The sequence below is a fragment of the Zootoca vivipara genome, chromosome 6, assembly GCF_963506605.1.
Source record: "Zootoca vivipara chromosome 6, rZooViv1.1, whole genome shotgun sequence".
NCBI lineage: Eukaryota > Metazoa > Chordata > Lepidosauria > Squamata > Lacertidae > Zootoca > Zootoca vivipara.
In genome coordinates this window covers 20,732,543-20,789,155 of record NC_083281.1, presented here as the reverse complement: position 1 = coordinate 20,789,155, position 56,613 = coordinate 20,732,543, and the positions used below count along the sequence as shown (strand labels likewise).

At 47.1% G+C, this 56,613-nt stretch overlaps 4 protein-coding genes across 5 annotated transcripts; 2 read left to right on the top strand and 2 right to left on the bottom strand.

Moving 5' to 3' along the window:
• Window positions 1-5,914: 5,914 nt before the first annotated feature.
• LOC118087923 (apolipoprotein C-II) lies at window positions 5,915-12,684 on the top strand. Of its 2 annotated transcripts, XM_035120998.2 has the most exons (5): window positions 5,915-6,013; window positions 6,527-6,580; window positions 9,214-9,280; window positions 11,672-11,828; window positions 12,449-12,683. In XM_035120998.2, exons 3-5 carry the CDS (start codon window positions 9,229-9,231, stop codon window positions 12,537-12,539), a joined length of 300 nt encoding a protein of 99 aa, XP_034976889.1. In that variant the 5' UTR covers window positions 5,915-6,013; window positions 6,527-6,580; window positions 9,214-9,228; the 3' UTR covers window positions 12,540-12,683. The 2 variants fall into 2 exon arrangements, with proteins under 2 accessions (XP_034976889.1, XP_060131572.1); XM_060275589.1 differs by lacking the exon at window positions 5,915-6,013 and having other exon boundaries at window positions 6,521-6,580; window positions 12,449-12,684.
• A 5,866-nt stretch (window positions 12,685-18,550) lies between these two features.
• Window positions 18,551-24,783, top strand: LOC118087306 (trypsin-like). Its single transcript, XM_035119846.1, has 5 exons — window positions 18,551-18,695; window positions 19,961-20,144; window positions 21,404-21,663; window positions 21,829-21,965; window positions 24,258-24,783. The coding sequence occupies exons 1-5, from the start codon at window positions 18,626-18,628 to the stop codon at window positions 24,405-24,407; spliced, it is 801 nt and encodes a 266-aa protein (XP_034975737.1). The 5' UTR covers window positions 18,551-18,625; the 3' UTR covers window positions 24,408-24,783.
• A 1,337-nt stretch (window positions 24,784-26,120) lies between these two features.
• On the bottom strand, window positions 26,121-29,050 carry LOC118087305 (C-X-C chemokine receptor type 3-2-like). The gene is made up of 2 exons (XM_035119845.2): window positions 29,012-29,050; window positions 26,121-27,745 (listed from the first exon to the last, which is right to left on the bottom strand). The coding sequence occupies exons 1-2, from the start codon at window positions 29,048-29,050 to the stop codon at window positions 26,708-26,710; spliced, it is 1,077 nt and encodes a 358-aa protein (XP_034975736.1). The 3' UTR covers window positions 26,121-26,707.
• A 3,108-nt stretch (window positions 29,051-32,158) lies between these two features.
• Window positions 32,159-43,715, bottom strand: LOC118087291 (C-X-C chemokine receptor type 3-like). Its single transcript, XM_035119815.2, has 2 exons — window positions 43,452-43,715; window positions 32,159-34,292 (listed from the first exon to the last, which is right to left on the bottom strand). Exons 1-2 carry the CDS (start codon window positions 43,452-43,454, stop codon window positions 33,195-33,197), a joined length of 1,101 nt encoding a protein of 366 aa, XP_034975706.1. The 5' UTR covers window positions 43,455-43,715; the 3' UTR covers window positions 32,159-33,194.
• Window positions 43,716-56,613: the final 12,898 nt, after the last annotated feature.

Below are 56,613 nucleotides of genomic sequence, written 5' to 3'. Positions count from 1 at the left end.
CGAGGCTACGAACATGAGTTTGACCAAACTGCGGGAGGCAGTACAAGACAGGAGTGCCTGGCGTGCTATGGTCCGTGGGGTCACGAAGAGTCGGACACGACTAAACGACTAAACAACAACAACAACAAAGGAATTCCCCAGTGCATCCAAGCAGAGTGGAGGAGACAGCTTTGGTTTCAATCTGCTTCCTCTGCAGAGGGAAAAATGCTCTGCTTTTAATTTTTCCTTCTACAGAGACTGCAAAGGGTTTCCCATTAATCGTGATCCTGATCAACAGCTAACCTCTTCTGAAGGTGCACTCCTAATGCCAAGCATCTTCAAAGAAGGTTGCTGCAACTGCCAATCAGTGACCGTCACTTAGAGCAACCTGCTCCTGAACTCAGGTCTATGTATATGCACTACGCCTTTAAAGCACATTTGCTGAGAATTGCAACCCTGTGAGGAGTAAACTACTGCACCCACAGTTCTTTGAGGCATAGAATGTACTTTCAATGTGTTTGAAGTCTAGTATGTACACAGCCTCAAATAAGTGTCAGTTGCCTCGTGTCGTTGTGACATCAGGTGATGGGCAGGTGAATGGTCCCGCCCACTTTTCCAAGTTGGACTTTGGAGGGTGGTGGGCTTAGATTGTTGGATCAATCCATCAACCTCTGATGGATGATTTAGAACAGGCGTCCCCAAACTCGGCCCTCCAGCTGTTTTGGGACTACAACTCCCATCATCCCTAGCTAACAGGACCAGTGGTCAGGAATGGTGGGAATTGTAGTCTCAAAACAGCTGGAGGGCCGAGTTTGGGGGTGCCTGATTTAGAAGGATTGGGTCTGGCATCACTTTTGCTGTGCGTATGTGCCAATATCCATACTCGGCAGTGTTACATCTCAACGCAGCTCCTTCCTTGGAAGCGTCTTCAGTGTTGAAGGTACACAACACAGTAGGCAATAAACACTCATGGCCACCATAAGGTTTTGGTTAACTGTGGAGGTTTACTTGACAGGCATAAAATGCGTATCAGTAGCAAATATACTGTATACAGACATTCACCACTGCCGTGGTCAAGGCATGCTTAGACTTCAACAAGAGTCCAAGACTCTCTCTCTGCAAGACGCAAGTGAGAGACTCTCAACAAGTTACACAAAACCATTGTTATCAGTACTTCCTGTCACACTGTGCTTGTCCAAAGAGCAGTTCCCACAGAAAACGTCCTTGCATAGACAAGAAGCCGTCTGCTGCTTCTTGAATCCTCTTCTCTGTTCTTCTCTATTTCTGGAACAAATGATTCTCTCTCACACAGAGAGAATATCCTGCTGGACATATCGAGTTCCCTACCCCAGGCACAGACCTTTTTAAAGGTGGTGAGGCTTTTAAAGGTGGTGAGGGGTTCCATCTCAAGTTATTTTGTGCTGTCGCCACATTAGATATCCCAAACTATCTCCTCTCTGCTGTAGAAAGGAAGACATAATTTTTATCCCCATAGCAGGAGAGAGGGGAGGGCGTGTGAGGGGATTGGTGGGTGCAGAGTGTTTGTGTGTGTGTGTGTGTGTGTGTGTGTGTGTGTGTTGATGAGCACCATCAGTATCAAACCAAACTGGTTTCTCGCTCTCCTTTGCATTGCAAAGTTTATGGGGCTGTCACCTCGATGCTGGAATAAAAGTCTTTTCAACGCTCTTCAAGCCCGCGTCTGCTCCCCTTCTGGGTCGAAAGGCGAGATACAGAAAAGGGGAAACGAGTAAATAACACAGACAAGTGATTGCACACAATTGGAAGGTTGCCAACTTCTTCTTTTCTTTTCTTTTTCTGAAATGAAAAGCTGCAGCTACAGGAATCAGGGGAAGTTCATAGTTCCTTAACGCTGGGTGAAAAGCTACATTTGCTCATGTCTCGAGATCAAACTGCTGTCTAAAGCTGGAGGCTTAAATAGTTTTTTCCTTTTTCCTGGTCAGCTGGCAACCTTATAAATAATAATAGTAATAAAATCTGAGAACAGTTGTTAATATCTGGAAAAGAGATGTGTCTGGGCTGCCTGGAAGCCACATTGCTTGGAGGATAAAGTTTTGCCCCCTAATCCCTGAAACGTGTTGCTCCCGAGGAAAGCATATTATGGCCTTTGTCAACTTGGTGCCTTCTTCCAGATGTTTTGGACTACAACTCCCATCAGCCCCAGCTGATGGGAGTTGTAGTCCAAAACATCTGAAAGAAGGCACCAGGTTGGCAAAGCCTGACATACTACTGGGTGCTCTCAAGCAGCCCCTGTTGTTATACTCCCATCACATGTTCCAGGGTTCATTTATAGTGCTCAGAAAGGAGTCCTTATCCTGAGGCTCAAAGGAAGCCACACTGATGGATCTTAGCTATAAACCAGCAGTGTCTTCTCCTCCCCCCAACCAAGTCCAGAGATTTCCTCTGCTTATGAGAGGTGTGGGGTGGTGTGTGTGTGTGTGTGTGTGTGTGTGTGTGTGTGTGTGTGTGTGTATTTTTGAAGCTCCTCCAGAATAAAGTTGGTTGATCAGTGACCAGGGACAAATATTGCACAAGGCCTAAGCAAACTGTCCTTGTCTCCCCAAGCTCTGCCTGCTCATCACTTTGCATCCTTGAATAAACAGCCCTTTGGACTTGCAGCCTACCAGGCCTTGCCCATTGCTGGGGGAGGCGTTTCAAAGAAAGGTCCAGCCCGGGGCTGGGATGGAGACATCACCGAGCATAGGATGGCCGGGTGTGGCAGGTTAGGGGGAAAGGCCTTGTTCCACTGCTTCTGGTGCAGTCAGTGCGTTCACACGGTTACTTTCCACGCTGTGTATATATACACCATAGCTGCCAAGTTTTCCCTTTTCTCGCGAGGAAGCCTATTCAGCATAAGGGAAAATCCCTTAAAATAAGGGATAACTTGGCAGCTATGATATACACACAGAGAGAAAAGTTAGGCCCAAACTGCATCTTCGTGGAATTTCTCCAAGGAGGATCCTGTGCTGTATTCAAGGCATAGTCAACACTTTGCTGCTGCGGATAGAATCATGGAATCGTAGAGTTACAAGGGACCTCGAGCGTCAACTAGTTCAACCTCCTGTACTGTATTTGTCCAATGTGAGACTCAAACCCACAGCCCTGAGATTAAGCGCCTCATGCTCTACTGACTGAGATATCCACCAGGGCAAGATGGTAAAGGTAAAGGGGACCCCTGACCATCAGGTCCAGTCACGGACGACTCTGGGGTTGTGGTGCTCATCTCGCTTTACTGGCCGAGGGAGCCGGCGTACAGCTTCCGGGTCATGTAGCCAGCATGACTAAGCCGCTTCTTGCGAACCAGAGCAGCGCACGGCCGTTTACCTTCCCACAAGCGATATCTATTTATCTACTTGCACTTTGATATGCTTTCGAACTGCTAGGTTGGCAGGAGTAGGGACCGAGCAACGGGAGCTCACCCCATTGCAGGGATTCGAACTGCTGACCTTCTGATTGGCAAGCCGTAGGCTCAGTGGTTTAACCCACAGCGCCACCCACATCCCTAGGGCAAGAGCCCAATTCCTCATTCAGAATCATCCCACTGGACTTATGTATCATATCTCAACACCAAGGCAACCATGTTCAGTGAGGTCTCCTCCTCCTAGAAAAGTGTCCATCAGAGCCAATGACTTCGTTGTTCCATCTGAAATCACTACAAATTGTTGTGGACCAGCCCACAAGCGAGGTCCCAGTTAAAGAAGAACGGCAACTTAAACTGATGGAATATGTGCAGCTTGCCGACAAAAAATATAGAATAAGAGAACAAGAAAAACATACGTTTAAAGAAGATTGGGAAATGTTTATTCAATATATGAGGGGAAATTGTACGATTGAAAACATTGGCAGCATTAAGATAAATTCAACAGTTTAAATAAGTTTTGATGGATGTAATAATGGAAGACTGAATGGTTTAGTTTATGTAAAATATGCAGATATTTATGTTATGCAAAATGAACCATGGAAAGAGAAGAAGGGAAGTCATTGATATTTTAAGGTTATTTAAATGAATACTCTAAATTTATAAAACAGAAAACTTAAATACAGTATACACACTGTGGACTGAAGCTGTCCAGCTCTGCCCTGGGGGAGGAAGAAGGGAGGAAGGGAGGCATACAGGCAAGGGCAACCTCAGGGCCTGCTCTTGTGAGGCCATGTTCCCATCATCACTCACTACCACTGCTAGTTTTCGAAGGCACATTCACGCGACATTAGTCACGACGCATGGCAATCCTGTAGTTTCTTGACAAATCCTGTTGTTCGATTACAGGTAGGTAGCCGTGTTGGTCTGGGTCGAAGTAAAATAAAAAAATTCCTTCAGTAGCACCTTAAAGACCAACTAAGTTTTTATTTTGGTATGAGCTTTCGTGTGCATGCACACTTCTGTTGTTCGATGTGGGCTTTCCCCTCAGACCAGCTTCAATTCTATTAGAAAACTGGAAGCAGTAATGTGAACATACCAAATAAACCTCAACTGCCCTGGAAAAACCGTGGCATCCTGTGTATTTTTTCTCAGGAGGACATGGTGGCCATTTTGGGCACGCCACAATTCCGCCTTCCCTAGGGCCACAATCTCGGGGGGGATCCGAGGCACAAAATCACAAGAGATCACAGCGCCCCAAAAGGACCACTGTGTTCTCACGAGAAACAAATGGAAAGGTGGCATCCCCAAACACAGTGCCCCAGTTTTTCCCTTTGACATGTTTTCCCTCAAATGACGTGAGTTTTTCCCCTCTGGTAAAATTTTTCCTACCCAAAGAAGGGCGACTGCCACAACCACTTCACCAACGAGACACAGCACGCACGTTCTCCACCAGCCTTAGAAAAAACCCTTAATCCCGTTTTTATTTTAATTCATTCTTTGGCAGATTTATAAAAAGAGAAGCACACACCAATAAACAAATTGAAGAAAGGGGCAGTATTAGATCCAGACACACACACCAAGACTCCTTGTGCTCTGCTCCCCCTTTCTTCCCACCCAGGACAGCCCTGCCCTCTGCCTGCCCCTCAGAGCTTGTGCAACAAGACAGGGTTGGGCCTCAGGGAGGAGGCTGGCAGCGGCAACCATGGAGAGGCAACAGCATGCTACCTCACCGCCACTGGCGGCATCGTCATCACTTGGGACAAGCGCCGGCTCTTCCTGCTCCCGGACCTCAGCGCTGGCAGGGGAAATAGGGACCTCCCGGGATCAAATCAGAAGCTGGGACCGCTTTTGTAATTCCAGGACTGTCCCTGGAAAATCGGGGCCCTTGGAGGTCCTGTGTATCCGGTGAAGACATCCCTGCCTCCAGTGACCTCACTGCATTTTAAGCTGCTAATATGGAGGGCTGGTTCCATACAGATTAGGCCAGTGGCTGCCAGTAGCTAATAGCCTCTGTTGGAGGCAGTATGCCCCTAGGTACCACTTTTTGGGAATCCCAAGATGGGGAGAGCTCGGTCGCACTTCTAGAGGGGCCTCCAAAGGCATCTACCTGACCACAGTGAGAACAGAACGTTGGACTACACCAGTGTTTCTCAAACTTGGGTCTACAGAGGTTTTTGGACTACAACTCCCATCACCCCTAGCTAGCGGGGCCAGTGGTAAGGGATGATGGGAACTGTAGTTAAAAAAAACCCAGCTGGAGACCCAAGTTTGGGAAACACTGAGCTAGGTGGACCTTTGGCCTGGTGCAGAAGGGCTCTACTTCATGTCCTAAACTCTCGGGGCTCCAAAGTTGGTAATGGATGGGAGAACTTTATCACTGGGCAGTGTCCTTACTCTTCTTCAGCTGAGCCCACCAGCCTGCTGGCTCACAAAGGCGGATATTCCCTGGAAACTCTCGCCCAGCGGTGTTGCAGCTCAGACCTGTTTGCTTGAACTTTGGACATCTCAGGGGATGTGCCATTTGGCCAAGAGGATTGTGGGAGAAGGTGGGGAAGAGGGCTGTGGGTGCAAGAGCTCCGTCTCATATAAATGTGCGGTGGCTAATTCTGGGCCAGGGAAGGGTAACAAGGACGGCGGTGGCTGCTGCTGCAGAGAGTGAGTGTGCTTGTCTTCTCAGGGGCTTAACTCTGCGGCCATCTCCCTTGTACCTTTGGAAAGACCAACAGGAGCCAGGTTTAATGGGGGAGAAAAGTTGCCGGCGTTTTTGGCTCTTGTACCCATGCAACAGATGAGGAAGTTGAGGCCATGCCAGGACCCAAAGGGGAGATCCATCACAATAAGATGTGCTCCTTTGAGACCCAGGGACCAATGCCATGGGAGGGGGAGTGCTGCAGAATTTAGGAACTGGTGCTATAATTCCTCCACCTTTTTTTTTTAAAAAAAGTTGTCTGTTGCCCTTGCCCACAGTCCATTTACATTTTTGCATATTTGAGAGCAAGGTAGGAAATGTGACAGTGCGATGCAATGGCCTCTGAGAGGAAACCAAACAGGCTTTTTGGAATTCCTGTTCTAAGGAGGTCAAGGGCTGACCTCTGATTCCGAAATGGGAAGAACTGTTGTCCCTAAGGGGCTCTGTTTACTGTTTACCTGCATATCTTCTGTGCTTAGTTTTAGGTCTCCCTAACAGCGAAGAAGAAGGAACGCGGCAATCTAAACTGAGAGGTAAGTCTCAATTTCTACTAGCTGCTGTATTTCATAGAATCATAGAATTGTAGAGCTGGAAGGGACCCCTCCCCCCAAGGGTCATCTAGTCCAACTCCCTACGATGCAGGAATCTCACCTAGATCTTGTGGGAGTCTGTTCCACCAGACATGCTCTTGTGGCTTTAACGTATTTCCACGCAGAAACAAAGCAATTTTCCCACTAAATATCTAAATGCCAGGGAGAGCTTCACCTGCTTAATCCCTGCATCTTGGACAGATGTTAGAGATATGAGAGGCAGAGGCTATTGAAAAGTTTGCAGCCGTTCCTGCAGGGCTGGAGGATCTGTGGCCCATCAGATGATTTGTTGGACTCCAACTCCCATCAGCGCCAGCTGATGGTCAGGTCCACCACCACCCCACGCTTCTGGGTGGTCAGGTATGATGGGAGTAGTAGTAGTCCAGTAGCTTCTGAAGAGTCATATGTTCCCCACCCCTGCTTTACTGAATGAAAGCATTCAGCATTATACCTCGAAATGTGTACTGTGAATGTGATTTATGGTAGCTTCATTAAGCAAATAAGAATACACACACACACACACACACACACACACACACACACACACACACACCCAGGTGGCACTGTGGGTTAAACCACAGAGTCTAGGGCTTGCTGATCAGAAGATCGGCGGTTTGATTCCCATCAAAGGGGTGAGCTCCCGTTGCTCGGTCCCAGCTCCTGCCCACCTAGCAGTTCGAAAGCACATCAAAGTGCAAGTAGATAAATAGGGACCGCTCCGGCGGGAAGGTAAACGGCGTTTCCGTGCGCTGCTCTGGTTTGCCAGAAGCAGCTTTGTCAGGGCCGTCTTAAGCGCCCCGGCGCCGTGGAGCGGCGGATCCCTCCGGCGCCCCCCACCCCGTTTCCCCTCCGGCGCCCCCCACCCCGTTTCCCCTCCGGCGCCCCCCTGCCCCGTTTCCCAGCGCGGTGGGCGGGTGGGTGGGCGCGGTGCGCAGCGGTGCTACCACAGGCGCTGCTGCGCGGAGGACCAGGCGGCCAGCGGGTGGGCGCAGCTCGCGGCACCCTCCTGGCGGGCCGACGCCATGGTGCCCTGCGCCACCCAGCCTGGCCGTAGGGCCGGCCCTGAGCTTTGTCATGCTGGCCACATGACCCGGAAGCTGTCTGCGGACAAACACCGTCTCCCTTGGCCTATAGAGCGAGATGAGCACCACAACCCCAGAGTTGGACACGACTGGACCTGATGGTCAGGGGCCCCTTTACCACACACACACACATGCAGTTTACAACCTCCGTTGAAATGTCAAATGAAACAATCCAGATTAGTAAGGAAATCTATGGCAGAAATGGATTCTTTTTTCAAAAAAATATAGAGAGAAAATTAAAGGAAGTGGTTGAAAAGAAAAAGATTGAAATTGGTCGCCACAGAAGGGTGGAGGGAAGTCAAAGCACTCAGGGAATCCTGAATGAAGGTGTTGATGTTTAATGTTTGAATTTGAATTTGTAATGTAAAAATCAATAAAAATGTTTTTTTAAAAACCCACCAATCCAGAATAAAGCATTGCAAAAGAAAATCAAATATAAAGTATACATTCAAGACAATGCAAATTGACAAGTAAGCTAAAATACCATCTGAAAGATTTCAAAATAAGACATTGCAAAGGAGGTCACTGCAGAATGCACATTGCCCTGCAAGCAGGACCAAAATGGAACAGCAGCTGTCCCCACTTGTCAATCAATCAATCAATAAATCAATAGTGCCTCTACAGGGTAGGAAAAAGCCATTTGTAGCTAGTGGTAGCCATTGATAGCCTTTGACCTGGCAATGATTTCCAGATGTCTCTCAGCCGTGTTGTTCCCTTATGCTGAATAGGCTTCCTCGCGAGAAAAGGGAAAACTTGACAGCTATGGCCAGAGTTGTTTGCCTTCCATCAATGAAAGCAAAATGGTGTTTGTGTCTCATTTGGCTGAATTCAACTTACAGTAAAAATAAAAACCCCAAACACTGCAACCCTCCCTCCTAGCACAGAGGGTGAGAAAGGACTATGTTTTATCTGGCAATGTTTTCTTTGTGAGATTCAAAATGTTTCAGCAAACGCATATCATGGCCGTTGGGTCGGCAATTCCAAGGACTCCGCAGTAAGAGGATAGGGATGAATGAGCTATCGATTGCCATCTTGTGCCCTGCCCTTCATCCAAGGCCACCCCCCCTTTATCCTCACAATGACCCTGTGATATGGGTTGCACCGAGTTACAGTGATTCGCCCCAGGTCATTCTGTGAACTTCATAGCAGAGTATTTGAAATGTATCTCCACAGTCTAGGTCCAGCTCTGGCTCTTTAAAAACAAAAAGTATAATAAAGATAATAGAATCATAGAATTGTAGAGTTGGAAGGGACCACGAGGGTCATCTAGTCCAACCCCCTGCAATGTAGGATTCTTTTGACCAACGTAGGGCTCGAACCCATGACCCTGAGATCAAGAGCCTCACACTTAACCGACTGAGCTGCGTGGGGTGGGTGGGGTGGATTTGTTTTGGCTGGGAAACAGCAAAACTAGCTATATCCCATGAGGGGCTCAGCTTTGCCTGTTTCCTAACCTGGTTTACCTAAGCGAATGTTTGTGTTTCAACATCCTAGGCAGCGGTTGTGAAAATGGATTTGAAACTTGTGGCCGTGTCGATCCTGCTAGTGCTTTTCTGCTCAGGCAAGTTTCCTCCAATTGCTGATTTGAGAAGGCATGTCTGTACATGGATGTCTGTATGTGCCATGCATTGAAAGAGCGCACGCCCAAATCGCTGGGATTTGTAGTTTGTTAAGGCTGCTGGGAACTGTAGCTCTGTAAGGGGTGAATCATAAGAACATACGAACTGACCAATGGCTTATCCGAGTGCAGCATCCTGTTCTCACAGTGGCCATCCAGAAGCCTGAGGGAATCACACAAGCAAGAGCTGAGTGCAAGAGCATTTCTCCTCCTGTGGCTCTCAGCAGCTGGCACTCAGAAGCATTGATTGCCTCCGACCATGGAGACAGAGCATAGCCATTTTGGCCAGTAGCTGCTGATAGCCTCTCACCTCCATGAATTGATCCAATCCTCATTTAAAGCCACCACTGCTTCCTGTGGGAGAGAGTTCCATAGTTTAACGATGTGCTGTTTCCAGGATGCTTTTGGGGCGGTGGCAAAAAACTGTGCGTTGAATGTTTGTGGTGTGTACAACAGTTGACGGCCGTGCTTCGGTTCTCCTCCAAAGTGGAAATCACAAATGGTTTTATGTTCCGATGTGTAAAATGCAGATAGGATCAGGTGAAAGGGCCCTTGAACAGGGTAAACCCCAAGTTGTTGCAATGAATCCAAATGTTTCCTGCACTTTTTACCATTTGTGTGCATTGCAAGTCACTAGGCAGAAGATGGAGATTTATGTGGAAGGTGGAATGTCGCCTTTTGGTTCTCTTTGCAAGATAAGCTTCACTTCTGAAATTTTTGCACAGTTAAGGTAGGGTTGCCATATTTCAAAAAGTAAAATCCAGGACACCCCAAAAGTTGTTGAGCTTCCCCCCCAAAAAAAACACCTCTAAAAAGGCGATTTTTCAATTCACTTGTCTAAAATCCTGGAAAATCTGGACATATGGCAACCCTAATTAAGGGTACAGGAGCCCCATTCTCAATTGCAGGTGGTCACCCAACTAGCATGTGCATGGCTTGAGATACCTATTAGGTCCATAAATTACCATATAGCATATATTCAACACAAAAACCAGCAAAATGTGTTGTTGACAAAGGACAGCTGGACATGTAAAGGGCCCCAATACCTTCAGTAGCTTAGGGCATCATCAAACCTAAATCCGGCCCAGGGAGGGGGGCGTGAAGTGGTGATGCATGCCCCCCCCACGGCAGCGGTCCCTGGGTCCCCCCCCACGGCTGCGGTCCCCCGTTAAAGGGACTGATTTGGAGGGGAGTCACTGGCCATACGCTGAAAGGTTGTCAGTGGACCCCCCAGCATTGCGGTGAAATGGGAGCAGGCACTCTGTGTAAACAAATGTCTTCCAGAGCCAGCCCACTTCCCAGACAGACCTGATTACCCTGATGTGCCTCAGATCAGGGAGCCAGCATGGTATAGTGGTTAAGACTGGTGGATTCTGAATCTGGTGAACCGGGTTCGCTTCCCCGCTCCTCCACATGCAGCTGCTGGGTGACCTTGGGCTAGTCACACTTCTCTGAAGTCTCTCAGCCTCACTCACCTCACAGAGTGTTTGTTGTGGGGGAGGAAGGGAAAAGGAGATTGTTAGCCGCTTTGAGACTCCTTAAGGGGAGTGAAAGGCGGGATATCAAGTCCAAACTCTCTTTCTCCTTCTCTTCTTCTTCTTCTTCTTCTTCTTCTTCTTCTTCTTCTTCTTCTTCTTCTTCTTCTTCTTCTTCTTCTTCTTCTTCTTCTTCTTCTTCTGATCCCCAGCTGGGGACTGGGAGGGATACATGCCCAATGCCTAAACCAAGGTCTTCCTACACCTGAAAGTTTAAATAAAGTTGTGGCCAATTTAATCCCTTAATACATTGTCATGAGTCATCCATTTCTTCCGGGTGGCTCTTGGGGTCGGCGGGTGGGCCTCCGCCTGGGCACACAATTAAAGGAGACATGACGAGTTCACAATCCAAGTTAAGCCAAGGTATTTCTGACAGGGTACCCCCTAAATTAGCGTACTGCCCTCAGGTGTGCTGGAAGATGTTATCATCATCATCATCATCATCATTTTTTATATTTTTTTATCCGCATGCCGGCTTTAAAGTAAGATTTCACAGCCAGCCCAGTCACCCTCTGTATACAGAATGGTGGGCGCGCCATCTTGTCCTCCGCCTCAGGCGACAAAATGCCAAACTGGCCCTGGTCATAAGAAAAGGCCCAAACTGAACACACTGTGGTTTCATTTCCCTTATTTCCCTTACTTCTCTCTTTGAACAGGAAGCTCTCAGGAGCTTACAATAACTTCAAAACAAAAGTCACCATTTCAATCACCCAAGAAACGCAAACAATAAATAAAACAATTTGCCCCAAATATCTTAACAGTTTACTTTTTTGTTCTTTTCTGTTCACCTTTTTTGCAGAAGTCTCCAGCTTTCGCTTGCAGAAACGAGAAGCCGAGGAGCCGGAAGTGTTCGCTCAAGTTAAGGAGAAAGTCACAGGGGTCTGGAGTCAAGTTTCCAGCACAGCCCAGGGCTGGCTAGAGAAAATCCAAAATCTGGAAGTCACAAAGCCAATCATGTGAGAATAAGGCAGGGGACAAGCAGAGAGGTGGTGGGCGGAGGGAGGTTTTCCAGTAATTTAGGGTTGTAGCCAGTGTTACTCATACTCAAGAGTAGACTCCATGAAATTGATGGACATGGTCCACCCTGAGTTCAAAACCTACAGTATATTTGCAGAACTATGAATCCACTTTAAACTGTTATGGCTTCCCCCAGAGAATCCTGGGAACTGTCATTTGTTAAGGGTGCTTAGAGTTGTTAGGAAGCCCGCTATTCCCCTTCCAGAGCTACAAGTCACAGTACGGTTTCACAAGTCAATCCCTCTTCCTAGGGAACACGGTAAATTATAACTCTGTGAGGCATAGCTGCCATGTTTTCCCTTTTCTCACGAGGAAGCCTATTCAGCATAAGGGAATTTCCCTTTAAAAAAGGGATAACTTGGCAGCTATGCTGTGAGGGGAAGAGGGGCAGGGTCTCCTATCAACTCCCAGCACCTTTAACAAACTACATCTCCCAGAATTCTTTGGAAAAGGGGACCCATGAGTGTTTCAAGTGGTGTCACTATGCTTTAAATATATATGGTGTGGATGTGGCTACCGACTACCCATCTTCAACCCTTCTTTCCTTTATCCTTTCCAGAACTATGTACGAAAACAGCATGTCAAAGATTAGGACCTACACGGACATACTCTCTGACCAAGTTTACCACCTGATGCAAAGTGAGAGTTAGTGTCGTCCACCTTTCTCCCTTCTGCAGAGACTAGTCGCTGAGGCTCAGGGAAGCCTTCGTTTTTTTCATACATTTTGCGTGTAAAGATGCTCCCATGCTTAGGAAATGAATAAAGCTTCTTTCCTGCTGAAGTGCTCATTTGTGAGTTGCATTCTTCCTTTGGGAGGGAGGAAAGTGTTGACATTTCAACGGATGACCTAAAAAATAAGGAGAGGCATTCCAGTTTTTCCCCTCAGCTCCTCATTTCTCTCCAGTCGCTAGCTGAGTTCTCCACATTTCCACATCAGTTTGCATTCTATTTATTTATGTTAAAAGGTCATCGTGGAAATTCACCTGCTTCTTGCTGTGAATGTATCCCGACAGACACATTCTCAACTCGAACGCAATTTTGTGTGATGGGCATGCAATAAATTGCAACGACAAAGCAATAATTACACCTCCTTTTTTTTGCAAAGCCATTTTGGCCTGCATTATTTTCCACCAGCGCATGAATTTTTATTTTATTTTTTACAAACATTAGCATGTGCATCCTTGTACACATTACCTGGCTCGAGGACTCGCTTGCAAAATTCGGAAAAGTGTGTAAAGGATGGTTGTGATTTGGATCAGAAAGCACAAATTAGGTAAGTTCTCCTTTAAATGCAAGCTGACTTTAATTTCTGCCACCCACCAACTTCCCCTACCTGCCACTCATTCTGTCACCTTAAGAACTTTGGGGAGATATCACGAGGTTAGAGGGAGCTAGAATTCCCAGCATTCTGACTATACATTTCAACAGGGACAAATGTAAGTTTCTACATTTGAAATAATCGAATGCACAAATTTAGGATGGGGTGGGGGGTGGGGGACATCTGGCTCACCTGCAGTGCATGTGAAAAGAATCTAGGGGTCTTAGTAGACCACAAGCTGAACATGAGTCAGCAGAGTGATGAAGCAGCAAAAAAAGGCAAATGCTATTCGAGGTTGCAGTCTAGTGTCCGGATCAAGGGAAGTAATAAAAGGTAAAGGTACCCCTGACCATTAGGTCCAGTTGCGGACGACTCTGGGGTTGCGGCGCAAATCTCGCTCTATAGGCCAAGGGAGCCGGTGTTTGTCCACAGACAGCTTCCAGGTCATGTGGCCAGCATGACTAAGCCGCTTCTGGCGAACCAGAGCAGCACACGGAAATGCCGTTTACCTTCCTGCCGGAGCAGTACCTATTTATCTACTTGCACTTTGATGTGCTTTTGAACTGCTACCGTGTTTCTCATATTATAAGGCACGTCTTATATTTATTTTTTCCTCAAAAAAACACACTATAGCTTATTTTCAAGGGATGTCTTATTTTTTTCCTCCTCCTCCTGCCGCGGCCGGCATTGCTGCTGCGCCTATCACTATGTCTTATTTTCGGGGTATGGCTTATATTCCTTGAATGCTTAAAAATCCTGCTATGGCTTATTTTATGGGTATGTCTTAAAATATGAGAAACAGGGTAGGTAGGCAGGAGCTGGGACCAAGCAACAGGAGCTCAGCCCGTTGCGGGCATTCAAACCACTGGCTTTCTGATCGGCAAGCCCTAGCTCAGTGGTTTAGAGACCATGGGTAGGCAAACTAAGGCCTGGGGGCCAGATCTGGCCCAATCGCCTTCTAAATCCGGCCCATTGACGGTCTGAGAATCAACATGTTTTTACATGAGTAGAATGTGTCCTTTTATTTAAAATGCATCTCTGGGTTATTTGTGGGGCCTGCCTGGTGTTTTTTTACATGAGTAGAATGTGTGCTTTTATTTAAAATGCATCTCTGCATTATTTGTGGGGCATAGGAATTCGTTCAGGTTTTTTTTTAGTTGTCCCCCCCCCCCCCAAATATCCCAAGAGCTGTCACATGGAAGACGGAGCAAGCTTGTTTCCTCCTGCTCTGGAGGGTAGGACCCGAACCCATGGCTTCAAGGTTACAAGAAATGAGATGCCGACTAAACATCAGGAAGAACATTCTGGTGGCAAGGGCTCCCACGAGAGGTGGTGGACTCTCCTTCACTGGAGGTTTTTAAGCAGAGCTTAGAGGGCCTTCTGTCATAGATCTTTAGTTGTGATTCCCGGGGGGGGGGGGGTGGCGGCTTCCCAGATCCTGACACTGAGTTAAAACCACAGTAGGTATGTTTGCATCTTCACCAATGAGGCTTCTGTTGCTTCAGTTGAACATTTTCTGCTGCCTAGCGCCACCTCCAGAGCTTGGAGAAAACCGCACAAGTGAATTAATAAATGGTTAAAAACCTAAGAATTTGGAGAGCGTGGCGTCTTGGTTTTGACATTGTGGGGAGCTTTGAAACATCCTATGATGGTCCAGTAGCATGGCATACACTAATACATGTGCCTTTCTGTTTAATCTCCACCCTGTTTGCTTAGGAGACAAATTTGCAGTGGTGTAGTACAAGGAAACAGAACTCTGGGACTATTTTCACAGCAAGAGTGAGGATATCTTGCAGAGTACTGGGGTAATGGACAAACCCTCCTTGTCCTGGCAAACATATGAGATGACCTTGAAGCTTTCAAGTTTGTTTGTGATAAATTATCACGGGGGGGGGGGGGAGCCAAGAGAGGCTGGGTACATCGTCCCTTTCCTTTACCGCTCTCCTGTTTCAGGATAGCAATTTAGATGGTGGACATTTCTCTGCGGGATTGTTTAATTAATAGCCAAAGGTGCTGCATTCCAGCTGGCTGAAGATATTTTGTTAAAGCTCAGTGTGTTTTGCAAGTTGAACTTATAATGTCGGAGAAATAAGCTTCACTGTGTTTCATGGAGCTTACTCCCAGGTAACTGCGTGTGCAGCTGCAGTCATGCCGAAGCCAATAATAAAATCTGCTGTGTTGTCTGAAGTCTAGCTAGGAACAGGTTTGATGGTTCTAGAGTGGGAGGGAGGAGCAGGATCTAGGCGGGCTGAATCCTGAGCTCCTCCACAGGCCACGCTGAGAGACGGGTGGAGTTGCCCTCTTGTCAATCACCAGGTGACGCCCTGAAAAATATATGAAGATTCCTGTCAGGCCTAATTTGGCCCAGGAGCTACTGGTTCCCCATAATCTGTTCTGAAGATTTCATGAAACAGTTCCTGCCCCTCAAAATTTACCCCCACGCCACTACCAATTATGAACAAGCTGCTAGTCTCTGGTGTCAGCGCTGCTTAAAATGGTTTTTATTATGGTTTGACCTCAGGTCACTCAGCCCTGCAAATAATACGGTAAGAACATCGTCTGGTGCATCCAAGACTTCTTTAATTATTTTCTTTTTAAAATAAATATATTTATAAACAACTATTTGTAAACAACAACAACAAAGACAAAGCAGATTGCAACAAATTTCACATAAACCATAATAATAATAATAATAATAATAATAATAATAATAATAATAATACACCAAGTTAAAACCAGAAATCAGCTAACTGTCGTGGAAAGATGCCATCTTTATTGACTGCATAAGCCTGAAAATTAGAATTTTTTTCAGGAAACAGAAGTTACCTGCTTTCTCTATCGCCAGAGAATTTCACAGCAATGAGCCAATTACAATAAAGGCTCTCTCTCTCTCTCTCTCTCTCTCTCTCTCTCTCTCTCTCTCTCTCTCTCTCTCTCTCTCTCTCTCTCGTCAAATGAGCCTTGCCAGCTCAGGGAACAACCAGTAGCACTCCTGCAGATGATCTCAATGACTGAGCTGGGATATAAAGCTTCAGCTTGTCCTTGAGGCAACCAGGATCTAAGGCCACATGCATCCCTTATCTTTAAAACCTCCTTAAGCAGTCGTTGCTTCCTTCACGGAATTCTGGGAATTGTAGTTTGTTAAGGATGCTGGGTGTTGTTGGCGGACCGCTATTTTCCCTTACAGAGCTACAGTTCCCAGAGTGGTTTAACAGTCCATCCCTCTTTCCAGGGAACTTGTGGACAGGGGTGCTGAGTGTGGGCGAGTGGGACCACATCATAAGAACACAAGAACAGAAGATCAGGTGTCCCCAGACTATGGCCCGGGAGCCACATACGGCCCCGGGGGCTCTTTTATGTGGCCCCTGGGGACCCCCGCTGCCGCCGCCTGCTCTTACCAGCGCAGTGTGGCACGGCTGCTGACTTCCGACCCGGAAAAGCGACAGAAATACCGTAGTTTGTGCGCACGCGCAAGTGTCATTTCCGGTGTACTTCCGGGTCGGAGGAGGCTTCTGCACATGCGCACAAGCTATTTCCGGCGCTTTCCAGGTCAGGAGTGTGCCTGAAATAGCGTTTGCGCATGCGCATGCGCACGCACAGCCGCATGCTCCCACGCCCCCACGCGCGCTCCCCCACCCCCCGGCTCACCACGCAATCGGCACGGCGGACATCCGGCCCAAAGCCGGGTAAGTTTGGGGACCCCTGCAGAAGATCATCCCTCCTGGATCAGGCCAATGGCCCATTTAGTCCAGCATCCTGTTCTCACAGCGGCCAACCCGACGCGCATGGGAAAACCACAAAAAGGATCTGAGCACAAGAGCATTTCTCCTCTCCTGTACTGGTATTCAGAAGCCATGGAAGCAGAGCAGAGCCATCACTGCTAGAAGCCATCAATAGCTTTCTCCCCCATGAATTTGTCCAACAATCCTTTTTTTTTAAGCCATCCATGTTGCTGCCCCTCACAGCCTCCTGCGGGTGTGAGTTCCCATAGTTATGCACTGTGTGAAGAAGCACACACTTTTGTAAGTAATACACAACCTTCACACCGGCACATATTTTAAAATTCTTACATATTATGGCACCACCATTCAAGAAATAATTTTAAACCAGCTTTCAAACATGGTGTGTGTGTGTGTGTGTGTGTGTGTGTGTGTGTGTGTGCGCGCGCGCGCGCGCTGTTAGGATATCTTACAGCTTGCAGCCAAATACTATTTGTTCCCTGACCCCCTCGTAAATTCGCCCCTGCTCTGAGGGTACATACTTTTTTCCAGACAGGTGCCTTTGAAGTGTGTTTAACTTGGCAAGGTGCAGAAACTTCACCTGCCAAGCACAGGCCGTCATCTGCTGGCAAACAAGCTTGTCCTTGTGTTTCCACGCCAGGGTTGCCAGTCAAGCTGTCCTTCGGCGAAATTAGCAACCCATTAAGAGCTAGTAATTTAATTGTGGTCAGAGTAAACTCGACCCCTTCCATTTCTTTGGCGCGGGGACAAAAACCTGTACTTATTAAAAGTCATGGCAGGGCAGCCCAACCCTCGGGGGAAGTGAGGTGTCTTGCCTGAGTGAGGCTCATTGATCATGGAGCAACATTCAAGGCCGGCAGCTGACTGCGAATAGCTTTGTTTGCTCACATCGGCCAGCCTGTTCACCATCACAATCGGAGTGAAGTGTTGTGTGTGGCATGAAAGATGACGTGGACTCCCAGAGCAGCTGAAAACAAGTTTGCTCCATCTCCCAGGTGCCAGCTCCCTGGGGCCCTGGGTGCTCGACCACCCGCAAAATTTTCCATGAAGCACCTACAGATTTTGGTGCCAAGGCCATGGTTGCGGGGCCAAGCTGGCACTCCTTAGTCCATCAACATATGGAGGGCCACAGTTTCCCAGCCCTCTTTCACAGGTTACTAGGTCCACACAGCTGAAGTGAGGGAGGTTTGGAATTGGTGCGAGTCCTCCTGGATGTCCCATTTGAGGGGTTTATGCCAGCTGAATTTACACCAGCACAGCCCCAGTTTAGCCAGGAGAACCCAACATCTCCTGGATCCGAAACTCCCTTTGCCTCAGTTGCCTATAATTTGGATTGCTCTGCCCAGCTGTGGCTGCCATGTTGCACCCTTAGGTCTCAAAAATCCAAATAGCAGCTTATGAGAGAGAAGGCAAAGAGTCCATGGAAGCCTGAATGCTGAGAACGGACTGCAGAAGGAGGAGGAAGAAACTACCCTTCGCTTTAAGGCCTACGTTACTTTGACCGCTTTTAGAACAGGGTGGTTATTTTCAAATTCCCATCCAGGGAATGTGTCAGGTGGAACTGACAACTATTTCCCTCAAAACGTAGATAGTGGGGGCTGTTCTTTCTATTTTTGGCCTGTCAACTGAGCAGCTGTGAGATAAGGGGAGGCGATGGCTAAAATATAAAGGATCCAGGATGACCACTGTTCTGTCTCGTTGTGACACAATGGCGATTTTCCTGTTGGCGGTTCTCCTGGGTGCAGCAGGTAAGATCTCTCTCTCTCTCTCTCTCTCTCTCTCTCTGTGTGTGTGTGTGTGTGTGTGTGTGTGACTCTCTCTCTCTCCTGAAGCTTAACATCGTAGAGTTAGAAGGGATCACAAGCATCATCTAGTCCAAGCCATTTCCTACCATCTGAGGCGATATTGCCAGATAGGGGCATTTCCTTCACCTATAGAGAGCATTGGGGATTGATCTCCTGTTTTGAAACAACAACAACAACAACAACAACAACAACAACAACAACAACAACAACAACAACAACAACGCTTTATAGAATAATGATGGAACTACACACTCATGGGTCTAACGTGGTCATGGGAACCCCCTCCATGACTCGGGCAGCTAAGTGGCCTGAGGCTGAGGGCTTTGCACATTTTGCTACAGAACCACAGCTAATGGTTGTGGTTTTGTTGGGGCCTCAAGCCGAAGCGGCGATGTGGTTCTTAAGAATATCTGAACATCTGTTGGATCAGCCAACTTACAGTTCCCATGGGGGCCAACCAGAAGCCCCAATGGGAATTTCTCGAGAGGGATCTGAGCACAAGACCACTCTTCTCACTTGTGATTCCTAGCAACCGGCAACTAGCCATCATTGCTAGCCTGGTAGTAGTCACTGAGTATGTGGGTCCTCTTCCTTACATCTCCATCCCTGATCAGTTTCAGTCTCCCAGCTTTGTATTTCTGCCCATCATGCATCTGTAGCCCCTCCATAGTTTCATACCCTCCAACACTTTGAAGGCAAAATCCAGGACGACATCTTCTGAGACAACATCTTCCTGTTTTTTTCATTACTGGAGCATGGCGGTCATTTTGGTCGCTGCAATCTCGCACAATTTCACACACACACACACACACACACAACAAAAGGTGGGTTTTTCCCCCAGGCACCGTGCTCATAAACGTGTGTGTTGGGACGCCATGCAAGAACACAGCCCTGAAAAAGCGCACACATGGTGGGGGAGGGAATTGTGACAATAAATCACACGAGATCACGGCAACCAAAATGACCACTGTTCTCTCGTGATAACAAACGGGACATCCAGGATTTTCCAGGACACTTGTGGGGCATGCGAAACATTGCACACTCCCCATGTTCTATGACCTGCCTGTTACTTGAGAAACTCATCTCAGACCCTGTTGGGCTGCACAAAGGCCTGCCATTTGTGTTAAGGCACAGGAGCCCCTGCCAGGGGGAGGAACTGGCAACCCCCAATCTGCACTGAGGGTGCACGCTTGTTTGTCTTCCTGCAGTAGCTACCCCGCTACAGCTACTGCACGGCTATGATGACGACGATAAGATCATCGCAGGGTACGAGTGTCCGGCTCACTCCCAGCCTTGGCAAGTCTTCTTAACCTACGGTGCTGGTTACCGGTGGTGTGGTGGCTCCCTCATTAATGACCGCTGGGTCATCTCGGCTGCGCATTGCTACAAAACGTGAGTTCAAAGTGTAGGATCAATGGGTTTATACGGATCATTCTTAAAGAACAAGCATGGCTGTATTGCAGGCTCCTTGGCGCAGAAAGGGCTTGGCAGGGGCGATGAGCTGCTGTTTGCGTGGCAAGGTCCCAAACCCTCCCGGGAAGTGGGATAAAGACACATGAAACAGTATTTTAGGTTAATTAATGGGCGAAAAAGGCCACAACTTTATTGGTTACAGAATGTGAGTGGTATTGGCTTAGGCATTGGAAACCACACGACTATATCTGACTCCTGCCCGTCTGCAGGAGTCTTGGAAGGGTTAACCACCAAAAGGGGGAGCCCTGCTGATGCACATCAACTAAGACTCCCCCAGGGTCACCGCTAGAGGTCGTGCCATGGCCCTAGCCCCCACCCCCACCCTGGTCTGGGGCTTCGGACAGGGACAACGCCCCTCGGATTCCTTTAACACAATACCCTTGAACTAGGAGGGGGAGGTGATGGCCACTTCCTCTCCTCCCCTTCAACCTAATACTCCAGTGCCTAACCGCCAAATCTTACAAAGTTGTTGCCAATTCTATCCATAAAAGAGCCATTACCTGAGTTCAAAGATACCTGGTCAGGCAAAAACACAGGGTGAGAAGCAGGGCGGTGGAGGGAGAGTTCTGAGGGCCAGATAGCGAGACCTGGAGGCTGTACCTGGCCCCTGGGCTTGAAGTTCCACACCCCTGGTGTAAAGACTTTGGGCGATCACAAAAAAAGGTTAGGGAACGCTTTGGAGCATATAAACAAACAATAAAAAATAGCCTCCTGTCATCTTTAGACCACATTTCAGTAGCATACCACCCAACATTTAGAGACTCAAAACTGGGGTGCCCGTCTTCCTGGATGAGTCCCATGACCCACACTTTTGGGGAGGCGAGACAGCACTAGATCGTGTGCCCCAAAATGGCTGTCGTGATCTTGCGCAAAAAAAAAGGATGTCCCGTTTTCCCCGGGGCACTTCACAGATATGAAGTAGTGTTCAGGAAAGGCAGGAAAGTGCAGGAAAGGCACTCTGTGCAGGCTCAGAGAGCCCCTCTTTGTTGTTTTTGCTTTCTTACATATTTTTGATGGAGCCATGATTTTAAAAAGATGGGTTCTGGATGGAGCACAGGTTGAGGCCGGGTTGAAACCACGACCTGCCTGCCTCTGGCTTTGTGCTTCTTTGTCTCGAGGTTTACTGTGAATCACTCGGAGTTCACACCAAGGTCTCTTTCCCTCCCCTCTCTCTCCAGCCCCCGAACTCTCATGGCCCACCTTGGGGAGCATGACACCAGCCAGGAGGAAGGTACTGAACAGCACATCCAGGTAGAGAAAGCTATCCGCTACCCTGGGTATGATGCGCGCACCACGGACAACGATTTCATGTTGATCAAACTCTCGCAGCCGGTCACTTTCAACGCCTTTGTCCAGCCCATCGACATTTCCTCAAGCTGCCCCAGCGCAGGAGAGGACTGCCTCGTCTCAGGCTGGGGGAACACTCGGACTTCAGGAGGTACGGCAATTGTCCCTCACGATATTGCCCCGAGACCCTTCTTTATAAAATAATAACCAGGGCAAACTGGCGTGGAATTGTGGAGAGCTGAACTTACGACCGGGGAGCCGAACAGGTCAGATTCACGCCATCCCTAACTGAGACGCACCTTTGTTCTTTCCGCAGTCAAATACCCAGACAAACTGCAATGCCTGAAGTTGCCGATTCTGTCCTCCTCTGCCTGCCGTACTTCCTATCCTGGCCGCATCACTAACAACATGTTTTGTGCTGGCTACATAGAGGGCGGCAAAGACTCTTGCCAGGTAAGAGGGAAACTGGGTTTCTTGAACTGGGCGAGTGGAAAGGGGGAAAAGGAGAAGCCCCGTCATCAGGGCCGGATTTAGGTTTGATGAGGCCTTCAGCTACTGAATCAGGTCATGGGGCCCTTTATATGTCCAGCTGTCCTTTGTCAACAACAAATTGCCGCTGTTTTTTTGTATTGAATATGTGCTACATGGTAATTTATGGACCCAACTGGTATCTAAAGCCATTTGCACATAACAAATAGGAGCCTATACAACGCTAAACGCTGTTCCTGTATGTAGGTTTTATTTCATTTCATTTCTATCTTATATTTTGGAAATGTACATCCAGGTCTTTTTTCCTTTAAATTTTTTTGGGGTCCCCAAGAGAGTGGGGCCCTAAGCTATAGCTTGTTTAGCTTCTACGTAAATCCGGCACTGCCCGTCAGACATGCTGCAAATACAAATGCAGCAGGGTAAGGTGGAAGTGATCGTAATGTGTTCTGTTAAAATAGGTGGGACCTGCACAGAGTGCTGCGGTAAACCCAGCCAGCCAGCCAGCCAGCCACCTAGCCTTGCCCTGAAGCATGATACTCCCTTCCACCCCCTTCCTGGCTGGGTTTCCACTTTCCTTTCAATAGCCAGTCAGCATTCTGTGGACTCTGAGCATGCTCTGTCCTCACTGGGCTTTTTGTGGGCTGTCCCCCTATTTCCACAAACCTCAGATTTCATTTTACCCACGGGTGGTGCTATTTTTGACTTCCTGAACAACAGCCCTTATGCTGGAACACTGGAAATATGAGGAACGATGCTCCTCCTTGCAATTTGAAAGGAAGCAGGTCGGGGTGGAATGTCCCAACTTAATTTGCTTACTGCAGTGCCAATCTTCTTGTTGCTGGGATTTGATACCTCTCTGTGGGTTAAAAATTCTGACCGTGCTCCTGTAGCATAGCTGCCAAGTTATCCCTTTTTCAAAGGGATTTTCCCTTATGCTGAATAGGCTTCCTCGCGAGAAAAGGGCAGCTATGTCCTGTAGCCAGAAGTGGCACAGCTCATTCTGCTACATCAAAAATGTATGTGAAGACCAGGCTGGAGATGCAAGCTGGGGTGACAGAATTTGGGTTCATATTACTTCGCAATTAAGGTGGAAAGAGTATGATTTTGGGGGGTGGGGGGAATCACTTCTTGATCCATTCCTTGAAAGTAGTAAATTAGCTCATCAGAGAGAATGGGTTAGTGTTGCTCTCCCATGTCAGCTTTCTACATGCAAGGAGAGGATCATTCCAAAAATATGACGATCCCCACTGCCATCTGAAGTGGTATATGGCCCACAAGCCTAGCCCTTTCAGGCGGCATAATGTGTAAAACAGCTCAGATAGGTCCTCAGTTCCTACTCGGGATGGGGGAGGAATTTGATTTTCATTGCGTTTTCATGAGAAACTACTTAATTTGTGCCTTTCAAAGCAATACGTGAACCATAACGCAATTATCCTTCTCTGAATTTTGTGCTGCTCTTGTCCAAACAAAAATACACACAAAGTGTCCATTAAACGGCATGCTTTGGTGAAAACAGCATTGAAAATAGCATTATATTAGGGGAAATTGCTTGCAAAAAGCGTGCATATTTGTCAGAACTGCAAACAAACGTACATTAGGAGAAATTTGCGCTAAATGCTCACCAATTTTCATAAGTATTATTATTATTATTATTATTATTATTATTATTATTATTATTATTATTATTGCAAATTGTTTCCGAAACATGGAGAACTCAATCTAGGATTGGAAAAGTGAGAAAGTGAGAGAAACCAAAATCGACAGATTCATCTCTGCCTAATTCTTGTGGCAGCTTTTAATTCTTGTGGCAGCTTTTAATGTTTAATAGATTCTTGTATTTTGTTTTTCTGTTGGAAGTCACCCAGAGTGGCTGGGGAAAACCCAGCCAGATGGGCGGGGTATAAATAATAAATTATTATTTTATTATTATTATTTAGAGCGGTAATTTTAAGAACAAACGTTTGTACGGATGGCAAGTTAAATTCTTAGGGGAGCAAACTTTTAACTGACATAGTGTCCGGCTTCAATAATTATCTGAAGTGCGTAACGTATTTTATTCCACTTTATGTATTTTATTTTTTGTAATGGCTTCGGCTACACAAATAAGTAATATTTTGCGGGGAAATGTGCTTGATTCCTGTAGAGGGAAGGATTAAGGAGAGAGAGAGAGAGAGAGACGTGTTCTAGTGTGGCTCAGTTTCTCCCCTTATTCTAGTTCAGACAGTCAATGTTTTCTTTGTCTGCTCCTGGCTGCAGGGAGATTCTGGTGGGCCTCTGGTGTGTAATGGAAAACTGACCGGCGTTGTGTCCTGGGGTGCAGGATGCGCCCAGAAAGACAAACCTGGCGTGTACACTACAGTGTGCAACTACCATTCCTGGATCCAAGAGGTGCTTGCCAACGAATGAGATGCTTGAGGATTTTCTTCAGGGGAAAGGAGGTTCCTCATCTAGGAAAAAGGCCACATCTGATTATCTTCCCTGCAGCAAAACAAGCCACCTGCGTAAAAGTGCGAAAGCTGGTGCCCCCCAAAAACTGTGGCGCCCAATATTGGGAACTGTAGTTTTGTGGGTATGCTAAGAATCTCTAAAGTGTGCCTTCTTTGGAGCTGTAGTTCTGAGGGAAATCACAGAACTAAAGCTCCCAAGATTGAAAGCTGGGAGAAGTCTTCAACAGGTAGAAAACTGAAATGGACTTGGTGAGAGGATCAGAAAGCAGGAAAGACAAGGAGGAGCTTGCACTACATCGCTGTGTTTAAAAATAAAACCTAGTATGGGCACCCTACCTCATTGTCAGGTTTATTTATTACGGTACTCAAGTCTTGAACCCAGGGCAGCACGTCAATTCTAAGAAACAACAACACACAACTAACGATGCAGTTTTGAGAGTTTCGGGCTGCCGTCTTCTTTCAAAAGGGCATCTGGTTTTCTCCACACGTAGATGAAAACCTGCTCCTTGGTCTTGGGAATTTAAGAAGTTCCAGGTGTATCGGGAACAGGCAACAAACCACGTTTCAAAAATATTTACTGACATTTTGTCGGGGGCTGTACACTGAGGCTTGCTGTTTTGACCCCACACCAAAAGTACAGGCGGGTGGGGAAATAATGCCTTCTCTGCAGTGGCTCCCCGTCTGTGGAATGCTCTCCCCAGGGAAGTTCGCTTGGCACCTTCACTATACACCTTTAGGAGTCAGGCAAAAGCGTTCCTTTTTAACCAGGCCAGTGGCACCTTAGAGACCAACTAAGTTTGTTGTTGGTATGAGCTTTCGTGTGCATGCACACTTCCTTCAGATACCACCCACTAACAAGGCCCGAGTCTTATCTGGATTGAGCTTCAGTTTGTTGGCTCTCATCCAGTCCATTACCAAGGCAAGACACTGGTCCAACAGCAGCAGGTGGGCAATCTTTGTAGCTCAAGTTGTCACAGTAGGCACATGGCATTCGGTAGCTGAATGTCCTACAAGACAAGCCTGGTGGGGGAAGGCTTCTTCACCTGCGGCATCCCTGTGTTCCTGGGGTGGTGTTTAAAGGCACAGGAACAGGCCGATGAAAGAGGAGGAAGTGGGAATCAGCAGTTAAGGGTTCAGAGATATCTCCGCAAACCGAACACCTTGAAGGGTGATGACGAAACCTGCTTCTCAGGATGAGGAGGGTGTGCAAAATTGACTTCCTCTGACCAAGACAGGAGATGATCTTTACGGTAATTCCTGTGAGGGTGATGTCAGTTGTGTGCTTGGTGTTTTGTAACCACCTTCGAAGCTGTTGCAAGCCTGGAACCTTCCACTTTGGGGGAGGTTTCCCTTTCTTCACCCGGCCTCTGAGAAGACGCAGCAGGAGGGGAAGAGACAGACTGAAGAAATTAGACTGGAATCTATCTATCTATCTATCTATCTATCTATCTATCTATCTATCTATCTATCTATCTATCATCTATCTATCTATCTATCATCTATCTATCTATCTATCATCTATCAATCATCTTTCTTTCTATATTATATATAAACCAACAAATGATGCAAAATATTGGTTTCCACCATAACCATGTTTAAGTAAGAGTAGCGAAATCACAGCTAAGAAGTTCAAATTGTGTATCTAATGGACAACCTTATTTGGAAATCAAACCAATGTCCAGACTTTAACATTCAAAAACTTTACTTGCAGAAACTTACAGTTATAGATGAATTAAAACATAATATTTACAGCCACATGCTTCTCCAAGCATGGGCTTACAGTCTCTTCTTCTAACTTCCAAACAACTGTATTTTCCTCCCTTCCCAGCACTTCCAGCCTTCAGTATCTCAGTTGGGCCATACTTCGCAGCTCCTATGAGAGTTTCCCACTTTTACTTTTTCCTGCAGCTTTGCTCTCTTTCTTTCAAACAGAAGCACCCCAGCACTCTGCTCCACTTAGCAGTGTTCACAGTGGATTCTAACACACAGTCCTCTTGCTTCACATAAAAGAGTCTCTCCTTCACTGGATACCTCCCATGTGACCAACATTAGCCAATCACACAAGAACCACCAGAATTCCGTTATGAACCAATCCAATTTAGACGCGTAGTAAATGTATACAACAAGCATTTGCAATTTCAGTGAATTAAATTGCTATACTTAACAAACCAGGATGTTTCTCTCTCCCTCTCCTGGGGTTCCAGTTCTTTGGGAAAGAGATCTGGTGCTCTGAATAAGGCTTCCTCTCACCCCTAATGCTCACATCATGATGGAATAGTCTATGGGTCGGGTGATGGTGTGTTCTGTGGCTTGGCTGAATTCCCCGTCGGAGATGCTGTGCTGGCATTCTACATCCCTGTCCCAACAACAGAACAACCTGGAGAGTTCTCTCCGGAACTTGACCCCCATGAGGGCATACACCAGGGGGTTGATGCAGCTGTGGACAAGGCCCATGCTCTCGGTGAAAAGCAACCCAAAATCCAGAATCTTCTCCCTGGCGCAGTCTCGGGCCACGTGGCCTAGGCGCTGCAGACTGTCTGCGAAGATGAATCCATGGAAGGGCGCCCAGCAAAGGACGAAGAGCACCAGAATCACCAGCAGGATACGCACGGCCTGGTGCCTGCAGAAGATCCTGGCTTGGCGCAGGCGGTGAAAGACGCGGAAATAGCAGACCGTCATTACCAGGAGAGGCAAGAAGAAGCCAAAGAGGAAGGAGACCAAGCGCAGCCCCAGCCGCCAAGAGTCGGCTTGCCGGGCGTCAAATCTCAGGTGGCAGATGACAGCCCCGGCCTGCGGCGCGTAGCCCGCAGAACGGAAATGCAGGTCCACCACGGACAGGCCAAAGCAGGTGATCCACACGAGGGCGGAGAGGAGGTAGGTGTGGGGAAGTTTCACGAGGTGATGAAGCTGCACGCCGTAGATGATGACCAGGTAGCGTTCCACGCTAAGGCATGTCAGGAGGAAGATGGTGCTGTAGCTGTTCACAGTCGAAATGGCTCCCACAAGCTTGCAGGGGACTTCGCCGAACACCCAGCCCTGGGTGAACTGGACGGCGCGGAAAGGGAGAGTGAAGGTTACCAGCAGATCCGCGACGGCCATCTGGAAGAGGTAGCAGTCTGCGAAGAGCCAAGGGCAAGGGCGCCGGCTCAAGATGGCCAGCACGAGACCATTGCCGACCAAGCCCACCACAAAAGCCACGGAGAGAACTGCCGGGCCAAAATAACGAGAGAAGGTGCCCACCTCATCTTGTGTGCAGGGTGCTGTGCCGGGGTCGATTTCGGGGTAGCCCGTGGGGTACTAGGAAGGAGAGAGGGAGACAGTGAGCTGGGGAATCTCTGGGGATTCAACTCGCCCGTCCACCTTCCAACACAAATTCACGGCATGTTTTTTGAATTCAGGGCAAAGCTACTGGGTTTCGTAATTTTTAATAAAACTGTCTGCTCCTGAGAGTCCCTACTATGGGGTCAAGATGCCGGAAGCTTTTTGGGTGCTTCGCCCAGCCCTCCATTGCATCATACATATATAACACAAACGAAATGTTAATTAAAATAACAATGACGACGATGTTTGCTCACCTAGACCAGTGATACTGTCATACCAAAAGGCCCCGTGCCATCAAAATGTATCCATTAAACATTTTCATTTTTTCACAGACAGTGAGTCCCTGTTCTTGTAATGTAAAAAGGTTGGGGGGGTGTCACCCTCCCAAATTTCAAACTTTGAATTTATTTATTTACCAGATTCAACTATGAATGAATTATAAAAATTCTGTGTCAGAATGTAAAGAAGAGGGGGCTTTTTTGTCACCCCCACCGCAAATGTCAACTTCAAGTTTATTTACCATATTTAACAATGAATGAATGAATGAATGAGGAAAAAAATTATGTCAAAGAAGAGTTTGGGTCGCCGGTGGGAGAACCTTTTGGTAGGCTGCCTTGAGGACTCCACATATTCTCACCAAGCTCCGCCCCCATTTAACGTGTGACACCGGGAACTAACCGTGGGCCGATGCGTCAGCCAACCCCGAAAAGGTTAGCCCCCCCCCTGCAGCAAATAACCCTAAATAGCCATGCCTGAAGTCCCACTGATAAGGAAGGACTTTAAGCAGGCGCTGAACGAATGGGCTCCAGTCTATAATTCACTGGTGAGAGGCAGAAGAGCCCTGGATGAAAAAAAGTTGGCAACCCTTCACAATTTGGGAAACAGCTTTGTTATTCCAAGTCAACCCCAGGTCAATGGGCGTGTGCATGCGAGTGTGTGCATATGAACATTGCTAATGTTGTGTCTCAGCATGCTCTTAAAGGTGGCCAAGTGACAGGGGCTCCTGTGCTTTTAATTGGCATGTTGTAGAAGAGGTGGTTTTGACAGGGTGTGCCCTGAGCAACAAGCTATACCTGCCTCTTCTGCATCGCTATTAAAGCCACAGGATGCTTGCCCTTTTTTTCAACTCCCCACCAGCTCACCCTAGCTTAAAGGCAGAGGAGCGGGGCCAGTTTTTAAAACCCCAAACGTTGGCAGAGCAGGGAGCTATCCCTGTTGCTAGACAGAGGGAGAGTTACGTACCTCTACGTAATCGGAGTAATCTCCCCAGACGCCGGACATGTTTGCTTCTGCTACCAAACCATTGCTTTCAGCCCTCAAGTTATGGGGAAAGCCTGGCCCTGCTGCACCTTCCCCACATCTCCTCCCCCCCGCCTCCAAATGTGGAAGTGAGCCAAGTCATAATTCCGGAGGAGACACCGACATTTGCTGCAGTGACGGAAAGCAAGGTGAAACCCAAGAAACCCTCCCACGTTGCAAAACCGTCCCAGATGGGGAAGTCAAGAAGCAGTGGACCTGTTCTCCTGCCCCCGTGCATTTAATGGCAGCCTAAAGCAAGGGTATTCAACTTCCCCTCCATTGCTGAGTCTCCACAGAATCATAGAAATGTAGAGTCGGAATGCAAGAGTCTCAGCTGAAGCATCCATGACAGATGGCCTTCCAACATCTGCTTGAAAGCCTCCAAGGAAGGAGAGTCCACAGCCCCCCGAGGGAGACCGTTCCACTGTCGAACAGCTCTTAACTGCCAGAAAGTTCTTCCTGATATTTAGTCGGAATCTCCTGTCTTGTAACTTGAAGCCATTGTTTCAAGACCTACTCTCTGGAGAAGGAGAAAACAAGCTTGCTCCATCTTCCATATGGCAGCCCTTGAGAAATTTGAAAATGGCTATCATATCTCCTCTCAGCCTCCTCTTTCCCAGGCTGAACATACCCAGCTCCTTCAACCGTTCCTCATAAGGCCTGGTTTCCAGACCCTTCATCATATCGGCTGCCCTCCTCTGCCCACATTCCAGCTTGTCAATATCCTTCTTAAATTGTGGTGCCCAGAACTGAACACAGTACTCCAGGTCTGGTTTGACCAAGGCAGAATAGAGTGGTACTCTGACTTCTCTTGATCTGGGCACCATACTTCTGTTGATGCAGCCTAGAACAGCAAAAAAAAATATCTTCACAGAATCATAGAATCTTAGAGATGGAAGGACCCAAGGGTCATCTAGTCCAACCCCCTGCAATGCAATGTTTCATGGCTAAACATGTTCTATCAGGCACTGAGAGCCAGTGTGGTGTAGTGGTTAAGAGCAGTAGACCCATAATCTGGTGAACCAGGTTCGAGTCTCCGCTCCTCCACATGCAGCTGCTGGGTGACCTGGGTGGAGGAGGAAGGGAAAGGAGAATGTTAGCTGCTTTGAGACTCGTTAGGCTAGTGATAAAGCGGGATATCAAATCCAAACTTCTTCTTCATCATCATCATCATCATGGGAATGCTTCCACAGGTTACCCACACGCCCTCCCCTCAGGCCTGCTTTGCACCTTTTTTTTTGTCTGCCTGGAATGGTATAGTGGTTGGAGTATCGGACCAGGACCTGGGAGACCAGGGTTCAACTCCCCACTTGGCCATGAAGCTTGGCAGTTGACCTTGGGCCAGTCACTGCCTCTCAGCCTAACCTACCTCACAGGGTTGTTGTGGGGAATTAAATGAGGAGTGGGAGAACCATTTGTGCCACTCTGAGCTCCTTGGGGGAGTGGTGGTACATAAATGCAACGAACAAACAACAAATGCATCTTTGAAATGTGATTGCGCCATTTGCTTGTCGGGATAGAGAGGAGATGTTTGAGTGACAAGTGTCAAAACCAGCCTACTGTGTCCCTTCCATGTTCTGCCTGCTTTTGCCTCTGGACACACTGGTGGACTGCTGTGTGAGATCCTTTTCCCCACCTGCATATTCCGCCTGAGTGTAAATCTTCGTTGATGTTTTACTGAGCAAGTTTCACAGTGTCTATGTGGAAATAAGTCCTATTGAATTCGGTGGGGCTTACTCCCAGGTAAGTGGGGTGAGTATTGCAGCCTATGTCATCCAGAATAAACAAGCATGGAGCTTTCCAGAGGGAGGGTTCACACACCCCGATTTAAACATGTTTATTTGAATGTCTGAAGAGTGCATACAGGTATGTATATATGTTGTGTGATCAAACCTTATCTGGTACTTAGGTGTCTGTAGTTTTTGACATTGTCCACAAGGTGGTGCGCGGACCTTCATTCAGCTGGACTCCCTTTTAATTGGTGATCTACTGGGGCCACATTCACACATTTAAACAGTACAGGCATTTACCCATGACATATTTTCTTTGTGAGCAAAGCTGTGGCAGATGAGATGCTCAGGCGCTCATGGAATCAACGTAAAAACCTTAGAAGATTCCTGCTGTGTCAGACCAAGCGCTCATCTAGCCTAGCATCATGCTTCTGACAGTGGACAGCTGGAAGCTGATGACCAGGGTGTGAAGGCATCAGTCTTCCCCACATATTTGGCTCCAGCACCCGGTTCAACAGGCTGTCTTGGACATCCCATGGAAATATAACCCTGCTGGATCAAGCCAAAGGCCCCCAACATTTCTCTGATGAAAATAGGGACGTCTTATTCCATAATAATAATAATTTTATTAGTTATACCTTGCCCTTCCAACATATAAAAGAGCATAATAAAGCATTAAACATTTAAAAACTTCCCTATACAGGGCTTCCTTCAGACGTCTTCTTTACTTATCTCCTTGGCTTGGGGCGGTCGCATTACTCTGTGCCTTCCAGAAACCAATAATAAAATTTAAATTGTTAAAGGACATTAAAGAAAGAGGGGACTTCACCTTGCCAGGCTTGAAGTTATACTATGAAGCATCTCGCCTCTGTTGGCTGAAGGAATGGATGTTGTAACAAAATACAGATTTGTTGGATTTAGAAGGATTTGATAATAGATTCGGTTGGCACGCATATTTATATCAATATAATCTATATAAAATAATTTTTAAAATTAAAAAATAAAGAAAGAAAGAAAAACTCCGCGCCTTCCAACATTTCTCCGATGAAAATAGGGATGTCCTAGGGAAAAGTGGAACATTCTGGGATCAAATCAGAAACTGGGACGGCTTCTGTGAATTTGGGACTGTCCCTGGAAAACAGGGACACTTGGAGGGTCTTGCATGGAAGCATGGAAGCTGCCTTGCCCCCATGACTGAGTGGGCCCAGGTCACGTGACGTCAGCATGCCCGCCAGCATGTGTGGATGTCACGGGGCATTCTGACATCACTCACACACACTGCAGGGCATGCGGGTGTGTCACGGGGACATTTGGGGTGGCGGCCCCTGCCCCGCCCCCGCCCCCACTTGGCTCTCCTGTCTGGAAGGAATGTGCCCTTGACCTTTGATCCTGCCTTTGCTTGCCTACCAAAGCTGTGTGCATATCAGAATCCTTACCTTTCCACAGTAGGCTGCTTTCCCTCTCTCCCCCCTCCCCAATACAAAAGTAAAAAATGCAGACCTGTTCCTTCACCTGCTTTTGCCTCTAGTCCCACTCACCACTGGAATGTGGCCCCCAGAAGGGAACGTGGCCCTTGGCAGAAAAGGATTCCATACCCCTGACCTAGCTAAACCAACATCCCGCTCTCACCGCATACCAACTAGACATCTGTGGGAATCCCAGAAGCCGGACATGAGCTCAAGAGCTCTCTGGTTCCATGTTTCTCACTGGGTGGAAGGTGAATTAAACTTTAAAGTTCCAAAAACATTTACATTCAAAATGTCTTGGGTGCGAGTCTCAAAAACTCTGAAGTCACAACTCTCTGTCTGAGAGTTTGTGGTGAGGAAGTGAAGAAGAAAAAACAAAACCTGAATGTAAACACCAAAAGGGTGTGACTTGTGTAAGTGAAGTGTGAAATAGCTATGTTCACCAGAAAGCTTTCCACACAAAAAAAAACACTAGAAAATCCTTGTGGATGGAAACGGACGTTTCAAGAATCAAAATCCCAAAATCCATATTTTGTAGGGTAGTTCTTCGGAATCTTGGAAGTGTACTTTTGAATTATGTTTTTCCATTGAGGCCCAGACCTCAGGAGGCTCCATTCAGCGCTAGCCTAGTTAGGAGACAGGTGACAATTTTTTCGCTGTTTTCAAAAAGTGGTACAAAAGAAACAACCACTGCTCGCAGTGTGAACATTCATCTGACTGTCACCCCTGGTAAATAGGTTGTGAAGGGCATGTGTGTGTGTGGTGTTTCAGAAATCTGTAAGCCCTGGTTGGTTGGTGTTGAGAGTGGGGCAATTGTAAATGCATGGGTGCATCGAGGGGGGGGGTGCCACTTTTGACTCTCTTAAAAGCTGTTGACTGGCTGGCTCAACAACTGGGAAACTCTGGATGAGCAGGGAAACTCTAGGCTTCCTAGAGCCCCGAGTAGGAGGCCTCTGTGCTTTCAGACCAAGTTGAATCTCTCCGGTGGCTGGAGCTCCTGGCATGTCTCTGCAGGAACGCATGGCTGACGCAGCCAAAGGATTCGAGAAGGTCGAGGAACCTGTTCTGAAACTTGATGCCCACAAAAGCGTAGAGCAGTGGGTTGAGGCAGCAGTGGAAGAACCCCAAGCTGGTGGTGACCGTCTCGGCCATGTCCAGTTTGGCCTCCCATTCGCAATCCTTCTGCAGGGCATTGAAGTCGATCAGGGTCTCGATAAACTCCACCAAGTGATAGGGCGTCCAGCAGAGGAAGAAGACGACCACCACAGCGAAGATGACTCGGAAGGCCTTGTTCTTCTTGGAGCCTTTGGAGTTCACGAGGCTGAGGATGATCCGGATGTAGCAAAAGGTCATCGCCACCAGTGGGAGGAAGAAAGCAAGAAGTTGGCTGAAGATGCGGATGAAGAACTTGGCTGAGCTTGAGCCTGGGGGGAAATTGAGGGTGCACGAGGTGGTGTTTTGGCGGGAATCAGGTTCAGAGGTCAGGTAAATGAAATCCGGAAGCGTGAGGAGAATGCAGAGGGCCCAAACGGCCAACGAGCTGAGGAAGATGAGAGAGGACCTGCCGCCGCGGTTGTACATGCGAATGACGTAAACAATGGAGAGGTACCTGTCGAAGCTGATGCAGACCAGGAAGAAGATGCTGGCGTAGAAGTTGATCTTGAAAACACTGCCAACTATCTTGCACATTACGTCCCCAAAGACCCAGCTGTGCATGGCCTGGACAGCCCAGAATGGAAGGGTCAACACAAGGAGGACGTCGGCGACAGCTAGGTGCAAGATGAACACATCCGTCCCAGGTAGGGATTCCTTGGCACGCAGCAAGACGGCAATCACCATCACGTTCCCACAGAGCCCCAGGAGGAAAATCAGGAAGTAGAACGGAGGCAGGAAATAGCGCCTGAAATCCTGGGTGCTGTCGGAGCCACAGAGCAAGGTGTCATTGTTGCTATCATAGTAGCTGAGGTATGTGTTGTTGTCCATGAAAGAGGCAATGTCAGCTTCCTCACTTGGATTCCAGACGTAACTCTAAAACATAATAATAATAATAATAATAATAATAATAATAATAATAATAATTATTGTACCATGGCCATCTGGCTGGGTTGCCACAGCCATTCTGGGCAGCTTGCAGCATATACAAAAATATAATTAAACATTCAAAGAAAATTCCCATTACAGGGCTGCCTTCAGATGTCATCCAAAAGCCAGTTAGTTGTTTATTTCCTTGACATCTGACTGAAGGGCGTTCCACAAGGCGGGCGCCACTACCAAGAAGGCCCTCTGCCTGGTTCCCTGTAACCTCACTTCTCGCAGTGAGGGAACCGCCAGAAGGCCCTCGGAGCTGGACCTCAGTGTCTGGGCTGAATGATGGGGGTGGAGATGCTCCTTCAGGTATATTGGGCTGAGACCGTTTGGGACTTTAAAGCACCAACACATAGAATTGTGCTTGGAAACATATTGGGAGCCAATGTAAGTCTTTTAGGACCAGTGTTATATGGTCCCGGCAGCTGCTCCCGGTCACCAGTCTAGCTGCTGCATTCTGGATTGGTTGTAGTTTCTGAGTCACCTTCAAGTTATCCAAGTGGGAGAAAACCAGGGCATGTGCAACTCTGGTGAGACAGTGTGCAGGCAGGCAGAGTTGTTGCCATTGGAAGCTCTCTTTCCTTCTCCCTGCTCTGTTAGGGTCAGACAATGCCTAGCATGGAAGATTTGTGATCAGATATCTCAAATCTTTTATATATTAAAAAAACCTGAAACGCAGCTGCTGGGTCAGGAGTGGTAAGCACTGTCAGTTTCCCCGAAGAAGCAGTGTGTGGAGGGAGGGCTTAACCCCTTTCCACCTACATTATTTTTCTGGTTAAAAAACCCCAAAGCTGTACCTGGTGCTCCAATTACTGTGCACTTTAGCAGCTGTTGAGGGGAATATGATTTGGCTAAAACTGAGGGGAGTCAGGAGCTGGTGAGCTTCATTAATGGGCCTCCTACAGAGATCGAATTCAGCAGTTTGCTCAACAAAAGTATATGTAATAAGAGCAGGAAGGGGATAGAAAGAGCAATTTTGCAGATCAAACCTGAAATAAAACAATATACCATAATATTGGTCTAACTCTTCCTACACTAGTCCAAGCTCCCCGCGCTCCTCCTGGGGATGGAGAGGAGTTGGTTTAACCTTCGGGTTTGCTAGTAAAACTGAATTACTGCGTCGCGAAATGATTCACGTCTAAAAAAGTGTGCCGCCAACATGAAAAGTTTGGAAAGCTCTGCTTTAAAGGGATTTGGGACTTGAGCAATGGTTGGCTCTTTCCTACCCATCACACATCCAGGTCACATTTGTCACACAGAGCTTTGGGCACCTCTGGGAGGTTAGGGGAAATGGTTTTGTGGTGTTGATTCACCACCAGATTTCTTCTTCGCCCTGCCTGACAGAACCCGTTTGTGTGTACTGCTCCTCTTCTCCCTTCCATGTTCTCTTATTCTCTTATTCTCCTTTAGCGAGCAGCCCTTTTCATTACAACCAGGCCATTTTCACACCATACACCTTTAAAGTGCTGCAGTACCACACTGAACAGTCATGGCTACCTGCAAAGGATTCTGGGAGCTGTGGTTTTGCTCAAGAGGCTCAGAGTTCTTAGAAGACCCCTATCCCCTCCCCCCGCTACATTTCCCAGAGTGGGTAGGCAATCGACCCCTCTTCACAGGAAACTCTGGAAATTGTAGCTCTGGGAGGGGAATAGGGGACATCTCTTGACAACTCTCAGCACCCTGAACAAACTGCAACTCACTTCTTCTCGTGGAATAAATGTGCAAATGCGAGCGTGACCAGAATGCCTCTCGCACATGCACACCACTGCCTCCGAAAGTTTAGAGTCTAGGTTCCACTGGGACCCCTCCCCTTATTTGACCCTCATCCCACTCCTGCGTTGCCTCACCGGCCCCACAATTCAAAGCTTAGTTCTGAGAGTAGAAGAGGGGACGCTTAGCTCGTTGGTTCCTTGTGGTGTACACACTTCATTTCACTTGCCCCTCCACCATCTCTGGTGAAGGCGGTTTTGCAGATTTTCAAGACACCACCACATCTTTCGAAACCTGTCAACAGAGTCATTCGGGGAACGAGTGATCACAGCACAGAGGAAGACGTTTCTCTTGTTGTACCTTTGGCTCTCCAAACAGGTTGGTAGTTTGTCTCCCCCTCCCCAAGTATGGTATTATTGATTTGTTATTTAATTAGAGCATTTTTGCCCCCCCAAAATGCTCCTGGAGTGGCTTACAATCAATCAAAACTAGACAGCCCCTCTCCGAGAAAACGTAGGTGCCAATTCTTAAATAGTAGTTCTTATAATGGCCCCCTCAGCTCGGGCGCACGAGGAGGTGCTTGACAGAGCTGGTTTGGGGGCAAACCTACTGCTCATCTCTCCCAATGAGGCAAAAGTAATGCAAAAGCGGAGTTGTCCTTTGACTCCCCTGCCCTTGCTTGAGGTACCATACTTTTCTGCTTATAAGACACCCCCATGTATAAGATGCCCCCTAATTTTGTTGTTGTTTAGTCATCTTAGTCGTATTCGACTCTCCGTGAACCAATGAACCAGAGCATGCCTTGGAAACTCTCACTTCCTTCTCAAAGCTTCTACTTGTTTATGTCCATGGAGTTTTCATAGCAAAATACTGGAGTGGATTGCCAGTTCCTTCTCCAGCCCCCTATTTTGGGGGGGGGGCAAATTTAAGAAAATGGGGTGAAATTGCCCAGAGTTGTTGAGCTTTTTGGGGGGAGGATTGCGCGCGTCAACGAGCCCACCAATCATCTGAACACAACACAACAGGAGCCGCAAATCGCCCACTCTATGGCTGCAACAACAGCAAATCCGCAGCAGCCCTGGACGCATCCATGACTCACTTGCAAAAACGCTGCTGGCAATCTCTGCCTCCCGTCTCTCATCAACCCCCCCTTCCCCCCGATGCACTATCTGTGTATAAGATGAGCACCCCATTTTTTAGGTTAGTTTTCCCGGGGGGGGGGGGACCTCATCTAATATACGGAAAAAATATGGTAATGTCATCACCGTGTGTGTGTGTGTGTGTAAAAAAGAGAACAAAAGATGGGAAGTCAGAGATGGTCGCTGAGTTTAAGACTCCAAAAGCCCTTTCAGGGATGATGGTAGCATTGCCCCTAGAAATCAGATAGGGGAGCAGTGAACTTTGAGGTGTTTGTTAGTCGGACATCACTCAGCTTGTACTCATGTATAAATGCAATCCCATCCATCGCAGAATCGTCACAGATCTCCTTCCAAGCAAACAGAACCTGGGTGCAGGCCTGGTCCCCAGCATTTTCACCATGTGGGGAAACTGCAGGTCACAGCTTGGAGGCAAGGCATTTTCCTTGCACACACAGAAGCCCCCAGGTTCAATCCCTGGCTTTTCCAGGTACAGCTGGGAGAAACCAGTGTGCGAAATACTCTGATAGGTGGACAAAATAGTCTGACTCAGCATAAGATACGCCAAAGTGTGTCCTACCAATAAGGGACCATTGCCAATGGCACCTGCACATTCTAATTATCTCTCGCTTGGACTACTGCAATGCGCTCTATGTGGGGCTACCTTTGAAGGTGACCCGGAAACTACAACTAATCCAGAATGCGGCAGCTAGGCTGGTGACTGGGACCTACATTGGCTCCCAGTATGTTTCTGAGCGCAATTCAAAGTGTTGGTGCTGACCTTTAAAGTCCTAAATGGCCTCGGTCCAGTATACCTGAAGGAGTGTCTCCACCCCCATTGTTCAGCCCAGACACTGAGGTCCAGCGCCGAGGGCCTTCTGGCGGTTCCCTCGCTGCGGGAAGCCAAGTTGCAGGGAACCAGGCAGAGGGCCCTCTCGGTAGTGGCACCCACCCTGTGGAACACCCCCTCACCAGATGTCAAAGAGAAAAACATCTACCAGACTTTTAGAAGACATCTGAAGGCAGCCCTGTTTAAGGAACCTTTTAATGTTTAATAGGTTATTGTATTTTAATGTTCTGTTGGAAGCCGCCTAGAGTGGCTGGGGGAACCCAGCCAGATGGGCAAGGTAATAATAATAATAATAATAATAATAATAATAATAATAATAATAATAATATATTATTATTATTATTATTATTATTATTATTCACCCCACGGCCATCTCTGCTCATGTGTTTTATTTACTTATTTTACAGGGTGTGTTGGAAATTGCTCTAATATTTGATGAGTGGTAGTTTAATAATCATAATCATACAGTTGGAAAGAACTCTAAGAGTCATCTAGTCCAACCCCCTGCAATGCAGGAATCTCAGCTAGAGCATCCATGACAGATGGCTATCCAACTTCCGCTTAAGAACCTCAAAGGAAGGAGAGTCCATCACCACCTTCATGAATTTTACCCCGCCCATCTGACTGGGTTGCCTGTGCCTCTCTGAGCGGCTTCCAACATAATAGAAACAAACGTCAAACTTTAAAAACTTCCTGATACAGAGCTTCCTAGAGGTATTTTCTAAAAGTAAGATAGTTATTAATTTCCTTGACATCTGATGAGAGGGCGTTCCACAGGGAGGGCGCCACTACCAAGAAGGCCCTCTGCCTGGTTCCCTGTATCCTCACTTCTTTCAGTGAGGGAACTGCCAGAAGGCCCTCAGAGTTGGACCTCAGTGTCTGGGCAGAACGATGAGGGTGGAGACGCTCCTTCAGGTATAGTCTAATAATTTTATAAATGAAGTTAAGCAGTAGGAAACCCACTGTCAGGATGCTGTCAGCGGCTCATGGCTGGTTGCCCAGGAAAGTCTAAAGACAAGGGAAGGTTTCTCACTGTCCTTTTTCATTCAATATTTACAGAGAGGGGCTGTAGAACCCAGGTTCTTGGATAATGGCGTTGTCCCGAGTGAATCTCCACACACCACTTCTACGAGTGCTGCTACGTGCCCTCTGTCTTTGAGCTCTTTGCTCTCCTACTTTCAAGGCTCGCCGGGTTCTGGGGGATGGAGGGTCTGGAATACTTTCCAAGGACACCATGTGTGTCAGCTGTCGCCCCGCTTCCTCCTCCTCCTCCTCCTCCTCCACTCCCATTATTTCCAAACTTCCCCCCTCATCTGCCTCCAAGCTGTGACCGCCCGCAAACCCCTGTTGTAAATCTATACTGTCTTCCTCTTCCTCCTCCCTGGAAGGATCAGGCTGGGGAGGCGGTCTCCACTATTCCTCCTCTGCCCAGTCCCTGACACCCACCCACCCAAAAATAAATCCGGGCTGGGCAGTGAATCCTATGCGACATTTGCCTAAATTCGTACTTCCAGATAGCCTGCTTGACCTTAAGGGTGTAGCAAAAACCCTGCTGAATCAGCTCTTATCGGGCCTAGAATGTTGATTCCCACAGTGGTCAGACAAAGGACTCTTGAGCAGGAGGACACAAAAGAACAGCTTTGCGCGCCCTTCCTTTCTCTATTTCTCGCCCTCTCCTCTTTCTCTCATCACCTTCTCACCCATCTCTATTTCATCCAACCTTATCTGCAACCTTATCTCTCCCCCTACACTGTCAGCAACCATTTCCTCTCCACACCTTCTCTCTCTCTCTCTCTCTCTCTCTCTCATATCTCTTTTGCCACTGCCCATCTCCATGTCTCCCTCGCTACCTTCTCACTGGTCTCCCTCCCTTCCTCACCCCCTCAACTTCCTCCCTGACACACATCGCACCCTTTGAAGCAGCTTCCCCACCGCAAGCACAAGACAATGGTTGCTGCACATCATTCGCGATTCTCCTGGATCCAGCACTGTACATAATAAGTTCTAGTAAACGATCCTGGCCTGCAGGACTGCATGCCAGAGATGGCAGTTTAGGAGTGTGTGTGTGTGTGTGTGTGTGTGTGTGTGTGTGTCAGCCATGAGAAATAATACCTCTGCTCTGTCTCATACACACCAAACACACATGTATGTGGGCTGCATTCCTGCAAGAGAACCAACTTTTGAGTTAACCCAAGAATAGTAACTTTCCAGAATGCGGTTTAATGCACACATACTTCCAGGAAACATGTCTCAAATGTTGCTCTAAACAAGTTCAATGCAGGTAACAGCAAAAAGAAATAAAGAAAAGAAAAAGAAAGAACCACACACACATCTTTCATCCTTTACTCCAGTGTAAATCTTCCCTTTTAAATTAACTGAGCTTTCCCCCCCAGAATCAATTGTCATTATGCTCAAGGAGGGACAAGTATGGCAGTTTGTGGTTCCTCCTCAGTTTCTCGTTTTACACATTATTTTTCAAAGCACTGTTATATACTTTAATGTCTGATTTCCTTATATGTGCAATGTAATGCACACTTTATGCTAGCATATGCATTTTTGCAGACATTACAGTGGTACCTCGTGTTAAGAACTTAATTCGTTCTGAAGGTCTGTTCTTAACCTGAAACCGTTCTTAACCTGAGGTACCACTTTAGCTAATGGGGTCTCCGGCTGCCGCCGCCGCACAATTTCTGTTCTCATCCTGAAGCAATGTTCTTAACCCGAGGTACTATTTCTGGGTTAGCGGAGTCTGTAACCTGAAGCATCTGTAACCCGAGGTACCACTGCACTTGAATGAAGAACTGCAAAAGTCGGATGCGTGGGTTTCAAAGGACGGCTGCCTTTCAGTTCTTGTGCTGTTTCAGAGAGCGAATTGAGTGAGCTTGCATTTAAGCGCGAACTGGGTCATATTCCACCCTCCTCCTGAATTAAGGTGCAATGCCGCTCTTGATTCCGGCCGACTCGTTTCAAGTCAACCAGGAGGATGAAATCTGATCACCCTAGGCAGCCGTCTTGTGGTCTCTACAGCTTCAAACAGGCCCAGTTAAAAAGATTAAAAGAAGAAGAAAACTACTTTTGTCACTGTCAGCCAAGATGCCACAATCATGTCCCTCGGAACGTGAAGAGATCAAAGAGATCTCCTGCTGTGAAAGCATGCGGGGGGGGGGCTTTGGCTCCCATTCAGCTATGTGCACCCCGCTCTTGCCAGAGCTGTGCACTTCAAAAATGCAGCAGTTGCACCAGCCAGCTGCTCTGAACAAAGATAAGTGTGGACGAGCCTGGGAGTTCACGGGCAACAACACATGTGCAATCACGAAACCAACGGTCCTGTGTTCGATTCCTGGCACCTCCAACTCTGAAAAGAATCAGGCGGCAGGTGAGTCACCCCAGAGAGTCACGTCAGTCACAGTTTCCAGCCCTGATAAGTCTGTTCTGGCAAAAACAACAAAAGCACACACTTTACATTTATAGCACTCCCCCCACCAAAGAATCCTGGGGAACTGTAGTTTGCCTGCACAGAGCTTAACTTAACAAACTACAGTTCCCAGGATTTCTTGGGGTGCGTGCATGTGCTTTAAATGTATGGTGTGCGCATAACTGAAGAGAATCATCATCATCATCATCGAAATTAAATAAAGAAAAATAAAACAGAAGAGCCTTGAGGTGTGACATCCCATAAATGTATGCCGCATAGGTCACAGATGGACAGATAAATAGCCTGACCTGGTTTGTATGCTGCACAAGTTGGAAGGAGGAAATCAAGCTCCTTTGCCTCTCTCCAAACAGCTGATAGGAACAATCACGAGTTTTTCTTCAAAGAAGGACTCTGCACATGCCTCTAGGGCAGTGGGATAAGGGAGGGAAACATAGGGGGTGCCTTATTCTCTGTCGGCATCTTGACCCACTTAGCTCAGCATCATCTTCTCCGACCTGCAGTCGCTCTCTAAAACTTAAACTGTTTTCAACGTATTTTGAAATGTTGTAACCCACCCTGGGACCTTAGGGTGAACGGCAGATAATACATTGAAACAAGATTTTTTAAAAAAATAAATAAATAACAAAACCATTACTACAGTCATGGCAAGCGCAGTCAAAATCCAACTACTAACAAGAAAAACAGAAAAGAAAAGCTATTGCAGGTCATGAGTTGCGAATGAAAGTCAACTGCAGCAGCAGTCTCTAAAATAGTTATGAATGAATCTCTGTTGTACAGTCACAACCACCCACCCCATTTATTTCAGTATAAGAGAGTGTCATAAATATCCCCTCGTGGCTTATCCATTTCATCAGTAACATCAATTTGTTGCTGATGAGAGTTATCTTCTTTAGGATCAGAGACATATATAGTGTCAGCGGGAATAGGTTTAGAGGAGGGTCTCCCTTTTGCTCCTCTTAAACTTTGGAGGCAACAAATCTGAGACTGGAATCCTTCGAACATCAGGGAGTGAGCTTCCTTGAGCTCAACAGGACTCCTTACTCCTCAATTGTACGCACATAGGATCAGGCTGCAAAATAATCTCAGAAGGCAAATCTGGATTGCTGGCTCTCCATGCCTTTTGCAATGTTGTTTCTCGCTGCACAACGGGTCGAGCTCTTGAGTCTTTAAATGTCTCAAAGGGGCTTATTAGAACGGTGATGCTGGAAGTTTGAATCTAATATCTGGGATGTGGCACCTGTGGTTGTCTAGGCGATGCTGAACTCCCAACTTCCGTGAGCCCAGCCAGCATGGTCAGTGCTGGGAGTTACAGTCTAACAACATGTGAAGGGCTACAGGTTCCCCATTTCGGATATGAATGCAGCCTGATAATCAGCTCCATTCAAACAAGGCTAGCAGTCTAGTGAGAACAGTTCCTACCTTCAATGTCCTCTGGCAAACTGTGCATTCCTAAATTATTTCACATGGGGTAGCTCAGTTGGCAGACCAAGAGACTCTTAATCCCCGGGGCGTGGGTTTCTGCCCCATGTTGGGAGAAATATTCTGCATTGCAGGGGGGGGTTGGACTAGATGACCCTCGGCCCCCTTCCAAGTCTACCATTCTATGATTCTGTCCCCGCACTTGTTTTTTCAAGGTATCAGGCTCCCCACCCACCCATGCTCAGTAAAATTTTACGTTCCCTGCCCACCGCTTTATGCAGTCTACAAACCTGTGTAGCCCCATCAAAAGCCAGACAACAATATCATCAGCTAAGTGTTATTGCTAGGTTTTCTTTCATATTAATAACCCACTTTAAGCAACTTCTGTGTGGATGGGGAAAATGACACACACACACACACACACACACACACACACACACACACACACAACAATTAACCCAGTTTTAAGAGCAAAGTAGATTGGAAGCAGCACTGTCTATGCCTTATTTGATTATACAATCACAAATATAACCAGAGATGGGGAAACTCACCATAGCTAGAAGTGGTTAGACTCCACGTAGCCCAACAGAGTACACGGGAGGAGGTTCTGCAGAGGATGGAGCCTTTGATCTGGCCTAGACTATTTTATATCCTCTCTCCGCTGAGCGGAGGGCAGGAAGTCTGCTGAGGTAAAAGTATGGTATGATTGCACAGCATGAAAGGGGGCTGAAGATTTGCCTCCCTCCCCCTGGCCTGCCAGGCTCCTGACATCGTGCAGAGTGCATGTCCCCCTCCTCTCAGCGACGACTGGATGGGTCGAAGAAGCCAGGGCAGAAAGAAACCTCCCAATGAGGCTTTGAAAGAGGTACTTCTCAATAAGAAATTCAGCATCAAGTGGAAAGTAGGAGTGAAACCTACTTTCCCTCAGTGGAATCCATTATGTACATTAAAAAGGGGGAAGAAAGCTGTGTGTGTGTGTGTGTGTGTGTGTGTGTGTGTGTGTGCATACTTGAAGCCAGAAGCTGATAAACTATTTCATCACAATGAATCATCACAGTGGTACCTTGGGTTGATAACTTAATTCGTTCTGGAGGTCCGCTCTTAACCTGAAACTGTTCTTAACCTGAGGTACCACTTTAGCTAATGGGGCCTTCGGCTGCTGCCGCCGCACCGCTACTGTGCGATGTCTGCTCTCATCCTGAAGCAAAGTTCTTAACCCGAGGTATTCTTTCTGGGTTAGCAGAGTCTGTAACCTGAAGCGTCTGTAACCCGAGGTACCACTGTAATTGATTTAGGATCACCAACTGTTTTTACCAGACCTGCTCCCCTCACCAGATGCAAACATGTACAGAGATTTTGTATTTTTAAGCACATGTAGAAGAGAGAGATCGTTGTCTCAAGTGCATGAAAAGATGAAATCTTCCTCCTAAGTGTAGATCCGCGTCACCCGGAATAGGCATCGCAAATGTTTATTAAACACATAAATTGTAAATTCTTAAATTCTAAGTTCATAAATTCTGCCAGAATGTATGAACCTAGCGAGGATGACGGCAAGTATTAGGAATGTCTCAAAACAAAAAATTAAGGAGGAATGGAAATACGTGGAAGAATATTTTTGTAAAGAAGGTATGAATTCAAAACTGGTGATTTGCCTAGATTAAGACTCATAAGAAATTAATTGCAGTAACAAGAATTTAAGGGTAACATAGTTTGGTTTAATCAATTTTATTTAAGGAGGAAGAAGCATAATAAAAGAAGCATTTGGAAAGAGGGAAGCGATACAAAAATGTTGGGAGGTTTCTTAATTTTTGTTTTGTTTTTGTGTTTTGTGTGTGTTTTTTCCTTTTTGATATGTGTATGTGCTGATTTGTCTGATTCTGTCTGATTTGATTCTGATTCTGTCTGATTTTGTCTGATTCTGTCTGATTGTTATGATTTGATATGAAATGTATGATTTGTTTTGATTTGTTATGATTTGATTTGAATTGTATGATTTGTTTTATTTTGTTATGATTTTGAAAGGATTTGACTGGACTGGATTTGTTGTGAATTATAGATGTGTGTGTTTGGTTTATTGTGATTGTTTTAACAAGAAATAGTTTATTTTAAATCCAAAATAATAATAATAAACACATAAATTGTTCGGAACATGGCAGGAATCCACCCAGCACTCGTGGGAAAATGTGGCACCATCTCTTAGAGTAATCAAATGAAACTTTAACACATGGCATGATAAAAGCCTGCGATTTTATCAGGGCAAGTTACTTGTTTACTGTTGTAACAATTGTTTTCTCAAAATGTCCTGTATCTTCTGTACCATGAAAATCAAGCACAGGTCCAGGATTTAAATCTCCTACGTTTTCTGCGCAATTCCGGAGTTGGGGGGACAGGTCTGCCCCCCTTGCTTCCCCCTTCCTGTCCCACCTGGGATGCTGGCTCCGCTACCCTGTGTGAGCCTCGGACCCCACTTCCTGCTTCCCCACTTGAGACGGAACTCTCCCTGCTTTCCCCTGCGCTCGGGGATGGGCTGGAACTCAGGAGGGGAGGGACTTCGCGATATCCCCTGTCCCTCACAGCTGAGCATTCTATTTCTCTCTCTCCCTCCTTTGGGCGTGTCCAGCTCTTTTCCTGGGAAAACCTGAGTTTTGCTGCTGAATCAGAGCAAATGGCAAATCAGGGGGGAAACTGATTGCCGTTTTCTCCAATTCAACGGTAAAACATGGGTTCGCCCAGCGAAAGCACAGGGACCAAAAGAAGAGAGAACTGCTTGGAAAGTAGGGTGCAAAGGGAATTCTGGGGGAGCCCCCAGTCTGCACCAATTATGCTTGGTTCACTGAAATATCACACATCACACATCAATGAAACCAATCCCTTTCTAGCACAGGGCTAAGACTGGTAAAAATGGTTGGCAACATTATCCTGAAGGTAGGCTGAACCCAGCACCAAATCTTGGCTGGACTGAACCTAAACCCAACGGGCATAACCTTAGTCAAAGTGCAACCCAAACAGGAACATTTTCTTGCTATGTGCCTGCAGTCAACTCTACTTTATCTGTTGCCTTATTATGAAACAAACAGGAGTAGCTTGATCAGAGAGAGTGTACTGGCTGGCTGTATTGACACTTGGAATCTTCTTCTTCAATAATAATAATAATAATAATTTATTTATACCCTGTCCTTCCCTGTTTAGAACTGGCCAAGTTAATCCTGCTAAGGCCAGCAAGGAGACCAGGGAAGAATTTTAATGTGGGGACCCAGGAGGGTTTCTTTATTTTTTTAAAAAAAGGAAGGGAAAAAGGAGTGGGGGATCAGGCTAAATTGAAAGCCAGGCGGAATAGCTCTGTCTTACAGGCCCTGCAGAAGGAGATCAAGTCCCGCAGGGCCCTATTCTCATGGGACAGAGCATTCCACCAGGTCAGTGCCATCATTGAAAAGGCCCTGGCCCTTGTGGAGGATAATCTGGCTTCTTTAGGGCCTGGGACCCTTAAGCTGTTATTATTTGTGGACCTTAGGGTCCTCTGTGGGGGATACCAGGAGAGGCGGTCCCGTAAGTAGCTAAGTAAAATTGTCTTCCATGAATGCGGTCTTAATGGTGTGTCCGTAGGTGACTGTGGAGGCCAATTCTGGATCCACACATCCTTCCACAGTGGGGACATGCATAGGTTTCTGGGCAGGAGTCAATCACAGTGAGGACTTGCCAAATGTGCCTTCTTCTTGGCTTGTTTCTCCCTTTCATTCTCAGTTTGTGCTTCTTCAAAGTCCATGATGCCTTTGGTAAAGGCTATTTTCCAATTGCAGGCCAGTGTTTCCCAATTTTCTGTGCTTATACTGCGTTTCTTTTTAGATTTGCCTTGAGAACATCTTCAAAGCTCTTTTGTTGTATTGGAATAACCCAGGCCAGACTGAAGAGAAGTGAAACTCTTGATTTTAAGAAATGCGACAGTTTCTTTTCCAGGCTCAGATCGTCAAGAAACATAAAGGGATGACTGGTGTCCATACATTCAAGACGATACAAATAAATGAATGTTCAGCCAGAATTCTGCCAACGGGGCATTTGAAGTCATATCTGTAGAACTGGTGAAACCAGGAGGAGCAACTGTGAGTCGAGAACCCGCCACCCACCCGCTTGGGGAAATAAAGACACGTGGACACAATGTATTATAGTTAATGGGTGGGAAAGGCCACAACTTTATTGGTTACAGCATGTGAGTGGTATTGCTTAGGCATTGGACTGAACCGACTAGATGACTCCCCCCGTTCAGTGTGGAGTCATCAAAGGTTAGCAACCAGAAGGTGGAGCCTGTTGATGCAAATACAACTGGAAGCTCCCCCTGATGCCACCGGGGGTCATGCCATGGCCCTAGCCACCAGCAGGGCATCGGACGGGATCCACAACCACCGGATTCCCTTAACGGAATACCCTAAAGATGGAGGGGTAGGCGATGTCACGAACCTTGGCCCCTCCGACACATCATGGATATACCAATGCCTAACCGCCAATAAAGTTGTGACGATTTGCTACAAAGGAAGACGAAAAACCAAGAGGCATGAGCCAATTTTGCCAAATGGACATAAAACTCCTACCAGACCCCTTGGGCAACCAAAGCAACCAACTGAAGTCCATAGCAATGTCAAAAACCTAGCCTGACCTAAAGGGAGGGTGGGCAGGAGATCCGAAGGAAAAACCTGGCGCAAAATGGAGGCTGAGGTCTGCCGCTGCTGCAATAATTGCAGCTAACCCCGCCCCCGAGCCAGCCCTATTGGCTGGCTACCGGAGGCGTGGCACGGCAGCAGGTAGGCAAGGGGCTGAAACGCCCCCTTGCCTACGTGGGAGCGGCTTCCACTCACAACCCCTCCCCTCTGTAAAGAGGAGAGACTTTATCTAGCAGAGGTGTGAAAACATTCAATTGTGGACAGCCATCAGAAACATTTCTGGTTGTTCCTTTTTAAAATTAATTTTTTTAAAAAATAAAAACATGCCAAGAGAGAACAGGAATAAATATGTACAGCTAATTTACCACCGTTTCATAACTCCAACCAATCTGAGTTTGTTCAGGAGGCCCACAAGCTGGCCATCTCTTACCTGCACCCAAGGTTGTCAATCATCCCCTGCCCTATCCTGGCCAGTCATTTTGAAAGAGTGAATCACACATACTGTACATGTGCATCATTCATGGGAAAGGGCAAGAACTCAGTGGCAGAGCATCTGTTTTGCATGCAGAAGGTCAGAGGTTCAACCCTCAACATTTCCAGGTAGGGCTGTGAATGTTCCTCACCTGAAATCCTGGAGGGCCACTGCCATTTAATGTAGACAAAAGCTAGATGGACCAACCTTTGACGGGTGTAAGGCAACTTCCTCTGTTCAGCGATATGAAAGCTGTTGCTGCTGCTGCTCCTGCTAGTATTATTATTACTATTTTCCACATCTCCTCCAAGGCACACATGGTTCTCCCCCTTCCTATTTGTGTCCTCACAACAACCTAGCAAGGTAGGTCAGGCTTAGAGAGACTGGGACTGGCCCACAGTGAATTGAATGCAGAGGCACCAGTTTCTCCAGAGGATTGGGGGAGCCCCGTGTGACATCGCATGACATCCTCTGAATATTCAGGGCGCCGAAACTGCCTTGGCCCCTAGGAGTCGGCGCTTATGGTTGAGTGGGGGGATTTGAACCCTAGTCTTCCAGGTCCTGGTCCAACATTCTAACCAATACACTTCTTTCACACAAGCTGGCTACCTGCAGCAGGAGTTGAGAACCCTCTTTCAGCCTGAGGGTTGGCTTCCCACCTGGCCAATCCTCCAAGTGCCAAAGGAGCAGGTTCCAGAGGCAAAATGGGGTGGGTGGGGCAAGATGTTGTGCATCTTACCTTGGATGCAAGTAACAGAAGCATCCGCATTGCATGGCCCCTTGCTGAAATTCTTGAGGGGGCCTCATTTCCTCTCCGTGGAGTTCCCAATAGGGCTGGTTGCCATTCCTGCACTCCAAGATCTTGAGAACTTCAGGACACATGTATGCACAGCAGATTGATGTGAAACTGGTTCTCGCTTCTGCTCAGCAAAAGTGGGAAGTGCGTGGGGTGGATCTCTTGCCAGTCATGCTTGGAAACAGAGGAGGAAGACCTCAGGAGCCGCTCAAGAGCTGCAAGTGGAGATTTGGCAGAGCGAAATGGTTCACATTGGCAAGAGTTGCAGAGATAAGGAACACTGTCTAATTTGAAATATCTAGTCAAGCTGTTGTCTGCAGGTGGTAAGAAAAGTCTTCTGGATGAGACAAAATGGCCACCTAGTTCAGGATCCTGTTCTCAGAGTGGCTGAAACAAAAGACAGGTAAAAGGGGTAGCAGAAAGATGGAGAGAAGGGGTCGACCCTCCCACTTTTGCTCTGCTGCAGGCTTCATCCTGCCCTCAGTTGGTGTGTGGCCCTGAAAGATAGACTCTGAAGGAATGTGTACAAAAACTTGGTCTACACTCTAGCTCTGTGATACATCCACATTTCCTCCAGTTCCTTAGACAGGGATTTACACATCAAGTACAGTGGTACCTTGGATTAAGAAACACATAGTTTATGAACAACCTGGATTAAGAACGCAGCAAACCTGGAAGTAGGTTTTTTGGTTTGTGAACTTTGCCTTGGAATAAGAACATGTTTCACTTCCTGTTGAGTGTGTTCCATTTGTAAATTGAGTCCCCCGCTGCTATGGGAAACAACACCTTTGTTTAAGAATGCTTTGGTTTAAGATTTGGAACGGATTAAGTTCGTAAACCAAGGTACCACTGTAATCTAAAATTGACAATACCTACCCAGTAAAGAAACAGAGGGACAAAGTCAAAGTGTAACCCAGAAGAGGGTTGATGTGGTGTAGCAGTGAGAGTTTGGGATGTGGACAAAAGTGATCTGAAGTGAAGTCCAAGGGAGCAAGAGTTGCAATTTCCAAGTGCTGGGAAGATTTCCAAACAAATAGCCTTGAATTTTGTTGGCATCCGTCTGTCTCGAGAGTTAATGGAGAAGAGGGCCTTTGGGAGTGAAGTCAAATGCTTAGAAGGTTGCAGCACCCGCTGTGGCTTTAGAGACTGATATGGGAGAGACATGTTGGGGCAGATGGAGGTGTCTGGTTGTGCTTCTGCAGATGCACCATAGCGTTTCTTCTCCCAGAGGTCATTCCTCCTTTGGTCACTGCTATGGATGCACAACCTGACTGCAGTCGTCTGCAAGGCAGGCTGATGCTAAGACCAAACTCCCTGCAGACTTGGACAAAAGGGTTGATGAGTCTCTATAGAGCTTCTTGGTGTGCTGTCTAGGTTGCATCATCTGCTGGCAACATCTCTCAGAGAAGGGCCCACCACGATTTTTTCTTGATGCGCCGACGTGCCAGGTTGAACAGACCCCTGTTTCTCTTTGATGCAGCTTTGAGCTGAAGGCACATGAGAGCAACAGGGAGAAAAATATGCCAAAGGTAGCCTGGAACCTGCAAGGAAGATGTTTATTAATTAAAAAGTGGAACACGTGAGATTTTATTTATTTGTCTGCTCAATTCTTCCAACTGATGATGTTATTTGCAACAATCCTCAACGCCACTTTACGTTCAGCTAATTGGTTTGAACCGAATGAGATCGTTCCTTTTGTATGCCTTTCTTTAAATTTAATTTAAAAAAATCATTCAAACCAACAAAACCAAAAGTAATATGCACAGAGCAGTTGCTCAGCAGGTTCTTCCCCCCACAATCTGAGCTCAGATTCCCAATTTGCATAGCAGACGCAGGAGGAAATAACTCTCTGGTTCAGCTCTCCTTCCCCTCGTTCTTCATATGGTCTGCTGCATTCAGGTCCTTATAAAAAGGTAGGCAAGCAGGTAGGTAGAGTATTGCAAGCCTGTTCAGATATATAGAATATTAGCATGTGTTTCAATCTGTTTTAAAGCCTACTATTGGTATTATTTTTCGAATGTTTAAAACAATTGTTTTTACCTATTTTGCCAACAATTTTATTGCGCTGTTCTTTACACAAACCACTTTGAGCGTTTCTTTCAATGATCACGCGGCATAGAAATGTTATGAAATAAATAAATGCGGTAGGTGCTCGTGGTGTTTGAGCTCTTCTGTTCTGAACATCTTCATCACACCATCTCGGCACCTGCTCAGGTCCTTTTAGCATCAGTTCTGCCTTTCCCCAGCCAGGGTGGCACTCTGGAGCTCAACAGGAAGACAGTGTAAGTCACACATGGGGGTTTCGTTTTCACACCTTCATCATCACCCATAAGGCTGGCAGGTTTTCTGTCCTCCCCTCTTCTCTTTGTGGTTTCTGATTTCGCACTTTGCTTACTTTGCAGCCAGGTGGAAATACATCAGAAAGGGGGGGGGGGAACCAGGGCTGTAAAAGAGAGAGAAAGACGTTACGTGGCATGAGCTCAGCAACAGTTCCACTTCTTATTTGTGTGCAATTGTCAAAGACATGACAGTGGTGTGAGGATATGTGCTGCATGGGTGGGCGAAATCAGTTGCAGAGGCTCCAACTTCTCCTTCAACCACACAAGAGTTGGCAACTTTCTGGTGTTTTACCTGTGTAGGAAAATAGAAAAAAATTCCTTCAGTAGCACCTTAAAGACCAACTAAGTTTTTATTTTGGTATGAGCTTTCGTGTGCATGCACACTTCTTCAGATACACTTGAAACAGAAGTGTCAGACCCTTATATATATATATACAGAGGGTGGTGGGGGTGGGTGGGAATGGGTGATGGGCTGATGGGAGTGGTAAACCTGTAGATGGCTGTTAACGACTGCTGATGACTGCAATTAATCCGGGGGGGGGGAGAGCAATGGCTGAGGTGCTAAAGAAAGCTTGATCATGCATAATGAGATAAGAATCTGATGTCTTTATTCATCCCAGGTGGCTCCATGGTTTTAAGCTTGGTAATGAGTTCCAATTCAGCAACTTCTCTTTCCAGTCTGTTCCTGAAATTTCTCTGTAATAAAACAGCTGCTTTGAGATCTTGTATAGAATGTCCTGGGAGATTACCTGTGTAGGGTTTTTTTTTTTGCATTGAGTTCAGTTTTGAGTAGGGACATTTGATTTGGCTTGCATTTAAAGGTGAACTTTCCTAATTTGCCCATTCTGAGACAACGTGCAAACTGGAACACACCCGTCCTTTGAAATTCTCACTTCCCTGAATTTTGCAGTTCTCCAATGTGTACAAAACTGCACATTCCAAGGTGAAGTGTACTGGTGAAGGTAGCATAGCAATGGGCAAAATATTGTGGCAAATTGCTTTTCTGAAATGTGTATCTCATGCAAAAGTACGTACAAAATGTGTATATTAGGAGGAATTCACACTAAAATGTTGATGGATCATCATGAGGACCTTTTTTTCGCAAACTGATGTGGAAATGAGGACAAATTATAAACTGAGAGAAACAGAAGTTGACAACTTCACTCATCCCTGTCCATAATCCTAACATAAAGAAAGATGGGGGTGTGTGTGCAAGAATCACAGCCAATGCTTTTTAATGTTAACAGGAAATTTGATAAATCTTGCCCCATCACATTGCAACCCACATACAGAAAAATGGAAAAATTGTACTGAAACCAAGGTTTTCTGTATCAAAGAACTGGTTCACTCATTCGTTTGATATTGATTGTTTGCTACGTTTCCCCCCAAAATATGCTTAGAGTGAATAATCTAATTGCAGAGCAAGCACGAGGAGACCCATCTGCTTACCCCCTGTCTAGCACTCCACTTGATGTGGCTGCAATGAGGGTGCTATGATGGGAAAAGAAGGGTATTTGTCCTCCTTATATGGTGTCTTCCTTGCCTTTCCTAAATCACCCAGGAAAGGGAAGTGAGGAGCAGGAAATTAGATGAACAATAAATTATTCTATTATTATTTTCCTGGTGTTGTTTTCACTGTAACTCTGTCTAGGACCTAAATCTCCTTCGAGGTGTCTGGAGTCATGATGAGAGGCTGCCTGTCCCCTTCTGGAGCAACCAAAAGTTGGCAGACCATTCCTGTCTTCTGAGGAACGGTGTGAATCCGGGGAGAAAGGCCAGCTCAATAGCGGCACAATGATGCCTTGGAGCTCTATTCTATATCCAAAGCTCGTGCACGGGGGGGGGGGTATCATCAAATGCCTGAAATGGAGGCATTTATATATGTTACTAAAAAGGCACTCGAACAATTGCTAATTGGGTGAATGGTGACTTCTACATTTTCATTCTCAGTTCTCTCTTCGGAGAGAGATCTCAATGATTTGAAGATCTTTGGTACTTCACAACTTCCCCTTGGCTAGGAGGAAGTGGACAAGCACCACCCATGTGGCTAGCACATCTGGGCTCTTTCTGGTCCAATAGATGTTTTGGACTTCCCTTTTTAGAACGGTGTGGATTGTGCTCTATATAGTCCCACAACAAAGAATTGGGGGCCCCCGCTTTGCTAAATCTTTCTTAAACGAATTCCTATGCCCCACAAATAACCCAGAGATGCATTTTAAATAAAAGCACACATTCTACTCATGTAAAACACGCTGATTCCAGGACCGTCCATGGGCCAGTTTTAGAAGGCGATTGGGCCGGATCCGGGCCCCCGGGCCTTCGTTTGCCTACCCATGTCCCAGAGGTTGCAACAGGTAAATAGACTTGGTGAAAGAAAGAAGAACATGAGAGAAAGGAAGGGTTGAAATGGGTGAGAAGGTGGAAGAAGATGCCAGCAGAGAGGAAAAGGCAGCACACAGGCCACTGTTGATAAAGGATTTGGAAAGAAGGTAAGACAAGGAACAGAGGGGCAGCAGAAAAAGTGCCGAGAAAGGGCAAGGAGGCAAAGAGAAAGCAGGAAAACAAAACCAAGGCAGGTGAAAGACGACACGGAGTGCAAGAAGGTAGGAGAGATAAAGGCAGGTGACAGAGAAGGAAAATAGGTTTTGAAAGTAAAAGAAAGCTGTAGAAGACACAGAAGATGATCCTGTGAAAAAGCCCAGAAAGCAGAGAGAGAACACAACTAGTGAAAGTTTGACCAACAATACATGAAATGTGATTTCATGTATTGAAAAAAATAGCATGTCACTATAGTTGCATGTGAATGGTGGTGAGATGCTAGCAAATGAAAATTTGCAACCATCAAAGCTGTTCATTCATTCATTTAGAAACAAAGCATGCCATTTTGAAATTTTATTATTATTTTCAAAAAAAAAACTGGACAACCGGTTTTTGGAGAGCAGGGAAACTTTGTTCCATATGCATCAGGAAGGAAGAATGGTCGGATCCAATCTGTTCAGAAAGCAACTCTGATTCATTGCTTTCTTCTCCACTGAGAAGCACAAGCTTCCAAACACATGAGTGAAGCCCTGCATTCTGTCCTAGGATGACATGCAAAAATTGTTACTTTAGTCAAAACTGGTGCCCTTGACAGAAGCTCTCTGCAAAGAATTGGGTTCTGAACACAAAACTCTGTGGTAATAATAATAATAATAATAATAATAATAATAATAATAATAATAATAATTTATTATTTATACCCCGCCCATCTGGCCGGGTTCCCCCAGCCACTCTGGGCGGCTTCCAAAAAAACAGAAATTCTAAAATACAGAAATCCATCAAACATTAAAAGCTTCCCTAAACAGGGCTGCCTTGAGATGCCTTCTAAAGGTCTGGTAATTGTTCTCTTTGACCTCTAGTGGGAGGGCATTCCACAGGGTGGGTGCCACTACCGAGAAGGCCCTCTGCCTGGTTCCCTGTAACTTGGCTTCTCGTAATGAGGGAACCGCCAGAAGGCCCTCGGAGCTGGACCTCAGTGTCCGGGCAGAACGATGGGGGTGGAGACGTTCCTTCAGGTATACCAGACCGAGGCTGTTTAGGGCTTTAAAGGTCAACACCAACACTTTGAATTGTGCTCGGAAACGTACTGGGAGCCAATGTAGGTCTTTTAGGACCGGTGTTATGTGATCTCGGCGGCCGCTCCCAGTCACCAGTCTAGCTGCCGCATTCTGGATTAGTTGTAGTTTCCGGGTCACCTTCAAAGGTAGCCCCACGTAGAGCGCATTGCAGTAGTCCAAGCGAGAGATAACTAGAGCATGCACCACTCTGGAGAGACAGTCAGTGGGCAGGTAGGGACTCAGCCTGCGTACCAGATGGAGCTGATAAACAGCTGCCCTGGACACGGAGTTGACCTGTGCCTCCATGGACAGCTGTGAGTCTAAAATGACTCCCAGGCTGTGCACCTGGTCTTTCAGGGGCACAGTTACCCCATTCAGGACCAGAGAGTCCTCCACACCCGCCCGCCTCCTGTCCCCCACAAACAGTACTTCTGTCTTGTCAGGATTCAATCTCAATCTGTTAGCCGCCATCCATCCTCCAACCGCCTCCAAGCACTCACACAGGACCTTCACCGCCTTCACTGGTTCTGATTTAAAAGAGAGGTAGAGCTGGGTATCATCAGCATACTGATGAACACCCAGCCCAAACCCCCTGATGATCTCTCCCAGCGGCTGCATATAGATGTTAAAAAGCATGGGGGAGAGGACAGAACCCTGAGGCACCCCACAAGTGAGAGCCCAGGGGTCTGAACACTCATCCCCCACCACCACTTTCTGAACACGGCCCAGGAGGAAGGAGCGGAACCACTGCATGACAGTGCCCCCAGCTCCCAAGCCCTCTAGACGGTCCAGAAGGATGTTATGGTCGATGGTGTCAAAAGCCACTGAGAGATCCAGCAGAACAAGGAAACAGCTCTTACCTTTGTCCCTAGCCCGCCGGAGATCATCGACCAGTGCGACCAAGGCAGTTTCAGTCCCATGATGAGGCCTGAATCCTGACTGGAAGGGATCCAAATGGTCCGCTTCTTCCAGGCGTGCCTGGAGTTGTTCCGCAACCACTCGCTCAATCACCTTGCCCAAGAATGGAAGATTTGAGACTGGGCGATAGTTGGCCATATTGGCCGGATCTAAAGATGGTTTTTTAAGAAGCGGTTTAATAACCGCCTCTTTCAGCGGGTCTGGGAAGGCTCCCTCATGGAGAGAAGCATTTACCAACCCGCGAAGCCCATCGCCCAGCCCTTCCTGGCTAGCTTTTATAAGCCAGGATGGGCAAGGATCAAGGAGACAGGTGGTTGGTTTCATTCGTCTAAGCAGCCTGTCCACATCCTCGGAGGTAACAGATTGAAATTGATCCCACAAAACTTGACTAGACAGGACTCTAGCACTCCCCCGCCCCGGCCCTGCTCCCACGGTGGAGTCTACCTCTTCCCGAATCTGAGCGACTTTATCTGCAAAAATCTTTGCAAAATCATTGCAGGAGATCATGTGGCCCGTACTGGGCCCGGATGGAGCAGGTGGTTCCGCTAAATTGCGAACCACCTGGAAGAGTCTCCTGCTGCTGTTTTCTGCAGATGCGATGGAGACGGTGAAGAAGGTCCTCTTCGCCGTCGCCATTGCCACTTGGTAGGCTCGAAGTTGAGCTCTAGCCCGTGTCCGGTCTGATTCAAAATGAGTTTTCCGCCACTGGCGCTCTAGCCGTCTCAACGACTGTTTCATTGCCCTCAGCGCCGGGGAAAACCACGGGGCTGTCCGGGCTCCATGCAATCTGAGAGGGCGCTTCGGAGCCAGACAGTCAATAGCGCTGGTTAACTCCGCATTCCAGCAGGCCACCAGGGAATCAGCTGAAAGGCCATCGACATGGGATAAAACATCCCCTACCACTCTTTGGAAGCCAATTGGATCCATTAAGTAGCAGGGG

Coding starts and splice junctions, on each gene's coding strand:
- LOC118087923 (XM_060275589.1), top strand. CDS start 9,229: ATGGATTTGAAACTTGTGGCCGTGTCGATCCTGCTAGTGCTTTTCTGC. Junction 9,281..11,671: donor GCTAGTGCTTTTCTGCTCAG/GCAAGTTTCCTC, acceptor CCTTTTTTGCAG/AAGTCTCCAGCTTTCGCTTG. Junction 11,829..12,448: donor GAAGTCACAAAGCCAATCAT/GTGAGAATAAGG, acceptor TATCCTTTCCAG/AACTATGTACGAAAACAGCA.
- LOC118087306 (XM_035119846.1), top strand. CDS start 18,626: ATGACCACTGTTCTGTCTCGTTGTGACACAATGGCGATTTTCCTGTTG. Junction 20,145..21,403: donor GCTGCGCATTGCTACAAAAC/GTGAGTTCAAAG, acceptor CTCTCTCTCCAG/CCCCCGAACTCTCATGGCCC. Junction 21,664..21,828: donor GAACACTCGGACTTCAGGAG/GTACGGCAATTG, acceptor TTCTTTCCGCAG/TCAAATACCCAGACAAACTG.
- LOC118087305 (XM_035119845.2), bottom strand. CDS start 29,050: ATGTCCGGCGTCTGGGGAGATTACTCCGATTACGTAGAG. Junction 27,746..29,011: donor ATTACTCCGATTACGTAGAG/GTACGTAACTCT, acceptor TCTCCTTCCTAG/TACCCCACGGGCTACCCCGA.